Source organism: Rhinopithecus roxellana, chromosome 4, assembly GCF_007565055.1.
Source record: "Rhinopithecus roxellana isolate Shanxi Qingling chromosome 4, ASM756505v1, whole genome shotgun sequence".
Taxonomy (NCBI): domain Eukaryota; kingdom Metazoa; phylum Chordata; class Mammalia; order Primates; family Cercopithecidae; genus Rhinopithecus; species Rhinopithecus roxellana.
In genome coordinates, this window is record NC_044552.1 from 18,784,713 (window position 1) to 18,845,660 (window position 60,948).

General features: G+C 45.6%; 1 protein-coding gene across 2 annotated transcripts; it reads right to left on the minus strand.

The window, feature by feature from the left end:
- Window positions 1–39,488: 39,488 nt before the first annotated feature.
- On the minus strand, window positions 39,489–60,042 carry WRNIP1 (WRN helicase interacting protein 1). 2 transcript variants are annotated; one of them, XM_030928585.1, is made up of 7 exons: window positions 58,952–60,042; window positions 56,492–56,683; window positions 54,992–55,158; window positions 45,771–46,000; window positions 41,666–41,821; window positions 40,828–40,907; window positions 39,489–40,231 (listed from the first exon to the last, which is right to left on the minus strand). In XM_030928585.1, exons 1-7 carry the CDS (start codon window positions 59,765–59,767, stop codon window positions 39,956–39,958), a joined length of 1,917 nt encoding a protein of 638 aa, XP_030784445.1. In that variant the 5' UTR covers window positions 59,768–60,042; the 3' UTR covers window positions 39,489–39,955. The 2 variants fall into 2 exon arrangements, with proteins under 2 accessions (XP_030784445.1, XP_010360118.2); XM_010361816.2 differs by having other exon boundaries at window positions 54,992–55,233; window positions 58,952–60,041.
- Window positions 60,043–60,948: the final 906 nt, after the last annotated feature.

A 60,948-nucleotide genomic window follows, 5' to 3' on the forward strand; every position in this document is an offset into this window, starting at 1 on the left:
CCTTGTACAAAAAAAAAAAAAAAAAAAAATAGACAATTGATCTACAGAATCAATGCAATCCCCCCCAAAAAATGCAGTAGCTATTTTTGTTTGGTTTGGTCCTCTTTTCTGTGAAATACGGCAAGTGGTTTTTTTTTTTTTTTTTTTTTTTTTTTTTTTTTTTTAAGACAGAGTCTCACTCTGTCACCCAGGCTAGAGTGCAGTGGCATGATCTCTGCTCACTGCAACCTCTGCCTCCCGGGTTCAAGCGGTTCTCCTGCCTCAGCCTCCTGAGTAGCTGGGATTATAGGCAGGCACCACCACGCCTAACTAATTTTTGTACTTTTAGTAGAGATGTGGTTTCACCATGTTGGTTAGGCTGGTCCCGAACACCTGACCTCATGATCCGCCTGCCTCAGCCTCCCAAAGTGCTGGGATTACAGGTGTGAGCCACTGCACCCAGCCAAGTTGTTCTAATGGTTATATAAATATATAAAAGTCAAAAATACCCAAGACAATCTGGAAGAAGAATTAGTAAGAAGATGGACTTAACTGAATCAAGACTTATTCTAAAGCTGCAGAAAATAAGATAAAGCAGTTTTGATGCAAGGATGGCCAGAAACGGACTAGAACAGAGAGCCTAGAAATAGCCTCCCACAATGAACCCGGCTTCATGACGAGTAGGACCGTCATCCCAGTGTACCCCAAACAGCCTGTTTACACCTCTGGTCCTAATGTAATTAGTACTTTCGTATCTTTTTATCTTTTACTCTCAAAATTTAATCCACTTGGATAATAAATCCTATGGTCATTATACTTATGACAAATGCAGCATTTCAGGGTCAATAATTAATGGGGAAAAATTTCAGTAAATTGTCTGGGACATCTAGGAACCCATATAAAGAAAATTTAAAGTTGATTCCTGCCTTACAACCTACAGGAACATTGATACCAGATGGACTGTAGACTTAACTGAATGCAAAACAACGCTTTCAGGAGATAATAGAAGCGTCTATCTTCATGAACTTGTGTAGAGAGATTTCTTAAGAAGACACATACACATGTTTTGTTACATTTAGTCCGAGGCATATGGATGTTTTTGATGCTAAATTGGACCAAATGAAATTTAAGAACTTTAGTTCTGCAAAACATAGCACTGAGAGAGTGAAATGGTGAGCCTCAGGGGTAGTTTATGCAGGCCAATACCCCAAGAAGCTGTAACATCTAGATAGGCTCTGAGAGTTTCCATTGGCAGCATTCCAATTCTAGAGTTTTTCCCACTTCACTCGGTGATTTCCCAAGCTGCTGATTAAAAAAAATGTAGTGAAGGCAGCCAGAGAGAGCTCTATGTAGTCACAACTTTGGAGAACTGGCTTCCAAATATCTTCCCAGTTTTTAATATTTCAGAAACACTGCCTTAGGCGACACAAAGGAAGTGGGGGCCAATTCTGAGGTGAGAGAGCAGGGGTATCTGGTTGAGTGTTATAAAATCTGGGGTGCTTTTATTTATTTATTTTTCATTTATGAAATTATTTTATTTTATTTATTTACTTATTTGAGATGGAGTCTCACCCTGTCGCCCAGGCTGGAGTGCAGTGGTGCGATCTCGGCTCGCTGCAACCTCCATCTCCTGGGTTCAAGCAATTCTCCTGCCTCAGACTCCAGAGCAGCTGGGATTATAGGCACCTGCCACCACACCTGGCTAATTTTTGTATTTTCAGTAGAGACAGGGTTTCACCATAGTAGCCGGGTTGGTGTCGAACTCCTGACCTCGGTGATCCACCCTCAGTCTCCCAAAGTGCCCGGATTACAGGCTCTCCTGCCTGTAATTCCGTGTTGCCCAGGGCTGGTCTCGAACTCCTGGGTTCAAGTGATCCACGTACTTCAGCCTCACAAAGTGCTGGGATTACAGGTGTGAGCTACCGCACCTGGCCTATGTCCTTGTATTCTAAATTCTTCCTTACTTGAAAAATAATCACTATATTGTAACCTAGAATTCTCATCCCACCATAGCTCTTCTTCCAGCTTAGGGCAGGGAGAACTCGCTAATATTTAGTGAGGAATAAACACGGGGTCAGCCTGGCGCTTGGAATCTGATATTTGTATTTTCGTTAAGTATTATTAGCTCCAACCTCCCCAAATGGGTGCTATTATCCTTACTCTATAGATGATCTCAGAGCAGAATGAGGACTTGGTCTCACCACTCTGAAGGGCAGAAAATAACCTGATTCACCCTGAGCGGAAGTCCCTGAATTTCACCATAGGATTTTGTCAAAGGGTTGAATACGTTCTAAGCTCTCCTAAGAGATTTTGGTGCTTCAGTATTAACGTTATCCTTTCCCTTTTCGCTGTGAAACTCCGCCAGTGGAAGTGGAATCTTTGATAATTTTGGAAGCTTCTATAAACTTGTTTTTGACCAGATAGACCGGGAATTGCTTGGACATAGGTAAATGACATTTCAGTAGACCCTGCTGATTTATCATCTTTCCATGGCACAAATGCAGCAGCCTTGTCCCCCTCCATTGTCATTGCCAAGAGCCAAGATCATTACAAAAGCTTGTACATCTGGTTGGGGATAAGAAATAAACTAAAGGACACATTTGACTTAAAAAAAAATTCAGGACTAAGGGAGGATCTGTTTTATTTCAACCCTGGAAAAGGTGATGCTTCATAAACATCTACAGATTATAAAGTAAAAAAGCATTTCTTCAGCTGAACTTTCGGGCTTCTAATTACATATACTTAAAATGACAGAATTGCAATGCTGGGGAGACTTCTAATCTGAAAAACCAGCCAGCAGCTGCTGTGACCACAGCTGAATACGCAGGTTATGGAAGAGGGGTGTAGAGTGAACGAATTAACCCCAAATCACTCTGCCTAAGGATAACTTATAATGTGACATCTTACCTGTGTTGTGTAACAAAGCTGATTTTCTTTCTGAGATGGAGTCTCGCTCTGTTGCCCAGGTTGGAGTGCAATGTCACGATCTCAGCTCACTGCAACCTCCACCTCCCGAGTTCAAGCAGTTCTCCTGCCTCAGCTCCCAAGTAGCTGGGACTACAGGCATGTGCCACCACGCCCAGGTAATTTTTGTATTTTTTTTTATTAAAAAAAAATTTTTTTTTGAGATGGAGTCTCACTTTGTTGTCCAGGCTGCAGTGCAGTAGCCCAAACTCAGCTCACAGCAACCTCCACCTCCTGGGTTCAAGTGATTCTCCTCCCTCAGCCTCCTGAGTAGCTGGAATTACAGGCATGCACCATCACCACGCTCAGCTAATTTTTGTATTTTTAATAGAGACGGGATTTCACCACGTTGGTCAGGTTGGTCTCGAACTCCTGACCTCAAGTGATTCACCAGTCTATAATGTATACAATATATATATTAAGATACATATTTTTTAATGTCAAAAAGCCTCACAGCTGCTGAAGCATTTTGTGGCCAACAATGACATAAACAAATTCACATTAAAACACGAACTCTGCCTGCCACTTGAAGAATAATACCAACGTAGTCAGGAGTGGGAGCTGCGGGATCACTTAGGGGTCATGACAGTGGCTTCTACTATGAGCCAGAGGAGGCAGACATGAAGAGATGGATGTGAGACCTACCTGAAAGGAGCACTTTGCAGTCGATAAGTTGTGGAGGGTGAAAGAAAATGAATTTTCTATTGAAGTTTTCCTTCAGCTTTCCAGCAGTTGGGCAAATACACATGCTTCCCCTGAGATGAGAAGCCCAGAAGGCTGACAGTTCTGGTGAAAGGTGGGAGTGTAGTCGTGAACATGTGATGTGGGTCTTCCAGAAGGAGATGCCACTTTGGCGGCTGGGTATGTGGGTCTGCAGCTCAGAAGCGAGGTCTGGGAGGAGATGCGAACCTGGTTATCCACACCACAGAGCTGTAAGATTGCATGGATGAGGCTGTGCGTGGTGGCTCACACCTGTAATCCCAGCACTTTGGGAGGCCAAGGCGGGTGGATCACGAGGTCATGAGATTGAGACCATCCTGGCTAACATGGTGAAACCCTGTCTCTACCAAAAGTACAAAAACAAAATTAGCCGGGCGTGGTGGCGGGTGCCTGTAGTCCCAGCTACTCAGGAGGCTGAGGGGAGAGAATGGTGTGAACTTGGGAAGTGGAGCTTGCAGTGAGTTGAGATTGCACCACTGCACTCCAGCCTGGGTGACAGAGCAAGACTCTGTCTCAAAAAAAAAAAAAAAAAAGGATTGCATGAATGAGAATGTGAAGGATATGAAGGGTGCGGGGCCCTAAAGGAGAACCAGAGGTATCCACCATTCAGATCCATCATTCAGGGCCAGGAACAGAGTGAGGATGATCAAGGAGGCCAATGAGAAGTGACCCAGGAAGGAGATGGGAGAGCTCAGGGGATAAACTGTATCACATTCTACTGAGAGGTCAGGTGAGGTGAGTTAGAAACATGGAGGTCATTGGAGCCCTCAGCAAGGAAAATGTATTTGGAGTGGTGGGAATGAAAGCCAAGTTGAAGTGGCTTAAAGAGTAAATAGCCCAATTCTGGCTGCAAGATTGTGGCATTAGCATAGATTTTTTTTCTTATTAATCAGTCTTGAGTCATAGTTTACATATCATCACCCATTTTAAGCATAAAGCTCAATGAACTTTGATAAGTGTATATCCTTGTGAATCCAGCACCCGAGTCAACATATAGAACCCCCTGTCACTCCAGGAGTGCACTCATTTTTAAATGTCACTATGGATTTCTTTGTTCTGTAATTTTATAGAAATAGAACCGTATACTAGGCACTTTTTGTGCTTGACTTCTTTCACTTGGCATGCCGTTGAGATTCATCCATGTTGTTATATGTGTAGTTCATTCTTTTTCAATGCCAAATAGTATTTCATTGTGTCTTAGTCTGTTTGGGCAGCCATATCAAATCGCCATAGACCTGGTGGTTCATAAACAACAGGAATGTATTGCTTACAGTGCTGGAGGCCGCAAAGTCCAAGATCAAGGTACAGGAAGATTTGATGTCTAGCAAGGGCCTGCTTACTGGTTCCTAGATGGCCCTTTCTTGCGGTGTCCTCATGTGGAAGAAGTGGGGAGGCAGCTCTCTGGGGTCCCTTTTACAAGGGTGCAATTCCACTCCTAAGGGCTCCACCCTTATGACCTAATCACCTCCCGAAGGTTCCATCTTCTAATGTCATCAGCTTGGGGATTAGATTTCAGCACATGAATTTTAGGGGAACACAGACATTCAGATCACAGCATTTAGATATATACTGTAATTTAATTATCTGCATATTTTTAATGGACATAATTGAGTTGGCTCTATGCCATGAAAGCAAATACTACTCAGTATTAGACAATCTAGTATGAAGAAAAACAATATAATGAGAAAAAATTATAATCATTATGACAAATGGTGAAAAAGCATTTGAAAACACTGAACACCCTAACTTGATAAGGAACTTTTGCTAGAAATCCATAACAAGATGCTTAGTGGTAAAATTTTATAGGCATCTCCATTAATGTCAAGACCGGTTGTTAAGGATACCTGCTATCACCACCACCAGTAAATTTTTCTAAATGCTGCAGACAGTGAAATGGGTCAAGAAAGAGAACTGAAGTATGAATGTTAGAAAAAGATAAAGAAAATATCTAGAAAATTAGGGAATCAATTAATAAACTGCTATGACGAATAAAGGAGACCAATAGGATAGCAAGATTCAAGGTAGCTGTTTAAAAATTAGTAGCTTTGCTATATAACAGTAGTGGTAAAGTAGAAATTGGAAAAGAATCCCATTTACCATGTCAGAAAAAAATCTGGATATTAATAGAGGTGCAAGAGTAGGAAGAAAAGGACGAAACTTTAGTGAAAGATACAGAAGCCATTATTAGAAGACAGACTCAAAATGGCAAAGACACCAATCTCCCCAAGTTAATGCATAGTTCCGATGCAATTCCAATCCTAATTTGACTAACCAATTCTAAGGCTTTTCTGGAAGAGTAAATGAGAAAAATAGGAAAATTATTTTTGAAAGAGGGGGAAAGGAGAAAGAATTAGTCCTACAGTGAAACACTGTGGCTCTGGCTCAGAAATAGACAAACCAATAGAGTGAAAAACCATTAGGTAATAAAATCTGTGAGAATCTGTGAGAGTTCATTGTGTGATTAATGTGCCACCTCAAATTTGGGGAAAGGGTGGACTAAGTGGGTATTCAGGCTGTTCTTTGGGAAGAAGTAGTTCTCTACTTTGTACCCCGAACAAATTTCAGATAGATCAGAGTGATAAATTTAGAAGATAAAGCCACAAAAGTACTGGAACAAGATACTGGAGAACATACCTTAAATCCTTGAGTGGGGAAAGGACTTCTCAAAGAAGACAAAAGATCCAGAAAGTAAAAATTTAGCCATAAAGTAGAAATTTAAAGATTTGATTCCATAAATTTTTTCTACTACCCATATGAAATAATTGCACAATATATAACAAAGGTGTGGTACCCCTGAGACATGTGCCAGCAGAAGCGATCACTGTGTCCCACCATCGGGGACAGAGGTTGTGTGAACGACCCCTCAGATGCCTTTGTCCCTGTGGTCCTGTGATTCCAGGAAGCTGCCTCACCAGGACCAAGATGGTAAGTCCTCTGTCCACCTCTCATTGCCCTAGATGTTGAAGATTAACATTATGAGTAAGAAAAGGTGGTTCCTTTGGAAGGTGGTCATCTACCTGGGCAGATAAACACCACAAGCTGAAGGCAGGGACATCCACTGCATTTTGCAGCACCCAAGGGGGAAGTGACTCACTTTGCCCTGCGGAGGTCAGTTAAGCCTGGAACTGGGTTCTACACATTACTGTAATTCTCTTTGTTGCTTTTTTTTTTTTTTTTTTTTTTTTTTTTTTTTTGAGATAGAGTCTTGCCCTGTCACCAAGACGGGAGTGCAATGGCACGATCTCGGCTCACAGCAACCTCCTCCTCCCAGGTTCAAGCGATTCTCCTGCCTCAGCCTCTCGAGTAGCTGGGACTACAGGTACACGCCACCACGCCTGGCTAATTTTTTGTATTTTTAGTAGAGATGGGGTTATATCATGTTGGCCAGAATGGTCTCAATCTCCTGACCTCGTGATCTGCCCACCTCAGCCTCCCAAAGTGCTGGCATTACAGGCATGAGCCACTGCACCTGGCCCTCTTTGCTGTTTGATGATGTTGGTTTTATTTAATCATTGCAACCATCCATTTTTCTAGCAAGGGAATGCCTTTATTTGACTTCATGAAACTTAGAAAGCTCTTTACAAACAAATGAAAAAAAAATCAACACACCCATGCATTCAGCACCCAGATCAAGAAATCGAATTCTTCCAGCACTCCGGGGACCACAGACCCCTTCTAAAGAGCATAGAAGAATTTTATCTATATACTGTCTTAAATTTCTTACTGTTATATTTTGTGTATACATGTGTGTGGCGTCCATGATCAATCCATTTTGAATGACCAACCACCCTTGTAAAGAAAGTAAATCCTTTAGGACTGAAGTTCTGTATTTGGCTTTTAGGTGGATACAAGTTCGTAGCAAATTCTAGCCATCTTTGGTTTTTCTTTCCCTAGCCTGCTCTCTTCTCTTGGATGTTAACAAACCCTTCTAGATGTGAGCAATCCAGCACCAGTTAAGCAGGAAACCATTCTCTTCCTGAACAGTTCAACCACAATTTTGTCATGATGATCCATCAAACTCTCAGGAAGCCCTCTTTGCCTGTTACTTTTTAGAAAAAACAAAAGCTTACTTTTATTATATGTCAAAATCAGCACTGACACAGAAAACCACAGTGAAGAAAAGCCAAACAATTGCTTAATTTCTTTTGCTGAGAATCACCACGCCAGCAATCAAGTGGATCATGGGAGGAAAGTAAAAACCCTAAAGAAAAAGAAAGGTGCCTGTGTTCCCCCAACCCTACCCACTCCCTGTTTCCTTTGGCTTCAGTTTTGAGCACAGCCCTTCCAAATTCCAATCTGTCACCCTGAGGAGGCTTTGTGTTGACATGATCAACGATGACATTGACATAGATTGAACTCTAAAAGGAAGATAATATCTCACTCTACAAAGTGCTGAAGTGGCAGGAACTTTTCTAAGTTCTAGGAGCGTATTTAATCCTCTCAACAATCTGATGAGTTGGGTAGGATCTGCGTCCTCATTTGACGGATGGTGACACTGAGACACACGATGTTAGGTATGTTGCCAACAGTCACAAAGGGCCAGGGTTCAACCTAGACTGTCTGGCCCCAAAGCCTGTGCTCTTTTCTTGTTTTTAATCTGTATTTACTTATTTATTTTCATCCTTTAAAAAATAATTTTACAGCCGGGCCTGGTGGCTCACGCCTGTAATCTCAGCACTTTGGGAGGCCAAGGCGGGTGGATCACAGTGTTCATTGTTCCCATCTTTATGACCATGTGTACCCAATGTTTAGCTCCCACTTACAAGTGAGAACATGTGGTATTTGGTTTTCTATTCCTGTGTTAATTCGCTTAGGATAACTACCTCCAGCTGCAGTCATGTTGCTGCAACAGACATGACTTTATTTTTTCTGTTATGGCTGAGTAGTATTTCATGGTGTGTGTATACCACATTTTCATGATCTAATCCACTGTTGATGGGCACCTGGGTTGAATCCATATCGTTGCTATTATGAATAGTGCTGCAATGAACATCCGACTGCACGTGTCTTTCTTACAGATTGATTTGTTTTCCTTTGGGTATATACCCGCTCATGGGATTGCTGGGTCACTTGGTAGTTCTGTTTTAGGTTCTTTGAGAAGTGTCCAAGCTGCTTTCCACAGTGGCTGAACTAATCTACATTCCCACTAGCAGTGTGTAAGTTTCCCCTTTTCTCCTCAGCCTTACCAGCGTCCGTTGTTTTTTGCGAAGTCTGTGCTCTTACCCACTTTACTGCCCCCAGCATAACACAGGCTGGTGAGGGAGGAGTGACACTTCTTCACGTGCTCAAGGCAACCTGTGGCAGACCAAAATCTACTATGTATCTTGAAGATTGTTGCTCAGATCCACGTATTAATGTTTCTGAATCCTGGAAACTGTGCTAGTGGCTAGGGACCAGGAATAAGTATAGTGGAGTCCTTGCTGGCAAGGAGTCCTTTAACAGAGGAAAAAGACAGGGTAGGAGGAGCTTGACTGCACAAGACTCTGAACATAAGGACCAGATTCTATTTGGAGTTGTTGACTCAAAGAGCAAAAGGAAATGGTCGTTAGCGTATCAGACACAGAAGCCACATTCCCCATGGGCAAAAACGAAGAATGTTCTGTAAGGGTCCTTCAAGCTATACCACCCTGTGGTCCTCACTAGTGTTCATGATCCTGTTAAGGGATGGGACACACTGGCTAAATGCTGGTGATCAAACCAGCAAAGCTTCACCAGGCAGGCAAAACAAGGTATCTGGCATAATTTGCATACATCACATCACTGCAGTTCATTGTGCTGAGTAAAAATATTACACACAGCCCGGGTATGTAATAAAAACAAAATATAAAAAAACAAAAGCCACAAAATGTCCCAGCTAGCAAAGAGACTGCACTCCAAATGGGAGGGATCTTGGGCAGAAAGCACAGTTCATGTTTATGGAATAGAACGAGGCAGCTAGATGATTTGGTGTTTTGGGGGAAGTATTTGGCCTAACCCAATCACAACATATATGTTTTCTAACTCAGGGATTCATGAGTTATTATTATAGATTGCTCATGGTTATTACCGAAGGTTGCTGTGTCTCTTTGACAACCATGTTGCTGGGCAACAACTTCCTTGTTGATTTCATTTCTCCTCTTGTCATTGTCTCGGTAACTTCAGCAAATCTATCCATATTCTGTTCTCTCCCACGTAAGATAAAGTCCCTTTACATTCCTGAATTATGAGGCAGCAGAAGGAAAGGGTGATAGATTCACCAGGCTTAATTGTAAGATAAGATTCTGGATGTTTTACTGCTATTTCTGCAGTCTCAGCTTTGGCCTGAGTTTGAAGCATTATGGGTCAAAATTCCTAATGATTTTTGAAAATGCTACCTTTGAGGCCTGTGGCAGAGCAAACAGGTATACTGGGGGAAAGCAAAGATAAAATTTCAGAGTTCAGGTTCGTGTGCTGTCAGTGATTTGGTCACAACTGGATTTTCCTGGAGAGCAGGAAGGTTATGATAACCTTTGAATTTTCAACACAAATCAACAAGGCGTGTTTCCTTTATATAGCGGTAAAAATGCTGGAGGATTTGGGAACAGTGAGTGTTTATTGTACCTGAAACCAGGCTCATCTAAGCCAAGAAGAAATGTTGATAGTCTACAGCGATTCCCGGAGGAGTCCAGTTCCTTTGCTTCCGGAGATCTTGCTTATCCCCTGACTAATGCCTGAAATTCCGTGGCTAAGCTACACCTTGTTACCTTAGAATCTTGAGTCTTCTTTACTATAAAAATGCTTGCTACAGGAATGACGGCTTTTAGCCGCCTTTTACATCTTAGTAAAGATTAGTCGTTTCTATCTTTGTAGGAATGAAGAATCTGAGAGCGAGATATGAGTGGTGAGAAAGACAGAATGAAGTCCCTGCACTCTGGATACAATGACAAAACAACAGGCCTGAAGCACAGACTTTGGAGAAAGCACTGGCCCTAAGACTGTCCCTAATGTGAGCACCCTAGCTGTCTAGGGATTACAAGCATGAGCCACTGTGCCCAGCCTAAAATGCCTTCTTTTAAGACATGTTATAAAGATCCAGTAATCAAAGTAGTGTGATATTGAGATTAAGGATATATATATATATACACACATATATATATTCTATATTATATATACACATTGGACAGAATAGAATCCAAGAGTAGACCCACACATATACGGTCAACTGATTTTTACAAAGTGTGCCAAGGCAATTCTATGGGGAAAGTAAAATCTTGTCAACAAATGGTTCTGGGACAATTTGACAGTCATATGCAAAAATATGAATCTCAACACTATTCCTTGTGTATAATTTTAATATGCAAAAATGAACTACAGAATGAAGCATAGACCCAAATGCAAGAGCTTAAAAAAGCATAACTTCTAGAATAAAATATATAAGAAAATCTTAGTGACATTGGGTTTGTCAAGGAAATCTTCAGTATGATATAAAGCAATCAAACTATTTTTCAAAAAAACAGTATATCAGATTTTATCAGAACTAAAATCTCTTTTCTCCTCAGAAGCAAGCCATAAACTAGGAGATAATAGAGATAATATTTGCAAGACATATATTTGACAAAGGACTTGTATGTAGACTGTATAAAGAATACTACATAATAAGAAGACAAACAGCCCAATTTATTTATGTTTCTAATTTTTATTTTTATAGATGTATGGGGTACAAATGCAGTTGTGTGATACAGATTTATTGCATCGTGGTGAAGTGTGGGCTACTACTGTACCCATCACCTGAATAGTGTCCATTATGCCCAATACATGGTATTTCATTCCTCACCCCCTTCCTACTTCCCACCTTTCCGAGTCTCCAGTATTTATTACTCCACTCTGTATATCAATGCATATCCACTTTTTAAAAAATGAGCAAAAGATGTGAACAGACACTGCATCAAAGAAGATACATAGATGGTAAATAAGCACATGAAAATGTGCCCATACTTAATGGTTGACTACTTTCATCCCATGATAAAAAACAAGGCAAGGACCATCATTAGTCATGTAATGATCATCATTAGGGAATTGCAAATTATAACCCCCATGAGATGTATACCCACTAGAAGAGTTAGAATTAAAAAGACTGACCACACTAAATGTATATTCTGGGGGCAATGTGAACTGGTACACCACTTTGGAAAACAATTTCTTTTTTTTCTTTTAGAGATGGGGTCTTACTATAGTGCCTAGGCTGGTCTTGGACTTCCGGCCTCAAGTGTTCCTCCCACCTCAGCCTCCCAAAGTTCTGGGATTGTAGGCATGAGCCACTGTGCCTGGCTTGGAAAAAAATTTCCTAAAAAATTAAATATATGCCTGACATGTGACCCAGTCATTCCACTCCTATTAATAGATGTTTACCAGAAAAGAAAGCATAGACCCACACAAAGACTTGTATGCACAAATCAATAGTTTTATTTTCAATAGCCAAAAACTGAAAACAACCAAAATGTCAATTAATAGATGAATGAATAAATAACAACAAATTGTGATATAGTCACACAGTGGAATACTACTCAGCAAAAAAAGAAAAATTATTGATAAACTTTACAACATAGATGAATCTGAAAATAACTATGTTGAGTGAAAGAAGCAAGACGAGAAAAGAGTATATGTTATATAATTCTTGTAATTGCTAACTAATCTGCAGTGACAGAAAGCAGGTCAATGATTGCCTGGGCTGGGGAAGGGAGGGAGGGGTTATAAAAGGGAACAAAGAAATGTGGGGGGCTAATGGATACGTTTGCCATCTTGATTGTGATGATGATTTCACAAATGTATACATATGTCAAAACTCAGCAAACATAAACCTTAAATATGGGCAGTTTACGATATGTCAATATACCTCAATAAAGCTGTTAAAGAAATCTCTGTCTCCAATCCATTCCTTCTTTTCTTCATTTTTTCTTCTTCTTCTTCTTTTTGTTTTGTTTTGTTTTGTTTTTTGAGATAGAGTCTTGCTCTGTTGCCCAGGCTCGAGTGCAGTGGCGTGATCTCGGTCCATTGCAACCTCCGTCTTCCAGGTTCAAGTGATTCTCCTGCCTCAGCCTCCCGAGTAGCTGGGATTATAGGTCTGTGCCACTACACCTGGCTACTTTTTGTATTTTTAGTAGAGACAGGGTTTCCCCACGTTGGCCAGGCTGGTCTTGAACTCCTGACCTCAGGTGATCCACCCGCCTCAGCCTCCCAGAGTTCTGGGATTACAGGTGTGGGCCACCATGCCCAGCCCATTCCTTCTTTTCCATTCCCACTGACACCATCTATGTTCAGGCCCTAATTATACTCCATCTCTGCTAACACCTTCATTGTTGTTTACTGTTTAACACCCTCCAATCAACCATTCATCAATGCCACAAGATCCAGCTTCCTAAAATCCAGCCATACCAACACACCAACATACCAACGGTCTGCTCCAAAATCTTCAACAACTCCTATTATTCACCGATTTAAGGAATGATAATAGCTCTATGTGCCAGAAACTTTACATACATTATCTTATTCAATCTTTTCAGTAATCTTTCAATGTAAGTGTTATTACCCTCATCCCCGTTTTCAGGCAGGACTTGCCCAAGTTTGCACAGCAGCACCAGAAAAACTCTGTGTCTGTCTGACTGTATGACCCTTCATCACCTCTTTACGATCCATCCTAGTGTAGTCGAGTCTGCTTGGCTTTCACAGTGGCTCTGTGGTTCATCTTTCCAGGGTGTCTATCGCTACCTGTATCTTACAGGGTCTACACTGTTGAGCCATATAAAGTTGCCATTTTTGTAGGTCAAAAATGATGAAATACAGACAATTTCAACTGGTTCAACTATATACATGTATATATATTGGTGTACCTATACATTTATAAAGAAACGTACAGTTTTGCATATTACATATACATACATATATGTGCAGTAAGTCTTCACTTAACTTCACCAATAGGTTTTTGGAAACTGCAATTTTAAGTGAAACAATGTATAACAAAATCAAGTTTTTTTCTCTTTTATGTTATAACAACATGATGTGAATGAAATGATGTTATTGGAGGACCTGCTGCACATTGTCAGTTCTCTTGAAGTCAAAGTGCCTTGGACAGTTACTATATATATATAATCTATATATATATAATCTATATATAGTTTTTGCAGTTTCCAAAAACCTATTGGTGAAGTTAAGTGAAGACTTACTGCACATATATGTACATATATGTAATATGCAAAACTGTGCATGTTTCTTTATAAATGTATAGGTACACCAATATATATACACGTAGATAGTTGAACCACTCGAAATTGTCTGTATTTCATCATTTTTGACCTACAAAAATGGCAACTTTATATGGCTCAACAATGTAGACCCTATCAGATACAGGTAGCGATAGACAAGGTCCAAGTCAAAGTGCCTTGGACAGTTACCATATATATATCTCCTCATATATGTGTCTGCGTGCATGTATGTGTCTGTGTGCATGAATGTGTCTGCATGTGTCTGTCTGTGTGCATGTATGTGTCTGTGTGCGTGTGTGTCTGTGTGCGTGTATGTGTGTGCGTGTATGTGTCTGTGTGCATGTATGTGTCTGTGTGCATGTATGTGTCTGTGTGCATGTATATTCTGTATCAGTAGCTCTCATCCAAGGTGATGTTGTCCCCAACCCCAGGGTCAGTTGGCAATGTCTGGAGATATTCCTGGTTGTTGCCACTGGGGTCGGGGTGTCACTAGCATCCAGTGGGTTGACAGCGGGATGCCGCTAAATAGCCTACAGCTCACAGGACAGCCCCCGCAACAAAGAATTATCTGGCCAAAATGTCAGTCATGCTGCAGCTGAGAAACCATTTCTTCTACTGAAGCAGAGCTGTGGATGCCCTGTCTTCTTTCTGGAATGCTGATTTCTACCATCTCCACCTGTTGAAATGCTGCCTGCCCTCCAAGATGCCTTCAGTGCCCTCCGCGACTGGATCTCTTCCTGATGGAGAGGCATCCTTGCTCATGTCCTTGGCCCTCCACTGCTATTTAACATATGCCACATATTACTTTTTTGAGTTACCATTAGTGTTTCTGCCTTAAAGCTGAAAATCTAATAGACTTACCGTAAACTCCACAAGGCAAATACCCACTTCTTGCTTATCTTTGTACCTTCTTCAGATCCTAGTAATTTAACTAAAATACATAGCAGATCATGAAAAGCAATAGAATATTAAAGATACTGCACTAGCCTTATTGGACTGTACAAAAAAAATTAATTCTAGTCGGAAGACTTCTCCTAGGAGATGGCGTTGAACCTGCCCTGTTCCTAGCGAATTTTCTCTCTGACAAAATACCAACTCTTTTGCAATTATGTGTGAAAGTGTTTAAGCTTCCAGTCTGTGTGAGTGTTTAGGGATCCTTAAGACTGCTAGGTTAATTGGAGTAATGGCTTTTCTGAGATGCTAGAGTTTATCACATTCAGGACCACACCTGAATTACAGAGCACAGTGCAGTGTTCGAATGATGACCGAAGCCTGCCTCTGTGGGTGCTAAGGGATAGCATTGCCTAGCTGGGGGTCACTGAGGCCTGCGGTATTGACTGTGGTATGATGATTGTGAAACAGTCTCTACACATTTGAGAGACGCTCCCTTTCGTAGAGTAAGAAAAGCTAACCCGTAGGACAGTCAGCAACCTCCATTACGCAACTGTAACCTCAAGCATAAGTTGGTAGAGTTCCCAGAATGACCCTCAGCATACCTCTTGGGAGTCCCCCTCTTTCAAAAACCTCCGGATTCCTTTCTGTTTCAGCAGAAACTGAAGGGAGGCAGGGAGATGCCCATATCCTTAACCAGAAACTTCCTGACCACACCTGTGCCTTACCCTGTCATGAGTAGCACCTGTTCCCTGGGATAGATTCCCTGAGCCACCCTCTTAGCAATCCCCCTCTGGCCAACCCCCAGAATCTCTCAATCCCGCTCTGTCCTCACCCGCCTTCATCATGGGAGATTTCACCTTCTCTCGCCCAGCCCATGGGAACAGCCCATGATCCAACCCCACTGCAGCCGCAGTTCACAATACAGAATTCTAATCCAAGGAAGTCGCTCTTTTGACTGAAAATCTTCCGTGACTCTCCATTACCTACAAACCACTAGGGCACGATTATAACTCCAAGTACTAAACTGTTTTCCCCACGCCAGGTGTTTCTCTGTCTTCTCTCCCACCGCATCCAGGGACACCCCTGGTGTACAGAAAAACAAAGCTAAAGATGAAAAACTGCTGACTTTGATGCCATGGTTTCTAAGTGCAGCCTTGAAGTAGGAAGATTTGGAGGCATATTTGAGTCTTTCTGATTGCAAACCCTTGATAAGACTGGCCTGGACTGAAAGACGAGATGCTGTAAGTGGTTGGGGAGGAATTGGCACAACTGAGGAAGGTGAGAAGCGAGTGAGGTCCTCTGTGCAGTAAAAATGGGTGGAGGAACCAGAGAGCAGAGATAACTTGGGCCAAGTTGTTCTCAGAGTAGTCCATTGCCTTGGACAGCCTGTCCCCCAATAGTCCTGGGTACAGACAGCGCCCTGAATAGAGGGACTTACATGGGGAATCAGGCTTGAAGGGGAAGTTGTGCTCATCAATGGAAGCTGAACAGAACGACATTGGTAGAGAATTGATTTTCACTTAGGGTGGGTGAGGATTTAGCTCTCGGCTCCACTATTCCCTTTGCTTCCAATCACCATCTTCTTTGGTTATAATTTTGGATTAAATAACATTTGGTATTAACATTTTTATAATCACACAAGGGTTATTCACAACTGAACAGCAAGGTAAACTCTGATTGTTCCCTTCTTGCTTTGAAGGTTTTCCTGAGGTTAATAGTTGCCTTGGTTTTCATTGCTCAGTTTCTTTGTGCCTATAATGTTCCCCATGCTTTCCAATAGCCTCTCAGTGCTATTTTCAGCAAGGTCAGTAACATCAGTTAATCAGCTGGGTCCCCGTTGTTTGTGGAGATATCCCCCCTGCAAACCTCTTCGCTCATCTGTCTGGAATGGTTGCATAAGTCATATCCTGGGTCTTCCCTTTACATCCCCCCACCCCAGCTGTATTGAAGTATGATTGTCAAATGAAATAAAAAATGTATATATTTAAAGTAAACAATATGATTAGATATATGTATGCCTTGTATTCCTCAATCAGCTAATATATTGATCACTTCACATAGTTATGTGTGTGTGGAATTTCAAGTGTACAGGACATCATTAAGTGTAGTCACCATGCTGTACATCAGATTCCCGGAACATATTCATCATACTACTGCAAGTTTGCACCCCTTGACCAACGTCTCGCCATTCCTTTCCCTGCTTCCCAGCCCTTGTCCATCCTCATTCCACCTGCTGTTTCTAGGAGTTTGACTTTTTTAGGTTCCACATATAAATGAGATCATACAGTATTTGTCTTTCTGTGTCTGGTTTATTTCACTCAATATTATGTCCTCCAGGCTCATCCATGTTGTTGCAAATGCAGGATTTTCTTTTTTGTTAGCGATAAATCACATTTTATTGTATATGTACCACATTTTTAATCTATTCATCCATCACTGGATCCTTAGATTGTTTCATTATCTTGGCTATTGTGAGTAATGCAGCAAAAAACATGGGGGTTCAGAGATCTTTTACATCCTTTGCATATATACATAGAAGAAGGATTGCTGGATTATGTGGAATTTATTTTTTATTTTTTATTTTTTAAGAGACAACCTGTCACCCAGGTTGGCATGCAGTGGTACAATCATAGTTCACTGCAACCTCAACCTCTCAGGCTCAAGCAATCCTCTTGCCTCGGTATCCTGAGTAGCTGGGACTACAGGTATGTGCCACCACACCCAGCTAACATTTTTTACTTTTTGTAGAGCTAGGGTCTCACTATGTTGCCCAGGCTGGTCTTGAACTCCTGGTCTCAAGCAATCCCTTCTGCCTCAGCCTCCCAAAGTGCTGGGATTACAGGCATGGGCCACTGTGCCCGGCCCCTCATAAGGCAGTTTCATATTTAGTTTTATTTTTGCGGAGCCTCCATACTGTTTTCCATAGGGGCTGTGCCAGTTTACATTCCCATCAATAGTGGGAATGTTTCCTTTTCATCACATCTGGCCACTTGCTATCTTTTGATTTCCCTCCAGCTGTATTTAGACATGATTAACAAATCTTTTCACTTTAACTCATGGAATTCCTTCTGCCTTTTTTCTGCTTGAATTCTCTATTTCTTGCATCTCACATCTTCCTATTTTTTGACTTTATCTCCTTGGTTGGTGGAGCACATCTTCCCATTGTTTCATCCCAGGGAGGAGGTGGTGGCACAAGGCTGAGGGGGCAGTGACATTGAGAGAGGCGTGCCACCTCAGAGTCACACGGCCTGCTCTGGCTGGGGTGCCCGCTGTGCCCTGCACTGATGTGTCATTGCAGAATTTGTTTTGTTCAGCTGAAGATTTATATCATCCGAGATTTCCTTTTCCTTCTAGGTTGGACTTCTTAATAGTCTCTATTTCATGTTTTCCTTTATCTTGGCTCATTCTCTTCTTTGGGGGAAGCTACACTCTGGCTGCTTCCTGGAAAATGACACGGGCAATTATTTTTGTTGTTGTTGAGAACTTACATGTCTGTACCTGTTTTTTTTTTTTTTGAGACGGAGTCTCGCTCTGCCGCCCAGGCTGGAGTGCAGTGGCCAGATCTCAGCTCACTGCAAGCTCCGCCTCCCGGGTTCCCGCCATTCTCCTGCCTCAGCCTCCCGAGTAGCTGAGACTACAGGTGCCGCCACCTCGCCCGGCTAGTTTTTGGTACTTTTTAGTAGAGACGGGGTTTCACCGTGTTGGCCAGGATGGTCTCGATCTCCTGACCTCGTGATCCACCCGTGTCGGCCTCCCGAAGTGCGGGGATTACAGGCGTGAGCCACCGCGCCCGGCTGTCTGCACCTATTTTGTGCTACCATCAGATCTGATTGATAGTTGTGGTTTGGAATTCTACTTGGGCAATTGTTGTCCTGTTGAATTTTGAAGGCAATACTCCGTTGCCTTCTATTTTTGCAGTGTTGTCATTTGCAAGTCCCCGATCCTTTGTATGTGAGCTATCTTTTTCTTTGGAAATTTGAAACATATTCTCTTTACCCACGGTATTCTGAAATATCATTTTCTTGGGCTTCTGACAATTGGTTATCCTGTGACTAAGAGTGGGGGACTAGACAACTGTGGGTCTCTAGGTTTTTCCTCTTTCTCCGATTAGAATCCCAGGGGAGACTCCCCATTTCCTGCCTAGATATTAAAGATCTGGCTGCCAATTTTCTGGGAAGCAAGTGAGGAAGAAGGAAGCGAGTTTCTGCATCGGTGTTTGGTATGCACAGGTGCATTTTATCTCCACATAGGCCAAAGACCTTCTGTTTTACTCTTTCCAGACTTCTTCTCTGGGCAGCTTTCCTGAGCCTTGGAGTTTAAGTGCCCAGTGCATTCCTCTTGCCTGCTGTCCAGATAGAGGTGGTTTATCAAGGCAAGGAAGTTGAAATAGAGAAAGAGTTTTGCACACGTAGAACTGGCGGAATGGGAGGTCAAGGTTTTATTATTCCCCAAATCAACCTCCCTGAAAGTTGGGAGGCTAGGGTTTTTCAAAGAGAGTTTGGGGTAAGAGAGAAGTGGTGGCTAGGCTGGGTGTTTGCTGCTGATTGGTTCAGGCTGCAGTCACTGGGCGGTGGGAAATAGTTCTCCTGGCGCTGAGTCACTTCTGGTTGGGGCTACAGGAGTGGTTCGTGGGTCCAGGTGGGGCCAACAATGCCAGACACGCAAAAAACCTGAAAAGACATCTTAAAAAGGCCGATCTTAGGTTCTACAATAGTGACATAGTAACCGGGGAAGTTGCACACCTTGTGAACTCCGCAATAATGTCTGGTGATAATTTATGTCCACGCCTTAGCAGAATTTGGGCTCCTCTCATCCTCCCAGCTTGGTGGCCTTTCATTAGTTTTACAAAAGCAATTTTGTTTGGAAAAGGACTATTATCATTTAAACTATAAGCTAAATATCTCCGAAATTTAGCTTGGCCCAAGCCCAGGAATAGTTAAGGGCAGTTTGAAGGCTAAAGGTAAGAAAGGAGTTGGCTAAATCAGATCTCTTTCACTGCCGATTTTCTCACTGTTACAATTGTGGGACAGGCTCTCTCTGGGCTCTGGGCTTCTGTGTTTTCTTGCCACCTATCTACAAGCAAGAATCCCACTTCATGTAACTAGCTTTGGGGTGGGGTGGGGGTGGCGAGTTCTGTCTCGCCAGACTCAGACAAGTTGTTAACCAGTTCCCTGTGAACTTACTTCAGAAAACTGGCCCAGTGAGCAGGGTCTGCTCTGACAGGACCATGGCTTCTTGGCAAAGTGGGAGGGTGGTAACCCTCGGTACCCAGCCCAGGCAGAGACATCAGCCTGGGGGTGTGGGGGTCTGGACATGAAGCTGGAAGTTTTATAGAGAAGGAAGGGTGATAAGTGGAACAGAGTCACCTTCCCTAAACACACACACACACACACACACACACACACACACAGATGAGAGTGAGCTGGCTGCAAGGACTGAGGTGGGGAAGAAAAGAATGCGGAAATGAGGGCATGGCACACAACCCCCTGGTTGCTGGGTGCTTACATGATCACTCATTCCCAGGGCTGGAGAGTTCAGGAGTGGGTACTAAGGGGGACCCCGGGGTACCCAAGAGGGAACCCACATGCACAATGTGGGTCTTCACAGAAAAGGAGAATTTAGATCTAAGGGATAGATGTGGGCAAAATGCAGGAGAGGCCATGTTGTGGCTCTCTGGGGTAGCTGATGAGAGAGGACAGAACGTTTTGCTGTCCCAAAAGAAATGGTGCAATTAAGGGTAGGGACAAGGTTTCCAGGCCCCCACCATGCTCCTGTCAAAGAAGAGAAAAGTGAAACTGATGCTATTGGCAGGTTTGAGGACAGACATGGCGACTGGCAGTGCCTATCTGCTGTGGGTGGGGCCCTTGGGGCCATTTTGGGCGCAGTGACCATGGTCCCTACCTCTGAGTACACTGTAACAGGGTCCCAACCCCCGGGCCACAGACTGCTACTGATCCGTGGCCTGTTAGGAACCAGTTCACACAGAAGGAGGTGAGCGTGGACAAGGGAGCATTACCACCTGAGCTCCGCCTCCTGTCAGAAGAGCGGAGGCAGTGGGTTCTCATAGGAGCGTGAGCCCCATTGTGGACTGTGCATGTGAGGGATCTAGGTTGTGTGCACTGTATGAGAATGTTATGATTAATATAATGGGCTTGAATCGTCTTGAAACCATCCACTCCCCTGTCTTGGAAAAACTGTCTTCCACAAAACCAGTCACTGGTGCCAAAATGGTTGAGGACTTCTGCATGATAGGCATTGACACTTGGGCTGCTGTGGCACAGAATGTCACACCACCTAGATGGCACTCCCTCACAGCAGCAGTGCCTACCACCTAAGCTCCCCAAGCCCCAGTGGGTTGTTCAACAAATCAGTACTGAATGCAAAGTGGAGAACAGGACTTTGCATTAACTCTGATAAGAATGTTACAAATCATTCTGTCACAATGTGACAGTTGACTTTGGCTGATCAAAAAGACCTTCAGGGGATGGAGACCAACAATGGACTGTTGCAGGCTGAACGCCAAGGCCACTTGGGCAGGAAGCCAAAGAAATATCCCAGATGCCATCAAACAAAAATTGTTGGCCTAGTGGCATCCACCAATAAAGAGGAGGTCCCATAGCAGGTAGGTCTCTTTGGGTGCTAGAGATAGCATATACTCACCTTGTGTTATTTTGCCCCCCTTAGTCAAGGTGATGGGCACAGCTGCCAGCTTTGAACAGGGCCCTTTGCAATAGCAGGCCTTGGAAGTCACTTAACAACTTGTGTCCCAGGCACTGACTTTAAAACTTTTAGAGCCTGCTAGCCCAGTGGAATTACAGGTGTCTGCTGTCTGCACATGTGCCGATTGGAGCCTCTTGCAACAGGAAACTGCCACTGGGGTGCACTGGCCTCAGGTTTTGGACACATAATTCCTAAAGCAGCCCCCAGATATACATCTATTGAATGGCAACTCCTTGCTTGCTACTGGGCACTGGAGGAGACGGGAGAGCCACATGTGATGCTGTAACCTGAACTGCCCAACTTGCATACTTACAAATCCCACCAATAAAGTCAGATAGGCTCACCAGAGCTCAACAGTTAAATGAAAATAGTACGTTTAAGAATGGATCCAGCCAGGACCTGAGGGGAGGGTGGGCTTCATGAATAATGGCTAGCTTGACAGAAAGTACCATGTGAGCTGACGGGGGTGCTTCCGCTCCTCCTGGGGCTACCTGGAACCCAAGATTCAGATTCAGAGACTGGACTGCCTATGATACGGCATGGTTTACTGACAGCTCTGCAGAGCAACGAGCAGACAGGGTCCACTGGGCTGTGGCCACTGTCTGGCCAGAGAATGGTTGTCTTTTGATTGAGACTGCACAAGGATATTCTGTCCAGTGGGCTGGACCACAGATAGTGGTGATGGTCACGCAGGCCACCACCATATCTTGTTAGATATTCACTGATTCATGGACTGTGGCTAACAGCCTAGATGACTGTTCAGGAGAATGGCTACTGAGTGACTGGACTATTGGGTTTCCTATTAAAGGACTATGATAATAGCTTGCTGCCTGGAAGGGACACAGAGATGTCACTCATGTGGATGTTGAGACTACCATGGCCACTCCTTGAGAAGAGCTTCTGTCATGTTTTTGGATATCCCTGAACCTCACTCTGCCCAAGGAACATCCTTCACTGCCTTAGCAGTACAACAGTGGGTGCATACTCATGAAATAGGATAGACTTTCCATGCATGCTGTCACCTGCAGGCCAGTGGGGCTACTGAATGACGGAACCATCGCCCACAAAGAAACCAAAGATAGGACATCAAGATAGCCTGCTAGCGGGGCGACACCATCTGACTAGGGCATTATGGGCCCTAAACTCTGTACTCCCGCACAAGGGAAGCATGACGCTGCATGAGAGACACTGGGCTTGTAAGGGTGACGGCAATGGGGGGCGGCAGGCAGCCACCTGATTAGGCTACACCTATGAAACCTGTGCAATCCCAATCTCAGCATTCCCAACCATTCTTTTTCCCTTCTCCCTTTAGTGTGCAGGTCCTGAAGGTGGTTTGTGGTTCAGGCTGCCATAGTACCCCAGACAGGGCCCCCAACTTGAACCTGGACTCAATACTTCTCCTGGGGGTCTCCCCTCTACAGGGTCCCACAGGAGTGGGGATGGGGCCACGGAATATCAAGGTGCTAGGGTCTTTCTAGTGGCAGGGAGAACATCTGATCTTCTGCTACAGTGGGCAACATTATCAGACACATTGTTTGGACAGGACGTGACACCCTTTCCTGGACTAGATGACTGAGGCCAGAAGGTCTGAGTCATGCAACAGGGGCCATGGGTGCCACAGAGGTAGTGGCCTGGGCTGGGGTAGACAGGCTTGGTCACTGCAGCAACTCAGCCCAGCTTTGTCCACGGGGGGAAACACCTGGAACCCCGGATAGGGGAGGGGCACTAATGTGTCTCTGCTTTTCCGCAAGGATGTGGCAGCAGAGGCCCGGGAGCGCAATGCCTTTGTCAGGCTCTCTGAGCTGTAGCCCTGCCAGACAACCTGGCAAAGTGCTAGATCTGCTCTTCTAGACCTCATTCTGTCCCTGACCAGAGCAACCCTCTCATCGCAGCAGTGGTGAATGACATCTGTGTGCCTGACACCACCACGCATCCAACAGAGCCCAAGCCCTGGTTGACCAAGGGAGGCTCTGGCACCCAGGCGTGGGAGGGAGCTGGAGGTGCCATGTTTTAACTTAACCGATTCTGCAGCAAAATGGCATGAACACAACTAATAAACCTCTCCATGGGCTGGTCCTTTGACACACCACACTCCTTTGTTTCCATGGACAAGAGGTGTCCCCGTGCAATAAAGAAAATAATAATTGGATTAGTACCAGCCCTCTGTGCAGGGGAGACTGAGCTCAACAACTCTGCATCCACGAGGCTTGGCTGGTGAATGCCAGTGCCTCCACACCTCCGAGTAGGCACTGAGCAGTAACGTGGGGGAAGGGCTACACCTTTCTCTGTGGGCAGCCCTGGGATGGGCAATGTCATGCCAGCAAAGCTGGCGGATGGTGGGATCCTGCACACTGGGTGTGCTGGGAGCAACCTGGCTGTCACCCCTGGGAATGGGTCATACCATTGGGCCAACAATCTGGGGCTTTACGCCAGACTCGCTAGGGACCTGCCAGGAGGAGTAACAGACCGGGTTTATGTCCCCTAAGGGATCTCTGGTACCATCGTAGGAGTCAGTGCTCATGAAAACGTAAGAAACCTGTCCCCGAGTGTGGCAGGTATCACTGCCTCCACCACCTCTGTCTGGGCAGCCAGCAGCCAGCCCTTGGCTCCTTCTGGAAGGCTGCTTCAGATGACAGGATTGCTCAAGACTGTCTTTCCTGACCAAGAAGAGTGTGTGTGTCAGGGATTGCAGAGACACAAGGAGAGGAGATCTGGAGGCAGACCCACTGGGCCACAGTGGGGCCACCCAAGCACCCTTCTCCAACCTTGTTACCTGGATTGCTGGGATCCTGGGCCAGACTGCTGCTCCTGGCAGGCCTGGCCATCCTGCTGTGGTTGTGGTTCCCCGGGCCTGGTGAAGTGTAACTTGCCTATGGCTCAATGACATTGCACTGAGCCTGTGTCCGTCAAGGTGTTACATTGACCTGACAAGACATGCCTCTGCCTTCAGATCTGGAGAGGTCGGAGGGCAGAGGCAATGGACTGGCTTTGTGGAAGGGGATACCTGGGTTGGGAGGTGGACTGCAGGCAGCTCTCCAGGTAACCCTGGACTAACCCAGTTCTGCCCCATTTCTCACTCATAGCTGTCAAGAATAACCAGAGAATATGCTGGAATGCCGCATCCTGAGATAGGGAGGGACTGACCGGGCCTGCCTGGGCTCTGTTCCAGTCTCCCCTAGAAACAGGACGTCCTTCAACATTGCAGCCCAATGTGTCCTGTGACTCCAGGTATAAAACCCAGGGCAGGCTGCTTTCTGGGGATCCCTCAGCTGTGGTGCAAGTGGGGTACACACAGATGAGACTCCACCTGCTCCGGGCAGCTTTCCTGAGACTTGGGGACTGGCTTGCAATGGAGACACAGCTTCTGCAGTCCCTTGCTGTCCATCTGTGAGTAAGAAATCCACTTCATGGTACTTGTTGAATTTGACTGTGTTCTGTCTCACCAGGCTCAGACACATTCATAAACAGTGCCCAGTGACGCTGCTTCACAAACCCCTTCTCAACCTTTCTCCAGTGAGCCTGGACCATCCACAGAAACTCCGAGGGAACTAAATGGAATATCACGGGAGGGCATAGGGTCAGTGGAGGAGTTACCTCGGTCTGTTACTCACATACTTAGTGAAGGCAGTCAGGTTTCCAGCTAAATTCTCCATATCTGTAACCTATAGTCACTGTGCTAAAAATAATGTGCCATTTTTTATTTGCAGGCAGCAGTATTATCGAGTTGATTAGATTAGGGGTTGGTGTTTACCAGCAGGCAGAAGTATTATCGAGTTGATCAGATTAGGGGTTGGTGTTTACCAGCAGACAGAAGTATTATCGAGTTGATCAGATTAGGGGTTGGTGTTTACTGGCTATATTAATGGAAACAGTTACGATCAGACACATCATCTACCAAACTATCTTGATTTTGATCTTTCCTGTCCCCACCATGGTGTTTCTGTCACATTGTCAGTGGATGACACGTGCTTACTGTGGAAATTGGATTAAGTGACTCAGAAGTTCCTTTCCAGTCCTGTGATGCTATGTGACATGGTGCTGGTTATCTGTAAGTGGTCTAATCTTAGGGCTCGAATGCAGACCGTCACCTAGCTCCATTTACTTATGTATGTTGTAACAACACAGGAAAAAGGCCCCCCAGAAGCAAATGCCCCAGAACGAGTGTTTGACACTCCTGACTTTGCAGGTGGACAGAAAAGCACATCTGTCTGGGTCCCAGCACAGGAGTATGATGCTGGCCACTTCTGAAAATGCTCAGGATCAGAGAGAAAAATCTTTACTTTGACTGGAAAGGGTTATTCTATAGGAGACGTTCAAGATCTGCAGCAAGACGCCTTCTCCGTGCCATGCGTTTTGTATTCATTTTTGAACTCCTCTTCCGTCTTATATGTAGGTGTCATTTGCTCAGTTTTATGAATGAAGGATGGAGGTTCAGGGTGTGGCTGCAATGAGCCAGGACTGGAAACCAGGCTTCAGTGCAAAGCCCATGCTCTCTCCACAGCCTCTGCCTCTTGGTGAGGGATGTGGTATCAGGGGATGGGGCCTGATGGAGAGGCACAGAGATAAGGGAGGAGCAGCTTCCAAGCCTGGCTGCTTCTGATTGAAGTTCAAACAAACAAACAAACAAATAAAAACTAGAGTAGAAGGACATTCCCACCAGACTTTCACAGTTCTTGAAGACAAAGACACTCTGCTTACCTCCATTTCAAAATACATTTTGAGTTTTCCTTTTTCAATAGAAAATCCAGGCTGGCCATGGTGGCTCACGCCTGTAATCACATGATTTTGGGAGGCCGAGGCAGGCAGATCACCTGAGGTCAGGAGTTCTAGACCAGCCTGGCCAACATGGTGAAACCCCCTCTCTACTAAAAATGCAAGAATTAGCTGGCCACGGTGGTGCATGCCTGTAATCCCAGCTACTTGGGAGGCTGAGGCAGCAGAATTGCTTAAACCCAGGAGGCAGAGGTTGCAGTGAGCTGAGATCATGCTACTGCACTCCAGCCTGGGCAACAGAGTGAGACTCTATCTCAGAAAAAAGAAAAAAAAAAAATCCAAATTCCCAAGTTCCCAATAAACCAAGGTACCCCAATGGGTATGAGGTTTCTGGGGCTGCGCTCCGTCCTCCCTGATGGCTACCGCGCCTGTGGCCTCACAGGCCTCTGCATGGCTGGAACGCACCTGTCCCGGCTCCGCCCCCACACGAGCCCTGCTGTTCATTGGTCACAACGCCTCTTGGTTGCCAGTTATTGAAACCCAATTTAAACTGGATTAAGAGGAAGCAAAGGAAGGGATTTTTGGAAGCTTCAAGCTACCACAGAAATGGCGGGGGGGGGGTGGCGGGTGTCAGAAACACCTGTCACTCGGCCTGGCATCGCCCCGGCTGCCTCCTCTCGGCTGGGTTCTTCCCAGCCTTTTTCCTCACGCTGGCTTCTTCACATAGCGGGAAACACGTTCACATCTCCGAGCGTCATGACCAAAGGATCAGGGCTTGCTCCTGTGCTCCTCGGGAAGCACTTAGGCCAAGAGCCCGTCCTTGGGCAGAGTGATTGGGGCCTGAGGAGGGGGCACCAGAGGAGGCCGCCCGGAGGGAGTGTTCCTCCCTGTGCTGGGGGGGGCAGCCTGGGTCTTGAGGAGTCCACAGCTCCCCTCACATCACATGCTTAGAGTAGAGGAAGAGTAAACGTCCCTGGAGAAAGGGGTTGCTGTCACGTGTATGCAGAATCCTCCATGCCCATGGGAGCTAAGCAAGCAGATCACTGCAAGTGTGTCTCCATCCACCGCCCAGTAGAGGGGTCACATCACTGGGTATGCAGCAGGAGCTATCTATTTAATATATTGCAACTCACTGCAGGCAATGATTCCAATCAATAGGAGGCTTTCTGTGAATTTTATGTTTAAAATATTATTCATTTCAAAGTTATCACTACCTCACAAGTATTTTAGCAACGATGTATTTAAAAGTATCTTCTTGATGCAAAAAAAAAAAAAAAAGAAAGAAAGAAACTGTGAGCTTAAACATATTTGAATGGAGAGGAGGAATTCATTTGAAGTTAGTTTGATGTATTAGCTTGAAGTCGCAGCAGAGGCTGATTTTTTTTTTTTTTTTTTAGACGGAGTCTCGCTCTGTCACCCAGCTGGAGTGCAGTGGTGCGATCTCAGCTCACTGCAAGCTCCGTCTCCTGGGTGCACTCCATTCTCCTGCCTCAGCCTCCCGAATAGCTGGGACTACAGGTGCATGCCAACATGCCAGGCTAATTTTTTTGTATTTTTAGGAGAGACGGGGTTTCACCATGTTAGCCAGGATGGTCTTGATCTCCTGACCTCGTGATCCACCCGCCTCAGCCTCCCAAAGTGCTGGGATTACAGGCGTGAGCTACCAAGCCCGGCCAATATTGTTTCTTAAAATGAAGGAGGCACAAAAAAATCTCTTGAGCTTTTGTTCACACAGATTCCTTAGCAATTCGGGCTGAGTTGGCCAAGCCTGGGCGTTGCATTCTGCATTTCTCACGGGCTCAGGCACTGCTGGCTGCTGGTCCGGGCACCACACCCTGGGCAGCATTGGCTGAAAGCATGGGGCTGGCAGTCCTGTGGGGTCATAGATGTGCCACTCACCTGGAGGGCAGCTCGTACTCCTAGTTCAAGCCTGACTTGCAGAAACTTTTGCAATGATTTCATAAGCCTCGCTGTTGTGACACCCCATCTGTTCTCTTTCCAGTTCTGTGTCACAGTCACAACCCACAGGCCAGAGGAAACTAGAAAAGAGGTTTCTGGTATGAACTGTCCTGAGGGCTCCTCTCCTCTGCTATTTCACGATTTCCGCACCATCACCGGGCTCAGCAGTATTCTTTGATGATCCTAAATTCTCTAAATTTAGCTTCTCAATCAAGCCTGCTTTCAGTTACAGGAATGGGCAGATGGAGTGGGCAGACAGGCAGTAACAGATCCTTCTAAATCTACCAAAGAGGCCAAGACAACTCCTGCTTACAAAAAGCAGCAAGCACGCCCATCAAAATCTGTGGCCATCCAGGTCTGTTCTCTCCCAAGGAGGAAGGAGCCAAGGATTCTCCAAGGAGGGAGAAAAGGAGACAAGGAGAGAGGAAAGCACAAGGCACACTGATCATTTTCCCATTGGAGTTCATTCCATTCCTATTTGAATATCATGCGAGCTAATGAAACAATTCTGACTTCCATAGCATCTGGCTTCTGAAAACTGCTAATATTTATTAATGCTTCCCCATGTAAACAGTCAAAATAATCGTGCCTTAATTTTATATAGCACTTGACAGTTGATAGAATATTTTTATCTGCATATCTTACTTGATTTTCATAAGAAACTTCCAAGGTAAAAGTGGCCCTGCCAAAAAATAAAAGTGAGCCTAGAAGTCCTTGTTATACCCACTTCCAAGCTGAGCAAATCGAGGCCTGAATGAGTGAAGTGACTTACCAGAGACTGAACAATGGCCTTGTCTCAACAGCCAGTTTTCTCAACATGGAAGCTTGTTGGAAGGATATAAAATACGTATTTCATGACCCCTTAGCAAAATGGAGAGTTTCCTTTAAGTGGTTCTGATGATACAGATAACAGCCATGTTTTGCTGTTGGTGGTTTGTTTGTTTATTTATTTATTTATTTATTTACTTTTTTGAGACGGAGTCTCACTCTGTTGCCCAGGCTGGAGTGCAGTGGCACGATCTCGGCTCACTGCAAGCTTCACCTCCCAGGTTCAAGCAATTCTCCTGCCTCAGCCTCCTGAGTAGCTGGGATTACAGGTGCATGCCACCACGCCCAGCTAATTTTTGTATTTTTAGTAGAGATGGGGTTTCACCACGTTGGTCAGGCTGGTCTCGAACTCCTGACCTCACAATCCACCCGCCTCATCAATAACAATGTATTTTTAAACTGCATGAGTTTTTAGAGATTAATGTATCCTCCTTTAAGAGATAAGGAAAGTGAGGCTTAGAGAGGCTGACATATTATGATCCAGAAGTTGTCCAAATCTGTTTTATGATTTATGACCTTAAGCATGTTATTTATATTTTAAAATTCTACTTCATTAAAACATCATGGGAAGGTACAGCAACACAACATTTGTAATGAGGTTATTGCATAAACAATCATAAGGCACTAGGGATGTGAATCCTGTTTTTAGCACACCAGTAAGAAATTCATACCACATCCTAAGCTACACCAGTCATTCCACCCTGCAAATCAGAGCATGAAAAATGATCTCAGCTCATGACTAATCCACTGCCCTGAGCTAGGGGACGTTCATACCGACACTATCTGCAACATGGACTTGTCTATTCTTGACAAGCATCATCTTCTGTAGCAAGGAAAGTCAGTTAAGCAATTACTTGCTGAAAAGCTCCTAGGAGCCAAACATTGTGGAGTGAACATGACTGTGACTCTGCTTGCTCTCAGAAGGCTTAGAACCCATAGCCAAAAAGACAGAACCTATGCAGTGTGATGTGAGCAGAGGAAGGACAGACTTAATGAAGTGGATGGTTAGATGAAGACTTCACATTTTTTTTCATACATCATGGGGGTAGGATTTCAAAAAAATTAGAGAATGGAAGAAATATGGAATTCTAATTCAAATACTTTCTGCTTCAAACAAAGTTGGCTGGTCATAGAGATGGCAGTTGAGTAACTTTCATGCAGAGTAAAGAAATACCACACCCAGGACTTTGTAGGTTGCTCAAGCAGATGGCCACATGGACCCTGGCTTCCTCACAGCCTGCTGTGACTACAGCACAACTAGTACAAGTGACAAGAGACCCGCCCCATGTGTGCACTTGCTACTCAAGCTTCTGACATTCACCATTCCCCACACTTGGGGGATGTCGTACCAGAAAGTCTATTCTTGGCCCAATAGACTTTCTGTTCCACTGTGCTCGTCTCAACGACCTGCAACAGTGAGGTGGTGATGAGGCAGGTAGATAATGTGCAGGCTACGGAGTGGAATTCATATATTTTATTCCTCAGTAAGGAGCCAAATGAGTAAGAAGGTGTGTTTTCACTGGAAGCCACAAGCTAAAGCAAAATAGGCAAGAAGCATAAACGGACTTGCTCAAAAGCCTCTCTCTTCCCTCAGAGCCCAGCGAGCCACTGTGTGCTTTTGTGAGACTCAGAAGAAGGCGTCCTCTCCTCTGGATTTCCGCCTGCTCACCACTGACCCTCAGCCAGGCCCCCGGGCCTTGCCCTCCCCACACAGCCACACAGCTGCCTGCTCACCACTGACCCTCAGCCAGGCCCCCGGGCCTTGCCCTCCCCACACAGCCACACAGCTGCCTGCTCACCACTGACCCTCAGCCAGGCCCCCGGGCCTTGCCCTCCCCACACAGCCACACAGCTGCCTGCTCACCACTGACCCTCAGCCAGGCCCCCGGGCCTTGCCCTCCCCACACAGCCACACAGCAGCCAGTTCCCCACCCATGCAGCAATTTCAAGTGTGGATGAAAAACACCTGGAAAGAAGCAGCAGCTGGTGTTAGAAGGGATGACGGGAAGGGGAAGAAGAAGGCAAGCCCAGGTGGCATAGGACTTGAGGACTCAGGGCCTCCTTAAGGCCTCATAAGTCACTGAATGTGTTTAGAGCAAGGAAGAAAAGATAAATGACAGTTACAGGTAGGGAGGCAGGAGGTGGGTCTGAAAAGAGCCTGTTTGCCACCAAAAACTTATTTCTAGGCTATTGACGGCAGATCACATAGCACAGTGAAGTGGTTCTCAAAGTGTGGTCCGTGTGGACCAGTCCCATTAGCACCACCTGAGAACTTATTGTTAGAAACACAAATTCTTAGGCCCCATTGAAGATGGACTGAATTAGAAATTCTGGGATTTTTAATGAGCCCTCCAGGTGATTCCGATGCATGTAAGAGCCTGGAGCCACTGGCAAGGTGGCCGGGCAGGTCAGGCTCTGGGGGTTTCCATCCTAGCTGACTCTCAGGAAGCCACTTTGCCATCTTAAGTTGTGTGCGCCTTTTCTCCATATAACATAGACATACTAACAGCATCGCTTATATAGTCTTTTTGGAAATGGAGATTACATATGGAAAACATTTTGCATGGTGCCCCGCATATGGCAGGCAGGGAATACATGTTTGCAATTGCTGCTGCCAGCCAAAATGAAGCAGCAAGTGTGTTTGGAAGACTGCAGGCCTCCGCAGTCCCCACGTTCAGCCTGTCCCCTGAGCGGAGACAATGAAAGAGGATGCAGGCTGGCATCCAGGGAGAGCCCAGAGGGAGAGAGCAGTGCCCAGTCCATAACCACCCAAGGCCCTGGAACACCACAATGGCTCAGAGCCCAGGTGAGCAAGAGCGCCTAGGGCTGCACAGAGCTGGGCTGGGAAACCGACCCAGCCTGAGGGCTCAGCGCAGGCTTTGAGAGGAAAGCGATGCTTGAACTGAGATGGGGAGAATGCGTCACTGCAATACCCAACATTTATGGACTGTGCCAGACATGACTTGAAGCAATGCCAGATTTGAATCACGTAAGCTCCATTGTGATTAGGTAATATTTTGATACCCTTTTTATTATTTTATGTGTGTGTGTGTGTGTGTGTATATATATATATATATTTTTTTTTTTTTGAGACGGAGTCTCGCTCTGTCACTTAGGCTGGAGTGCAGTGGCGCGATCTCCATTCACTGCAAGCTCCGCCTCCTGGGTTCCCGCCATTCTCCTGCCTCAGCCTCCCGAGTAGATGGGACTATAGATGCCCGCTACCATGCCTGGCTAATTTTTTTTTTGCATTTTTAGTAGAGACGGGGTTTCACCATGTTAGCCAGGATGGTCTCGATCTCCTGACATTGTGATCCGCCCGTCTCAGCCTCCCAAAGTGCTGGGATTACAGGTGTGAGCCACTGCACCTGGCCGATGCCCTTTTTAAAGATGAGGGAAAAGAAAGAAAATAACCTTGACCAAGGTCACGGAGTGAAGTGGCTCAGATAGGATTTGAACCCAAGCAGACAGACTCCTGGGCCCACACGCCTCACCAAGTGTGGCTGGCTGGAGAGCTGAAAGAACCCTGGGGGCAGGGTGCTGAACGAGGGGAGACTGGTGTGAGGTTCTCTGTTTCTCTTATTAAATCCAGTTCTTGGCCAGGCGTGGTAGCTCACACCTGTAATCCCAGCACTTTGGGAGGCTGAGGCGGGTGGATCACCTGAGGTCAGGAGTTCGAGACCAGCCTGACCAACACGGTGAAACCCTGTCTCTACTAAAAATACCAAAATCAGCTGGGCATGGTGGCGGGCGCCTGTAATTCCAGCTACTCAGGAGCCTGAGGCAGGAGAACTGCTTGAATCCGGGAGGCAGAGGTTGCAGTGAGCTGAGATTGTACCACTGCACTCTAGCCTGGGTGATACTAGCCTGGGTGATACTAGCCTGGGTGATAGAGTGAGACTCCATCTCAAAAATAAAATAAAATATAATAAATAAATCCAGCTACTAGGTGTCTGGTGTGTCCTAACCCCTGTGGATGGCACGGCCAGTGGGGTGCAGCACAAGAGGGGGTGCACCTCCCTGGTGGTGGCTCCAACTCAGTCATGAAAAGTTACACGCCAAGAGACTAATTCTGCATGTAAGAAATCATGTGAGGGGGTGAGAAACAGCAAGCTATAAACAGATGGTATAGTCACACACACACACACACACACACACTCATTGGAAAAAATTCCCAAAGGACATACACTAAAATGTTTATACTGGTTATCACTTAGAAAAAATATTAAATATTAAAATTGATTTTTATTATCTTTTATCTTTTTTTTTTGCATCTGCTCCTGTGCCTACGTGCAATGATCATGTATTACTTTTTCTATCAGACAAATACATAAGCTCTACTTTAAAACTGTTTATTAATCTACCCGGTTAACGACAAATACTGAAACTCAGTCTTGGCCTGAACCTGGTGACCTGGACCTGGTGGAAGCCTGGTGAGACACTGGCTCCCTCTCTCCTGGCTGAAGCCTGACTCCTGGTGGACAGAAACATCAACGACAGACTTCATTTTCAAACGCCTGCACACACATCTTAGGCAAAGTTTATTCACCCCCTCATTTTGTCATTCAACAAATATGTACTGATCACATTCTACTTGCCAAGAATGCCGGGAACGTAACAATAAATTTGAGATGAAGCCTTTGAGGAAAGCGGCTTCTCTCCACTTTCGTTCGCATTTTGTTTTGTTTCAATAGTCGGGAATAGTTGGCAGTTTTCTTCATGTCAGTCCTGCTGCTCAGTTACAATTCAGGTTCTTCCCAGGCTGCTACTAAGAATGGACTATTCTTCTTGGTGTCTTTTCTGATGACAGTAGTGGCCCGGAAGCTATGGATTTTCACTTGTTGCTTCCACGTGGCCCCTTCACTGGACGATAAGCTGTTCGGACCATTCTGGGTTCTCAAGGTATACAATCACACAGAAAGAATTTTGTTTCTCCTGAAGCACAGCAGTCGTAGTTCTCATTTCAGAGATCTGTGCACACTGGTTGTTCTCCACCCTTCTCGCCTGGCTTTTTAACCAGGGAAACTTCTGGTTGGTCCTGCTAGTGGGAGGGACTGGCAGGAGATGAGAGGGCAAGAGAGAGAGGAGTCAGACCATGCATTTCCTCCGCCTAACTCCAGGTTCCCTACTCAAGAGGTGTCTCCACTAAGCGCCGCAGTTCCTGTCTGAAGGCTGCTGGCCGACTCTTGCTCTCCCAAGGCTCCCTGTGTGCTCCCACCCCTTGCCTCTTCAGGCCTTGCCAGGGAATTGCTCCTCACCTTGTGCTGGTCGTCCGAACCTTCCCCATACCTTTCTAATACTTGTGATCCCTGATTAAAAGTTTCTCAGTGGCCTGAGAGGACCATCTGCGTCTTCCCTGGAGCCTGACTGGCTTAAGAGTTTCAAAACATTTAGTTTTAGATGATTGCTTTTTATGAAGATTTGTTAACTCTATTAAAAATATTTCCTTCTGCTTGGTTTCTGCTTAACTTATAAATGCCTCCGTGGGCTCAAACTGCCTGGAATCGCATCTATGAATGTGTAGTGGTGCTTTCAAACTGTAGTCGCTACACAAAGGTGAATTCATAAAAAAGTGAGATATCCATGGCATTTACATGAAAGTATAGGAAATTCATCCTTTCTCATATAACATCAGTATGAAAAGGCGGGTTCTGTCATTTGGAATTAATTGATAACATTGTCCAGGTTTGAAGACTTGTATCTGGAAAAGATGAGTTAACAACCATTCTTGTAACAGTTGGAACAAATCTCTGCAAGTCACTATTCTTACTGTTATTAAATTCAGGTTTGGCTGTATGAGGGTGAACAAAACTACAAAATACACTGGGAGCAAAAGGAATAAATTGTGTTTGGTGGTTATATCGCTTTTTCAGAATCAGAACATAATTTGTGATATTTATTTACTTATTATTATTTTTTAAGATGGAGTGTCTCACTCTGTCGCCTAGCCTGGAGTGCAGTGGCACAATCTTGGCTCACTGCAACCTCCACCACCCAGGTTCAAGCGATTCTCCTGCCTCAGGCTCCTGAGTAGCTGAGATTACAGGTGTGCGCCACCACGCCTAGCCAATTTTTATACAGAGATGGGGTTTCACCATGTCGCCCAGGCTGGTCTCAAACTCCTGACCTTAAGTGACCTGCCCACCTCAGCCTCCCAAAGTGTTGGGATTACACGTGTGTGACACCGCACCTGGCCCATAACTTGTGATATTTAAATGGCATCATATGGAAGGGCTGCCCCCAATTGTTGAATTCTACCGTAAACAGGCAAGAGATATGCCTCCCTCACCGGAAACTCTGGCTCACTGCCTGAAGTTTTTTCCAGGGTTCAGCTATGGTGTACTTTCACAATCATGCTCACCGTGGTATGTGCTAGGTATACAGGCAGGGAATATCTGCTTTACAAAACGTTAAAAATCTGCTTTCACATAATAAGATTCCTTGAAACCAAAAGACAAGCATTTCCAAACTTTCAAGCTTGATTTTACAATTACAGAAAGTTGGCTGCTCAGCACCCCGCTGCTGCATACAGCAAGAAGTGTGCTGCAGGCTCTCCCCAGCACCACACGCTCCAGAACAGGCCCCGTGTCCGTGTTACATACTGTGTGTTCAGGGCCACATGTCTAATAGGATGATGGATCTCAAAGAGCTCTCATCATTTATTTGTTGGCTTGAGTTATGATGCTCATATATTTTCCTGGCATACATTCACACCTGTGCCTTGACCACCACTGGGATCCGTCCCTCAGGAAACTGGCAGGAGCGAGTCATGATTGAAAAGCTTGTTTAGGAGTTAATGTCACCTCTGGTTACATCACAAGCACACTTCTTATCTGGAAGTAACTCCATCCCCCAACAAAAATGTGTTTTTTTTTGTTTTTTTTTGAGCCAGAGTCTCGCTCTGTCGCCCAGGCTGGAGTGCAGTGGCGCAATCTCGGCTCACTGCAAGTTCCGCCTCCCGGGTTCACATCATTCTCCTGCCTCAGCCTCCTGAGTAGCTGGGACTACAGGTGCCCGCCACCACACCTCGCTAATTTTTTGTATTTTTAGTGGAGATGGGGTTTCACCATGTTAGCCAGGATGGTCTTGATCTCCTGACCTCCTGATCCACCCGCCTTGACCTCCCAAAGTGCTGGGATTACAGGCGTGAGCCACCACGATTGGCCTATAAAAATGTTATTTTTTTAAATTTATTTATTTTTTTTGAGACAGAGTCTCGCTCTGTCTCCCGGGCTGGAGTGCAGTGGCCGGATCTCAGCTCACTGCAAGCTCCGCCTCCCGGGTTTACGCCATTCTCCTGCCTCAGCCTCCCGAGTATTTTTAAAGAATCAAAATTGGCCAGGCATGGCGGCTCGCGCCTATAATCCTAGCACTTTGGGAGGCCGAGGCAGGCAGAATGCCTGAGGTTAGGAGTTTGAGACCAGCCTGGGCAAGACGGTAAAACCTTGTCTTTACTAAAATACAAAAAAATCAGCCAGGCATGGTGGTGTGTGCCTGTAGTCCCAGCTACTCAGGAGCCTGAGGCAGGAGAATGGCGTGCATCCGGGAGGCAGTGGTTGCAGTGAGCCGAGATCACGCCATTGCACTCCAGCCTGGAAAAAAGAGCACAAGACTCCATCTCCAAAAAAAAATCAAAATGAAGAAAAAACTGGGCTATAAATTCCTTAATGAAATACTAGTAAAGATAACGGATTGGACCCGTGTGTAATTTCATTTCCTCCTAAGCCTCCACCAAAAATACAATAAAGGAATCCTTAAAAGCCATCAATCCTTAAAAGTGAAGAGAACAAGGGAAATAATGGCAACATGATGCTGGAGGTGGAAACGTGACGGGCAAATGACAACTGACCTGGCAAGTCGAGTGGGGAATGCCAAGGCATCAACGTGGCAAACGTCTCAGAGGCTTGGAAGGTGGCAGCAGGTAGGGAGGAGGAAGATGGGTCCCCAGACACCCTCTCCTACTCCAGGCCATGGGAAGATCTCTGAAGCAGAGGGCCCCAGATAGAGACAGGGGCTTGGGTACCATTTCAGTCAGAAGATCCAAGTGATAGGCACATACTGATTGATGTATGACGACTTTCCTCTTTCCCTACCTGGCACTCAGAACGCAGGGAGCCATGCCTTGACCTACCTGACCGAAAAGATGAGCCGGACCCTGCCTACCGTCTAGTCTCAACACTGTGGCGAGGGATCCCTACAACATCAAAGTCTCATCATGACACTCCTTTGGGGGAAACCCTGCGTAAAAGCCAAAGCCCTTACCATGACCTAAAAGGTCCCACCTTATCTGAAGCTCCATGATCCTCGGCCTCGGCTTCTACCACTGTTTCCTCCCTGCCAGCTAGACTGGGCTCCTTACTGGACACTGAACCCACCAGCCGTGCTCCCTCCCCTGGGGCCTTTGCACTTGCTTTTCTCTCTGCCTGGAATGATCTTTTCCTGGGTGTCTGAAAGTCACATTCACTTCCTTGAAGTCTTGACTCAAACACTTTCTTTGGTGAGATCCACCTTGGCCACTCTACTAAAACTGCACCCATACCTCCCTACCCTTTCCATATCCAATTTTTCATTCATTTTCTCCTTAGCCTAGCACTTACCACTACTTGGCATATTAACACAATATTTTTCATACCATAGGCTTCAAGAACACAGAATTTTTGGTCTCTTCTAATCACTGATGTGTTTCCAACATCAACAAGAATGCTTAGCATAAAACAGGCACTCAATATTTATTGAGGCCAGGCGCAGTGGCTCACGCCTGTAATTCCAGCACTTTGGGAGGCTGAGGTGGGTGGATCACCTGAGGTCAGGAGTTTGAGACCAGCCTGACCAATATGGAGAAACCCCGTCTCTACTAAAAATACAAAAATTAGCCTTGTGTGGTGTTAGGCGCCTGTAATCCCAACTACCTGGGAGGCTGAGGCAGGAGAATCGCTTGAACCTGGGAGGTGGAGGTTGCAGTGAGCCGAGATCACGTTACTGTACTCCAGCCTGGGCAAAAGAGCAAGAGTTGGTCTTTCATAAACAAATAAATTTATTGAATAAAAAAAGAAACTGGCCGGGCGCGGTGGCTCAAGCCTGTAATTCCAGCACTTTGGGAGGCCAAGATGGGCGGATCACGAGGTCAGGAGATCGAGACCATCCTGGCTAACATGGTGAAACCCCGTCTCTACTAAAAAATACAGAAAACTAGCCGGGTGAGGTGGCGGGCGCCTGTAGTCCCAGCTACTCGGGAGGCTGAGGCAGGAGAATGGCGTAAACCCGGGAGGTGGAGCTTGCAGTGAGCTGAGATCCGGCCACTGCACTCCAGCCTGGGCGACAGAGCGAAACTCCGTTTCAAAAAAAAAAAAAAAAAAAAGAAAGAAACTTCCCGAGAACAGAAAGACAGGAATTTCCAGGTTGAAAGGCCCACCAACTGCCCAGTGCAGACTTTTAAAACACAGGAAGCAAAGACAGAAGAGTCTACAAGTTGACAGAGGTTACAAACAAAAGACCACACACATCAGGATGCCTTCAAACTTGACAGCAATGTGGGTAAGTGTAAAACAATGGTAATTTCTTACCTACAATGTATTCCTAGCCAAACTCTCAGATATGTCTGAAGGTAGAATAAATGCATTTTGAGTCTCTCGAAGTCTAAAAATGTTTTTCCTCCACACATCCCTGCTCCATAAAGCTACTAGAGGGTACAGGCCACCTGTGCCAGAAAGCGCAGTCAGTCCTGTCATCAGATGGGGTGCAGGGAGAAGGAAAGCTCCAGGGTGATGACGAAGGGAGATTCTGGGGTTGGCAACTGCACACTACGGTGCAACCACTCCAGACAGAAAGAGGGAAGCCAGTGGGGACCAAGCCTCTGCCACGTAGTCCCTCCAGCCTGATAAAACTACTAGAGGATGGGCGGCACTGAAAGAGTGGAATAAACCAAGAAGGCAGGACGGAGCATCCAGAAAATGGGAATCTCACTCAGAATAAAGGCAGAGGATGTCCCAGGCCAACAGCCGGCAGCCTTCCGGACAAGGCAGGAGGACCCCAGGAGGGACCGCACAACGGTGGGAGGAGAACCGACTACCTGAAGGGGCCACCCTTGTGGGAATATGCACGACATGCAACTAAGGAGAGGGAGAGGAAGTAGCAGTAGGGGCAAGTAACGCTCAGCTGAGCGGGGAGTGGCGTATTTTGTGTTCAGGACACACAAGAAGTAAAAGAAAAATGACTGTTTAGAAATACGGAGCTGCAAGAAGAAACCAGGGCAAGTGGGGAGGAACGGGCATGGGACTACTGGAGTCTTCTACAGGCCATTTAAAGAATTCTTTTATGTATTCCATTAAAGAAATCAGAGTTAACTTTCAACAAGATAACGCTGACTTCTCAACTAAGCTCCCCGCTCTTCCCACCTAGGGTGACTTGTCCTTCCCAGTGTCCACCCACCAAGTGCAATGGTGACAGTGCCGGTACCCAGCGTCCAGGCAGGAAAACCAGGACAGAATCCAAGAGTACTTTGAAATAGTTTTATTGGCTCATAAGACCTTTGCATATAAAAAAAATACCCAAAACACTATGCAGTATTAAATCACAATTACATTTTTTTTTTACCAATTAAAACTACCCAGAATATACATTTTTTAAAGAAAAAAAAATCCTACAGAACTGAATTCTGAAATGACATTATGACTTAAATACTATGACAAAATAGATAATTCCTTATAACATTAATTCATTGCACAAAGCTGCCAGATATTTTCATAAGCATAACCGCTGCACCAAGTGCAAACGAACACAATTTCAAAGTTACACATTTAGTTGAAATAACTGCGCCTCCACCTATGAGACTCTTAAATTTCTGGCACGAAAGGTTGGTCTGTTCTAACTTCCACCAGGCAACCAACTTTGCAATCCAGTTTCTTTCTTTCTGGCCCTCTCTTAAAAAAAGCAACATCCTTCTGCTGTCATGGCCTGAGGAGTCAGCACCTCCTCTGCTTGAAGAAATCGACTCCCCTCAACTCTTCAGGCAGGTACTCCTGATCCACAGGCTCGCTGTACATGGGGTTGTACTTGTAGCCTTTGCCATAGCCCAAATCCTTCATCAGCCTCGTGGGCGCGTTCCTCAGGTGCAGGGGCACGGGGGGCAGGGGCCCCTGGTGGTTCCGCAGGCAGGCCTTGACGTTGCTGTAGGCGCTGTACACCTCAATGGACTTTGGAGCTCTGGCAAAGTAGACCACACACTGGGCCAGAAGCACCTACCAATGACACAGAGGACACAGTTTACTAGCAAGATGCCGAGCTTCCGTTCTGCAGAGCCCCTCCTGACACAGCCCCAGGTAGTTCTGAGAAGATCCCCACATGCCTTCATTAGCCCCTTTTGTGCCTACGGTCTGGACAACCACCCATCACAGAGAGAAGAAATTCCCATGAGGTGAGAGGCAAACCAGGTGAGTGGTTTTCATTTCTTCTTTTGTAACCGAAGGACTTTTTACTAAATTAAACTTTTCTTAAGCCCCCAATGTATAAAAGAGATGACTATGAAGCTGCTCTGGGGACGAACTTGCAGAGGCTTCCCGTTCAGCTCCTTTAACATCTCCGCTCCCTGGAAAATATGGAGCGTGTGCTCTGAACCCCGGAATCCTGAGGACAGTCTGAAACATGACCTCACTGACACAGAAGGCTTCCCTCTCTAGGAGTCTAAGAGTCTACCACTGGAATTCAAAAGCCAAGCAGCATATTCAGTGGGCCCAATACATCAATGGTGAAGGAGGGACATTTATTCAAATCTACAAAGGCACAGAGCACAAGAGAGAAAAGAAGTGATTTGCAAGAACTGAGCTGATTACTTTACCTCACATTCGGGCATGCCTATGAAGTGGCAGCCTTGGTAGGCAGCAACTGCTTGTGTCAGTGCAGACGGGTCTGCCAGACCTGCCACACACGGAGACAAAGGAGAGCTTCAGTCATGACACACAGTCCTCCTGGCCTATGTGCAGGCGACCACAGACCACCACTGCTTGTAGACTCGGTGACCGAAACAATCCCATGTAGCAAACCGGACGGACTTACCTCTAGTCTCTGATCACATGAACTTATGCAAGGAATGTTTAGTGAGTGGTTACCGTGCGGTGTTAAGAACTGTTTCCGTGTGGATAAAAACTCTACATCTAGAAACACATGAGTCTCTGTACAACACACACAAGAAGCGAAGGCTATGGAGACATTCGCCAGGATGGAAACACGAAAAACAAAACATCCCCTAAGACCAAAGAAGAGGAGACTTTCCTGATCTTCTTCACATAGTGTCTAGAGTCTTCCATGTCTGTCTCGGGAGCTGCCCAAAGAAAACCTTGAACACCTGACTTCAGAGCAAATTTAAAAGCAGCTCATCTTATTGCAATACTCTGAATAGCCACTCATGTTAGGAAAAACATTCCCGAACGGGAAACAGAAAATGGTGACTTTATGAACACAAACATTCAAAAGCACATACACCAAGAAATAAACGACTGAGCTCAGGCATAAAGTCTTATCTCTGCCAGACTTCTCCCGCCAGTCTCACATAGCCCTGAGACATTCTTCCCGCCCCCTACCCACCCCGTCCAGCCAAAAAAACGCCACGATGTAACTGTTAGCCATTTCCCCACCCTCACGGACACAGGGCTCTGGGACCCTCTCATCACACTCACCTATGTCCTCGCTGGCAAACCTGACAAGCCTCCGTGCCACGTAGAGCGGGTCCTCTCCTCCCTCAAGCATGCGAGCCAGCCAGTAGAGGGAAGCGTTCTGGTCTGAGCCCCGCATGGACTTGTGCAGGGCGGAGATGCAGTTGTAATGCTCCTCACCTGACATCATAAAAAGCACCACTCACACAGAGCTCACAGGAGGAGCGCCCAAGCCATCTTCACCCCCGCTGGCTGACTTCCAGGAAGCTGAGCTAATAAAGGCCCTGAGAAAGCCGAGGAGAGGTTTGGGCAGCGCCTTAACTGTGCTGAGTGGGGTGGATGGCTGCTCCGGCTTAATCCCAGGACATGCCCCAGCGCTGTTCTCTGTGGCGCCGGGGAGCCTGTTCAGTAACCCGGGCCTATTCAGGGCAAGAGGCTGCTGCAGCGGAAACCTGTGGCTGTCCACATGGAGTGCACACACAGGCACAGAGGCGGGGGGAGGGGAGGTTCACTTGGAAAGGTGGTCCTCCCAGCCAGTGGCTTTGCCATTGACAAGAGTGGAGGGAGGGCAAGTCTCATGTTCTGGCTCCATCCTGTGGCCTACCATGTACCGGAGGAAAATCAACAGTGGGCCTGGTCGGAGCCAGGAGGATGTAGAGCCAAGTGGCAAGGGCAGCTGTTATAGCCCATCTGTTCCTCAGTGTCATTTCCAGCTGCCTTTCTGATATCCAAAGCCTGTGGTCATTTAAACCTCCTTCTGCCAGCCTTGCTGTGGGGACACCTGTGTGGCAGGGTCCCAGAGGGATCGACACATGGACTGCCAGCTCCCGCCCTGAAAGTATGGAAGCCTACTCTCTCACCGCCTGGTCTTATCCCATTTTTACCCTAGATTCACACGAAATCAGTGAAATGTGCTTTAGAAAAAGGCATATTTAAGGGCAAAAAATGACAGCTAAACAGTTCTCAGGAACTAAGCAGTGGCACCTGCACACATTTCACTATTCTCTGGCCATCGTCCCTTAGGTAAGTTCAAGGAGGGGGCACCCTCCTCAGGAGAAAGCACAGGATGGTGTTCCTGTGAGTCTCACTCCTCCCAGAGGAGCACCTGGTCTGTGCTCAGCATAAGCCCATGTCCACAACACGACTGGCGCCAGTCACAAATCCTGGCAGCTGAGCTCGCTGGTAAGATGACAGCTGGTCTTCAGGTGGAGGAGAGAGCAAGCAGAAGATGCTGGCCTCCCACAGGGGAAAGACCTGCGGGACCTACGGTTCAGCCTGAGTGATTCTGGTTTCTGAGAACCAGGGCAGATGGACGGGTCAGTCCAGCTACTGGATTTCTGAGGACGAACTGAGTCTCCTGTGCAGGGCTCCTGGTGCAGTCCGAGTGCTAGGGACACTGGCAGAGAGGGTGTCCTGGATGAAATCTGCATGGTTCTGGCCCACTCCCTCATCCTGCTGGCCCAAGCACTCTGGCTATGCTGTGCTCCTTTGCAGGGTGGAGGAAGGCAGGGAAGAGGGTAGCAGATAACAGGCCTGGCTAAACTCACGGGCACGGGGGCCGGAAGAAACGACCCAGGCCACTTTATGTCAAATTTAAACTCCCCCTACATAGGTGAGTCATCTTTTCCCGCTCTGTCAATGTCAGGGGCAGCACCACCAATAGAGCGGGCAAGAGCACAGCCTCCGGGACCAGGCAGCCTGGGTTGGACCCCCAAGCTCATGGGCCATGGGCAAGTTCCTGATCCTCACTGTGCCTCAGGTTTCTCATCTGTAAAATGGGAACAACAAGACCACTTACCTCATAGGGCTGTATTAAATAACACACGCCTGGCACAGAGCAGGCACTGTAGAAAGATTCTTTTGCAACAGTGATAGATACTAGTATTATTCTATGCTACCTTCCATGTTTGCTTCTATTATATACTGCTTTATAACCTGAAATGTACCGATTTATATAGAGCCCTGATGTCAATGCATGGCAAAGAGTTTGCTCTCATGTAGAAATGCCTTCACTCTGATGCAGAAACATCACTGGATCCTACGAGTGGGTAACTATGTACTAGGTGACATATAAAAAAATAATAACAATTCTGGGGGTGGGTCTTTGTCTCACTCAAGGTATAAAAAGGCCCAAGAGTATAAGCTAACAGGTTTCCAGGGCAATGCTTCCACCATCCCTATTTATAGAGCAAAGCCTGTAAAAACAGCTTTCTCCAGGATCCGAATGATATTTCCACGTCTGCAGATCCACTGTGGGGCAGACATGTTGCACTGGGGTGGGGTGTGTGAGCACGCTCATACTAGGAAGATGTGTAGGATGTGGGGTTCTTGAAGGCTGTGGCACTAGGCAGCCTCCACTGCCCCCCAGCTCCAAGCTACAGACAAGGTGATCCCCACTGTGCAGAGCTCTGCAATGTGGGGCTCAAGAAGTGGAATTCCCAGGACTGAACCCCTCCAAGATCCGCCCTGTGTGTACGTGCGTGGAGGGGTGACCCCTCTCAGGAGCATGAGGTAATGGCTGAGATCAGTAACAGCACAGCAAGGCTGGAGTGGAGGCAAACGCGGATGGGGGAAAGGACAGTCTTGGGAACCAGTCAGACCTGGATTTAAGGGTCAGTTTCACTGCTTGCTTTGTGAACGCAGGCAAGTTTTGTTATCTTAAAATTGGGGGTAATATTAACAGCTATCTCCATAAAGTTATTTTGAGAATTTCAAAAATGAATACACCTATAAAATATTCAATGGCTGAGTGTTAGTGAATGCCATGTTATACAGACCTCAACTGACAGTCTGATAAAATGTCAAAGAACAGTCCTAGTCGTTCCAATCAAAACAAGGCAAATCCTTTGGGACACCTACAACAAGGGAGAGAGACGGCTGCTGCTGCACCTGAGAAACCATGGAGATCCTGGCATGGTGAGATTTTTTAATGTCTTAAAATCTTTTTTCTGGTTCATATCTACAATTTTTCTATTTGGCCAAAAGTTAAGCAGGGCTCTACACCTAGAACGTGTTGCTTTTCAGACTTTGCAAGCATTCACATCATGCTCCAGAGTACAAGGGAGAGCCAGCCATCTGAGAAGGCCCCGCTGCGGGCACATTCACGTCACAATGTAGACAGGATTGCTTGTTCAACTTGCCAGTGTGTCTTTAGCACTAATGAACACGCCCGAGCTGCCATCAGCTGAGGCACGCTAAAGCCAAAGAGCTTTGGTCAGCCCCTCAAGGTCATGCAGTGGGTGTGCTCACCCACAAAGAGGCAGTGCCTGGAACCAAATTCATTCTTAAGCCCCTCCACCCCTTCTCTTAACCAGTAAGGACTCTCCATTGTCACGTGGCACAGCCTACGTGAGATCTGGAACATTCAATTATCAGCTTCCTTTTCTGGCAGAGCTTTTAAAAATGTGGAAATTATATTCCACAGTTACTGCAATATGACTCCATCCAAAGTCCCACAAATGCTCAAGCAGCAGAAGTTTGCTCATCTACAGCATGTTATCTTCACCTTCCACTTCTTTTATAAAAAGACGCAAACGTGCTGTGCTAATGACATTTAATCTTGGCAGGTCACAGATTTAATAAGAGCTGGTATCAAATCTGCTATCCGTAAATGCAGTTCTACACAAACAGATTAAGTGCACACAGCAAAATTAAATTTTGAAAAAGCTACTACATAAAATAAAAACTTCAAGATCCATGACAATTTATTTTTTAGTATAGACTCCAGCAATAAAGCATTTTAATTCTCAGTTCAAACTAGTAAGTCATTATGGCAAAAGCCCTCTTTTTATTTACTGCCATTGTAAATGATCACAAAACATATTCACTGTCAAGTGAAGACACAGGCTTTCAAAGGTGATTGTATTCTGCACGGTGGGGAAGAGCCAACGACCTTCTAAGGTGAATGTGCAGCCTGCCATTTCCAACCCCAAAACTCCTCTAGATTCTCAACAGGGCAGCCTCTGCTTCATGCCTCTCTTTGGAAAAGGGCTTAATACCAACATAGAGATCCACCTGAGAATCACTGGAATGCTTTGGACCCAGCTGAAAGTCAGGCTTCCGGAAATGAGAATGTGTGTACACCCTTCTTTCCATACAGTTTCACTCTGTCCACAGGTCAATTACTTACCTGCCCGGTCGTATAAAATGTGGGATCGCTGTAGGCCCTCCTTCACGTCATTCTCTGTGATCAGAACTCTACTGGGAGAATAGGATTGCCCACTCTTCTTACAGAACATCTTCCTGGAGCTTAACCTAGCCAGCACCGCCAGCTGCAGTCCGTTCAACCCAGCTCGGGCGTCACCGTCACTGAGGTAAGCCAGGGTGTCTACTGCTTTATCCTCTATGAACATGGCCGGCCTGAAACACAACCAGGGTTAGTTACTGTCCCACTCAGGCTGCGTACTTCTTATTCTGCACGTCTTAGAAACTCATACTTCTCGGCAAGGACACTGCAGAGTTCAAGGCATTTGCCTCTTATTCTCACCTTTGTCAACGTGCTTAAGCATCACCAAGACTACGAACTGGCCGGGTCTCCTAAGTCACCAGGTTATCGCCCTGTTATCTTATGAGTGTCGAGGGTATCTCACTGCATAGGTTCACACATCTACGTTTGTGTGAAACAGACACTGACTGGCCTGGAAAGTCACTGTTGACAGGTGGTCTCTCTGGTTCTACCCTACAGAACAGTGAAAACTTTATTAGAAATGCTAGCACCTCATTACCATGTATGGAAAACATGTTCCAAATGCGGCCTACATCCCGATGAGACAGGCGTGCTTAGACCACTTTCTGCAAAGCGGAGAGACCGCATTACATCTGAATGCTAGCTCTGAAGGGCTCCAGATCACGCAGTTCAATTCCTTCATTTTAAAAACAACAAATTGGGTCCCTAGTTACTGTGAGCACAGCAGGTCCTGGAAGCAGGTCTCAGGAATCTTGGCCTGGGGCATTATGGAGGCTGCAGTGGGTCATCTCATAGTGGGCACTAATCATGCAAAATCCGCACAGGGTAGCAGAGAGGTCATTAGCCTGGGAAGCGACGAGAAGACTGCTGGTACATAGCCATGAGACCCTGGGTAAGCCACCTCACCTCTCTCCGAACATCAGGACTAAAACTAACAGTCACATTTCTAAATTTGGACCCTCAAAAACAAGATCTAACTATGATCAGAAGGCGGATTCAGTAAAATTTTCTATTCCTAGTCGAGTTAAATAAGATATCTAGCACATTTCATGACTTAGTGGGGTCTTATATTATTCCTGGCTGAGCTGCTAGCTGCACATTTGTGAAGCAACAAAATAATTTTTCAGTTACAGTTCACCATGTCATTATCAACATTCAGCTGAGAACATCTACAGTAAATAAGTCCATTAGGACTGTCCGAATCAGCCACCTGGAAAACAATGTACAGGCACCAATGGGGGCTGGAGTGGGGAGGGGGTGGCGGTTTCCAAAGGGGACCCAGCTTGTCTGCTGGATCAATGCAGAACCCCTCACCATACACCCACTCACTGACACTACTCTGCTCACTGAGTAACCCAAATAACACCAATCTGCATTTCATTCATGGAAGGATTTGTTCCTAAGGTCTTAAAGATGCCTCGTCTCACCCCCACATGTACCAAAGTTGATTTCCAGTTATTCCTTGTGGGTCTCTCACCACACCTAAGACACCTGGCCAGCACCAGCTTTACAACAAAGGACTCTCTCCTTACTCATGCCAATTGCCTGGGCCCCACCCACCGGTGCAGCCCGGAGACCCATCTTCCTCTCTCCTGATGGTAGCATTCTCTCAGCAGACCTTACCAGAACACCAAAAAACCAAACACCAAGGTCATGTCACTGGCACTCAATAAAGCCTGTGGATCACTTCTCAACCAGAAATTAGTTAGCAAGTCTTCTGGAAGATGATTTAGAAGATAATGACAGACAGAACATATACTAAAGAAAATGTATGGGGAAGGACCAGTATCAGAGGGGTGTGGCAGTACGTGACATGTGACATGCCTGAGAGGGAAGGGTGTAATCTCGGCCCCTTACGGCACTCAACCTGTGTGGGAAGACAGGTAGGGAGAACAGAAACTGCTTGGGCATCTCATTTCTGCCTCAGAACTAGTAAAACCAATGGATTCTCTCTCCTTGGAAAGCTGCCTAGCAACAAAAAGCCTTTAGGACAATTGAGGGAAGAAAAAGGAGTCAAAGCAGGAGCCCCAGTAGATCCTAACAGACTGAACCAGCCTATATCCTGCACCATGGTTGGGTTGTGTGTTGATTACATTACATTCATCATCTCTCCATCCCTACTACATGCTGAGCACCTCAAGGACAGGAATATTTTATTCTTCCTTTGTACTCCCAGACCTGATAGATGATAGGCATCCGATATTTGCACAATAAACAGACTAACTTCAGTTTCATCATAATCTCAGAGTGAAACCTTTACTTCTTATAAATTATATGGAAAGTATAGAGAAAACAAAAAGAATCCATATTTCCAGCACCGAGAGATAAAAACGTACCTGTTATTTCACGGGAGAACGAAAGCTACTGTGTCAGTTGTTGAATTTATGACCCACTCACCCATGCAGCCATCAACCTTACAGCTAACTTTTAAAACAAAAATTGGGACCATATTTTGTATAGTTTGACATCCTTAACCATTAAATAATTGTTTGAAAAGCAAGCTGATCAGACCTGTCAATATTTACTTTTTAAAAATTTACATTACATTTTAAAAATAGACAAAGGGAGAAAATTCACCTTCCCCTAGACCTACCTTGACGTTAGTATTTGGTATGTGTCTCTTCTCCATCAATTTGTCTTCTGTATGCATTTAGGGGCATGGTGTGCTCTTGGGACAATGACAAGATGGGCAGCCTTATATACCACGGTATTTACTGGTAGAAATGACCTCATTTCCATTAGTCCTCATACACAGACGGGGAGGCAGGCCGTATTAATGAAGAGAGAAGCCGACTAGCAGTCTGCTCCACAGATTTACGAACAGTATGCTGTGAATAGGTCTTTAGCAATGATTATGGATTTTATGTGGTTGGAAAATAAGGTCTTCCTTTGGCTTTCAAACTCCTGACCAAAGCACAAGTGGTTCCACTCTTCTGGTTTGGAGTCACGGGGAAGGGAGGTGCTGCCACCACGAAAGCTACCTGAGCTCCCGCCACTCCCTTCTTCTTCCTCCCTTTGGGCATAATCCACATTTTAAATTTCACCCCGTCCAAAAAAAGTAAGTATTTCGAGGCCCAGATCAATCTGTCGGCAACTCTGTCCAAGTAATACAGGAGCTGCTGACAGCACTCACAAGGATCACACAAGAAAATTACAAAATGGAGACTCTCTGTGAAGAAGGCTGAGCAGGGAAAGGTTCCACTTAAACACCAACTAGATCTTGAACTCCCATTTACTAAGTTCTGAAGAACAAGGTAAGATATACTAAAATACCTTGAGATCTTAGAATGCGGAGCCCATGAAAGAACTCACGCCAAGAATGATGAAGGGATAGTTGTACTGATATTGGCAAAATCCCTCAGCAAACAGTAACTGCTGCACAAACTATTTTGAAAGAGTGTTCCCAGTCTAGAGAATTTACAATTATTTCTAAATTTAAGCATATATTTATAAAATATTCTGCATTTCAAAATAACCTTCCAAAGGTAGAATACAATAAAAAGGGGTGAAACCTATTCTGGGGATAGACTCCCCAAAATGTCGTAACATCCTACATGGAAATAAGCAATAGGAAGTCAATTATGTTATAATAAAACACTATTCATAATAAAATTGGTTAAAATAAATGCACTACAAAGATTCTATTTCTAGTTAACAAAACCTAGAGATAAAAGCAGACTCAGAGAGCTTAGCTTCTCCAACCGACCAGAAGGGCTTTAATCTTAAAGAACACAGGAAGCTCTCTTCTTTCTTCTTCCAGGTGCCTAAATCCTGAAGTTTTCCACACATTGGGTAATACTGGGATTTGGAGGATACTGCTTAGATAGCTTGATGTATAAGGTGGAGAAGGAGTGTAGTAAGTAAAAATGTACCTGTTATTTCATGGTAGAACGAAAGAATATGCATGGCTTGGTTAAACTCTCCCTCTCTAAATTACAAACCAAACCCCACAGATCTCTTTCACTAAGGAAAAGGAACATTTCATGGTCAGGGTGATAATTGCTGTGTAGAGGTTCTCAACTAGGGATATGCATCAAGTTAGACACAAATGCAGCCACATGTACCTTACCTAGCACAGACTGAGCTCCAATCTCCAGGGACAGACGCTGGGCAAGGTATGTTTCTAAAATGTATCCCAGGGAAACGAGATGTGCAGATTTGGTTAAAAGGCCCTCCTGCTGCTTTACAGATGGAACGAGTTTGCTCCTAATCCATTACAAATGGATACAGAGTTGCTCTTACGCAAACAAGTGCCAAGAGAGAAAAGTCAAAATGGAAAAGCCGAGCAGTGGGTCCATCCTCTGTAAACCTGGCACCCCCACCCACTGCAGCACTTGAAGTCAGTGAGCAGAAAGACGTGCCTTAAACACTGGTTCCATCACATTGAAGCTGGTGGGTCTTGGGCATTACTTAACCTTTTTGTGCCTCAGTTTCCTCATCTAGTAAATGGGAGGTAATGAGACCTACTTTGCAGAGCTGTATTGAGGACTGAATGAGATTAAGACATGTGGAATGCGTAGAGCAGTGCCTGCCATGTCATGAGACTGGACAAACACTGCTATTGGTATCAACAGTGAGGAGAATCACCCTCATCAGACTGTGCAACAGCATACTCTCCAGAACTGCACATGTTCAAGGGAGAATCCCAGATGCTGCCGCTTCCATAACACCAGGGTGAAAGCAAAGCAAAACAAAACTGACTTTCTCCACAAAGAGAGAAGGTACATTTCAGACGATGGCATCTGTTTAATCCCATGGAGGTACATGCCTTTCCAAATTACATTACTTGATAGGGGTCTGTAGTGGGTTGAATAGTGACCCTAGAAGATGTAAGTCCTAATCCCTGGAACCTGTCAATGTGACTTCATTTAGAAATAGGGTCTTTGCAGATGTAACTAAGGGTCTCAAGATGAAATCATCCTGGATTTAGAGTGTACCTTAAATCCAATGACAAACGTCCTTATAAAACACAGAAAAAGAGAAGACGTAAGGACACAGAGAAGAAGGCCACCACGTGAAGATGGATGTAGAGACTGGAGTGACACGGTCACAAGCCAAGGAATGCCAAGAGCTATCAGATGCTGGATGAGAGCATGGCCTTGCTGATACCTTGATTCTGGTCTTCTGGCTTCCGGAACTGTGAGGATAAAGCTCTGGGTTCTGAGCCACCCAGTTTGTGGCAAGTGTTACAGCAGCCACAGGAAATGCACCCAAGGACCATGAGATCCATGGTTCCGGCTGCCGGTGCTTTTATGGCATTATTTTAACGCACCCTCACATTAAAACAGCTGTGTTAATGTACTAGATTAATTGTACTTAAAACACATTTTTAAATAAAAATATTGAAATCTACTCTATACCAACCATTTATTCTGACCAGGACCTTGTATTCTGGAGTTCTACTACCTTTCTTTCTATTCAATGGCAGAAAAGATTATTTAAAACAATTTAAACTTTTATAAAAAGAAAAAAGAATCCATAGCCACCTCGTGTGGGGGCCAGTTTGTCAGGGGTTCTCCTCTCCAAATGGTTAGAGAAAAGCCCCAGAGCCAGTTACGCCACAGCCCTTACCCAGGGACAGACGCCACTTTCAGTCTTCCAACCACCTCTTGGAACACAGCCTAGCTAGGCAGAGGGCAGTTATGGCTTCTCATTTCACTGTCTTGATCTCCAAAGACTTGTATCCTCTATCTGGTTCACAGAGAATTGATTCTTTAGAAGTGTTTTTGAATATGTATATATTCTATGACCTAGGAATCTACACTCCTTCAAAGCAGCAAGTAGTGCAGGATGATGAAATGCTAGTTTACTTTTTCATTTTCAGCAGCACAAGCTCATTCATCGTATCACGAATCATGGACATTTTTTTCCTGGCTTCCAAAATTAACCCAGAGCAGATAGCATGCTTCACTGTTTGTATCATGTGACCCAAATATTTTTTGGAGAGCAAAATACCTGAACATTGTTGCTTAGCCATACGAACCAAAGCAACTATGGCACAGACAATGAGCTTTCTCTTTCACTAGTTAAATTCTGCTTATCCTTCAAAACTCAACTCCGCATCCCCTCAGCTAGGAGGTGAAATACGGGATTTCACATATTCTGAATGCTTCTTCTCTATGCCCACCGTACTTGGCGTATAAGCATGGCACTGGAAGTCGACCTGCTTCCCTAGCCTTCATCATACTGTGCTCCCTCTAAAGGCACAGGAACAAGCTTTTCAACCCTCAGCCAATGCCTAGCATATGCAGGAGCTCAATTTTGACTGAATAATAACTATAGGAGGGACTATTTTTTTAAAAAAAGGAACACTTATTTCACTTTAATGGGAATTTATCACTTACATGAGTATACTGTGTGACAACTCACAATTCCTCAAGTGCAATCAAGAACGGCTAAGCGGCAGCTTGATTAGTTTTCAAATCCAGTGCCCTGCTCACCTCCTCTCACGTGCAGTTCAACAGCCTGGAACTTCTCTGCAAATGTTCTAGTTGCTATCTAGGGCACCAAAACATGACACAAGAGTACAAATGCACACCAATAGCTTCCCGGAGAGAGAAAGTCAGTATTTGGGGTTAAAAATCTTATCTTTCAACTAGATTAGTGTCACCAAATCTGATTTATATGCACAAGGATGTATATATAGCTATCAACAGGGATTGGAAAGCAAAATTTTACCTAAAACAACTAAAAGATATCATAAACCACTCTTCATTATCCATGACAGTTGGGGTGGCAGGTACTTGTATGTGGAAATCACTTGTAAGAGTTCTTTCTGTGGCCTATGATACCTCCTAACTTAACTTCTTGCTAGAATTGCTAACAAGTAGGCCAATTAATGGATTTAAGCTTAATATTCTTTCATTTTACTCTGCTTGCTGCTGATGAAAAGGGCAACAGTATTAAAGAAAAAGGCTCCTGATACCTGGGTAATTATCCCTCATGCTGGATGATACAAAAAATATTAAACTACTTTTCTCATATTGAAAGCTAGGATTTATTCATTTCCAAACCATTCATCAAGCACATAATGTGCGCCAGGCACTGTGCTGGTGATGTGAACAAGGTCAAGCTCCTGTCCTCACAGTCTTCCCAGGAAAGCAGGGGACATAAGACAGCAAATATAACTGGGATCAAGTCTAAGCAAGTGGTAGTAGAAATAGTAAATCATTTACTGGATATGGGCGGTTTTCTCTGAAAAGCAATTTTAGCAGATTAAGAATCTCTAGCTCATTTTTATATCAGTTTCAATAACTAAATCTTAATTATTTCACTTGATCTTCTCAAACTTTAATGTGCCTGCAAATCACCTGAGGATTTTTAATAATAAAACGCAGCAATTCTCACAAGGATGAGCTCCTTGGCCGCCGCCTTTCTCATTTCATTCAAATGCCTGCATGGCAGTGACCAGGGAGAGGCGAAAAAACCTGAGGGCATCTGAGTAACAACTGATTATTATTAACTTCACGTCATCAATATTAATTATTGATTTCATGTTCTAGTTCATGAACTGATGACAAGAAATCAATAAAAATCACCCTAGACATGTACCTCCATGCAGAATATTAAGTTGCAGACACATTACAATAACCAGTACACAGAACAAAGAACACACACAAACATGAAACAAGTTAGGATTTCCCCCTCTTCTTTCAGTTTGTCTTTACCATGTGGTTCTATGAGTCTGTAATGAGATTTCTGTTATAGGAAAGTTACACAGGTTGAGTATCCCACATCTGAAGTGCCTGGGACCAAAAGTGGTCTGAATTTCCTATTTTTTTGATTTTACAATATTTGTGTTATACACTTACCAAATGAGCAACCCAAAATCCAGAAATCTGAAGTGTTCCAATAAGCATTTCCTTTGAGTATCATGAAGGTGTGCTCAAAAAGCATTAGATTTGGCAGCATTTTGGATTTCAGATTTGGGATACTAAACCTGTGCTAGATATGAGGAGCTGGCAGCCCCCTTAGGCTCTGAGAAATGCCCACCACATAAAGGGCTTCTCAGTATGAGTCCATGTGGCTGGTAACAGCAGGTTCCGCACACTGCTTGTGGCCACACATCTCATGGCTATCCCCATCACAACGGGATTCCAAAACGAGGCCACTCCGTCCTACCCAGTGGTCCACGGGCCAAATGTTGCAAGGCTTTCATGAGACACGGCGGAATTCTTCCTCCATCTCAGACAGGAGCAAATGGGGCCAGACACATAGGGAGAGCCTGTTGAAACCTAAACCCTGAGCCTAAAACTATGCTTTGTACTTTAATCCTCACAGAAAAGTGGCTCCAGAACTTGGCCTCAGGGCAGGCGGGAGCGGCTGCAGAGTCCACAGCAGGAGGAGGTGGGCAATAGCCCCTCATCAGACCAGATTATGTCCCCCAGCAGCACTTTAGCCAGCACATGAACAAATACCATCTGAAGAACATGCTCTCATACGAAAAAAGGAAAACCTCTGACCCAAGAAATCAGACTGATTACCTATGATACATACTCGGGGCATTAATGAGCTCATGTGGTACTCATCATGCAGAAATAGGTCACCAAAAGGCTAGGGGCAGCCTCTAATGTCATTTTCAGTTACCATTCCTTTACTTTCATGAAGTTGAGTTTCAAGCATGTAAAAAGGATTACATAATTTTAAGGTTACAAGTTACATTAATTTTTACTTGATTTTTTTTTTTAACAAAATGCTAAACTGCAGGTTAAAAAGAAACTGAAACAAGTTTACAATGCTCAAAAGAGTTGTGTGGTAAGTCTGGGGAATATCTATCTATTTATTTGTTCTATTCAGTGAGGGACATAAACCCTTTCAAATCATCAATGAGGGACATAAAGCCTTTCAAGTAATCAATAAGGCTTCCCAAAGAACCCTAAGCACAAAAGCAAACACCCAAGAACTAAAACAACAAAGCAAAGTTAAAGCTTGAAAAATTATAGAAACACACATCAGAGGCTAGAAAATGCATCTTCAAGTTTGCAGGGATACCTTTGTTAGGTATAATCGAACATTTCCCTCCTCTTTTATTTTCATTACAGGCAGATCAACATTTCTTCTCTGTCCCCACCCTCTCCTCACTGATGCCCGGCCCTTTCTGGCCCCCTGCCAGAGGACTCTCTGGGAGGTGTGTGCCCCCAGGATGCTGCACACTGTCAACTTACTCTGAGCTGCTGTTGCTGCTGTGGCTCAGAGGGTCAGTGGGACGGCTAGAGTCTAGGACGTGGATTCCCAGGGAGTTGATCGCTCGCATTAAAATAGTCACCATTGCCTCTACTGGAAGCTTCTCAAGAACAATCACTCGACAGCGGCTCAGAAGAGCAGCGTTGACCTGGAAGGAAGGGTTTTCAGTGGTTGCCCCAATCAGAGTGATCGTCCCACATTCCACGTGAGGAAGGAAAGTGTCCTAATCATGGGAGGAAAACAGAAAAAGTGATTCCAGTCAACAGCCACCTGCAGAATCCTATGTAAGTTGGCTATCCATTCCTTTCTTTTCCTCATTTTTCTCTCTGGAGTTCAGGAATAGCAGCAGCCTTATATTCATTGAATATGGATGCAATATTTGGGGGAGTACGACTCTTGCTTTTAAGTCTAAAACACATCTTCTGGAATGACTGTCTAAGCCTGATCTCTTGCTGCTACGCAGACTAATAGCTTTAAGTAGAATTCTAACTTAGTTTCAACGTAAATCATTTCTTTACTCAGAAAAGCATCTTCTACCCAAGCCTGAACTGGCACATAGCTTATATGTAACAGCTATTTATTTACAGACGAGAAAGAACACACAGAAACATTAACACTTCCAGAATCTTATTCCACTGCAAGTACTCAATCATAGTATTACTCCTGACAAAGTTGGTCATTATGCTGTTTTATGGGAAAAAAATACTAAGATGAGTCAATGGTCTAATATGACACCTAGAATGCTAACATTCCATCAGAACTTTAAAAGGGTCTGTTTATTAAAAAAGGTTCAAAAAAGGCTTAGTAGAGTTTTGTGAAACATTCTATGTATGATTAAAAAGTTGCAACAAAATACACTAAAAAGTTATGTCTAAACTTTATTTTAATTTGTTTTTATTTAGAGTATAGCTCCCAGATCTTAGCCTGGTAAAATTTTAATGTCATTTTTTTAAATCCCAAAGCGGCTTTGTTTATAAAAACAGCTTGTGTCCTTTTATTTCAGAAAGCCATTTAAATAAACAGTAATCATTAGCTCTTCCAACACTCACCTTGAAGAGAGCTTAGAGTTACAGAAAATACAGCTTAATTTTGAAAATAAAAATACCGTTAAAGAAATTTTTAAAAACCCGTTACAATAATGATCTTAAAATCATTATTTTACTGTTCACAATGACTCCTAGTATTTAGATTAAAAATTTCAAAAACTGGAAAATCTGATTCAAAGCTGCTTTTCTGATATGTATCGCTCAGGTATATACCAAACATTTCATTTATCAGATAGAGAAAGCATTTTCTTATGACCAAAAAACACTAAGTAATGTGTGGGGAAACAGGCTTGAAGGAGATGGGTTGACAAGCCTATGCTTCTTTGTAAACAAAGCTCACAATAATAAGTCTCTAGCATTTGTATAGTGATCTCACATACTTTATATTCTGTTTGATGTTCACAACGACCAAAAGGTAGAAGGAAGTTAATATACCTGCTGCGATTTATTGAACCGATGAATCTCATCAATAAAAAGGACGGTTTTCCTTTTGAAAAAGCTCTTTTCATTTTGAGCTTGTTTTATGACATCTCGCACATCATTTGTCTTGGCATTTGTTGCAGATAATGTCACAAACCTTATGCTATGCTTCTTGCTGTTGTTGGCTATGATGTGAGCCAGAGTGGTCTAGAAAAGATGACATAGATAGAGTTTGAAAAGCTGATAAGACACAGAGAGACCAGCACCCGTGGGAACTACTACAAGCAGCATCACTATTTGCCAAACAACTTGAACTCTGAAGAATGCTTAGCAGCACAGATACAAGCAAAAATACCACAGTACATTTACAAACAAAAACACAAAAACCAACATTATAAATAAAACAGGAAAGTAGCTAAACCTTAGGCTAATCCTGACCTTTTCTCCTCTGTCCCTAACTACCTTTGATTCCTTTTTGGGGGACTCTAAGATGTTTGGAATTCCAGTAAAGAGCAGCTGTCTTGATTTAGCAGAGTGACAGCTGTGACCTCTCACCAAAGAGAAAATTCTCCCTCCTCCAGCCAAGACAGCACTGCTGCTGAAGGACCTAGGTGCAGAACTCATCACAAAACCACAACTGGAAGCTCAGCACAGCTGAGAAAAGGAGAGCGAGGGAGCATCTGCCTTGAGACCAATGACGTCGACCCAGCATTAGAGATGACTGCAGGCCACTTCTGCATGTTCACTCTGGTAGGAGATCAAGGGCAGCACTGGGGTCATATTAGCACTTACTAGAAAACCAAGGGGACCCAAGTAAGGCACTTCTTGGGTGCTCCACAAATATGTATATGCTGTTGTTAATATGAATGTTGTTATTGTTATTAGTACTAAAGGATGAGAATAAAGAAAAACTGAAGACTGTTTAATGAGTGGGACAAATCTGCACCTGAATGGAAAGGTGGCACTTTGTTTTCTAAAAGTTGTAGAGCACCCATTCTGTGGCTGCTTCTTTACCAAATCTCCGCCAGCCTGCCTTTTGGAATCAGGCTAGGATGTCACAGATGCCTAGGCTTGCAAATGACCAACGCCCACCTCACTGAGCAGCTTGAACCACCCAAACCTCTTGCCTGGTATCTGGTAGGTGGGAGGAGCTCACCCAATCCTCTCCCCAAAGACCTTCTTGCTGTCTGGGGCCACCAACAGCTGATTATCCATTCTCATGATCGTATGTAAAGACTTCACAATTACTAAGAATGATACTGCTCAATCCCTTAAATGGGGTTAACAACTAAATCCATGGGGACAGACGTCAACAATTTGACCACCATCATCATAAAATCTTATTTGGGATAGATGTGGTTTATTCCTGGCCCAAGGGAAGGCATGAGTGCAAACAAGAAGGCAGAAAAAGGGCAATTCATTCCAGGAACTGGAGTTTAAGGGGGTGTGGTTAAGTCGTGGGAGATAAAGCTGGAAAGAAAAATAGGAGAAAAATCATAAAAGCCTTGTGTGCAAAGGAGTCTGAATCTCAAAGCTACAAGAACTCTCTACAGTTTGACCCTGAATCCTCCCTTTCCCTCCCTGATGCTGGTTCTCCCCTATTCTGGATAAAAGAGCATCCTGCAGTTAAGCACTTCTTAGCTTTCTCTGTTTTCTGGCTCACCTCCTCCATTTTTTCTCAAGTGTTTTTCCAATGACATGCTTTCTAGACTCACAATATCCTAACTGCCCTCGCTTGGACTTGTGCTAACCCCTCACGAAGGGACACAGAACTGGACACCAAAATGCACGGATGTTTCTTCTCTAGAGTACAAGGCATTATGAGAAAAGTTACGGAAATACCGGATGAAAATGACTTGCAGATGAAAAAGTTTTTATGTTAGTTTTGTAAATATATGTGAGTATATTTAGTAAAATAAATATATCCTCAAGAATATAAGAATGTTAAATAAATATATTCTCAAGAATAAATAAATACCAGTCTGTTAAACCAACAACTAGTGGAAAGGGAAGGAAGCACAACAGAATCCGATTTCTTTTTTTCAAAGCTGAAACCGTATTACGTACAAACGGAATATACAAACGTTTCTTTACAATTTAAACACGCTGATGCCTTGCGAATTCGGTTACTAAATCAAAGTCTGGGGAGAGGGCGGGGAGACCGATGGAAGATAAAGGCAGATCAAATCTAAAAGTCCACATCTTGTAAAACTATGGATTCACAGACATCGTCCTTTTGAAAACCCGGGAAGCCTGCCTTCCGAATCTGGGGGTGTGTACCCTTTTCACACCCATCACAGACTCCACCTGTGGGCCAGGCACTGCCCCAGCCCAGCCTGCGTCTGCACCCCTGGGCCCTCTTATCCAGGAGAGTCAGGCGGCTTCTTTGGGGGGCAGCACACCCTGCTCTCAGACCGTCAGCTGCATCCACCGCCGAGTGAACTACGGCAGCCCTGCGGCCAAGGCTGCACTCACCTTGCCGCAGCCCGGCGGCCCCCACAGGATGAGCGAGGGGATTTCGTTGGTCTCCAGGAGCGAGCGCAGCAGGGTATCCTGGCCCACGGCCCTGCTCTGCCCGAAGTAGTCCTGCAGCGTGTCGGGACGCATCGTGTCGGCCAGCGGCTTGCCCTGTAGCATCTGTCGGATCTCCTCGGCCGCCAGCGCCCGGGGGTGCGGGCGGCCCCCGCCACTGGCCCCAAACGCGGTGGCGGCTTCGGCAGCGTCCGCGTCCCAGTGCCCCGGGTCGTCCTCGCCGTCCGCGTCCGCGTCCCCGTCGCCATCGCCCACCGCCTCCTCCTCCTCCTGCGCCTCCGCCTCGTCCCAGCTGCGCGGAGACGCGCTCCCCGCCGCGGCGGCGGCCGCCGGCCTCTTCCCCGACCCCTTCCTCCCGGGGCTGCTGGAGCGGGCCACGGGGAAGTCCGGGATGAGGCGGGCGCCGCTGGGCGTGGGCGGCGCGTCGTAGCTCTCGCGGCTCTCAGTCTCGCCGCCGTCGTCGCCCTCCTCGCCTTCGCCCTCGCTGCTCTCGGCTGCCGTCGGGGTGGCAGGCTGCTTCAGCGCCGAGCTCTCTGACAGCCGCCGCCTCTTGGCGCCGGGCGGCGAGGGCCCCTTGGCCCGCTCCCCGGCGCGGTGCGACCCGGCCGCGGGTTCCGCGTGCCCCGCGGGGTGGAGCAGCAGACAGCGGTCCAGGTGCGAGTTGATATGTGCGGCGGGCATCATCTGCTGGCACACGGGACACTGCACCTGGTGCAGCTGCGAGAGGAAGGGGTCGTCTTCCGGCCCGCTCACCTCCATGGCGGCCGCCGCCCTCCCCGGCGCCAGGCGCTGCCGCAGCAGCCCGTGCACACGCCGAGGCCTCCGATGGCCTCCGCTAGGCCCAGCGCCGCACGACCCTCGCTCGGGGAGCCAGCAGGACGCTCGCGGGCCGGGGGAGGGCGCCGCTCATGCCTCACGTCCGCAGCTCCCGCGTCCGCCAGCCCTCGACCGGCCGCTGGCAGCGCCTCGCGCGGCGTGTCGGGAAGTGTAGTCAGTCGCCGTTTGCCCCGAAGGCGGCAGCGCCACGCGCGGCATGTAGGGAAGTGTAGTCCGTGGCCGTTTGTCCCAATCCCCGCCGATAATACCTCGCGTGGCACTTCGGGAAGTGTAGTCCGCGGGCATTCGCCCCAGCCGCCGTGCGTCCGTTTCCGACTCAGAACAGCCTTTGTGAGGGGGTCGCGGGCGAGCGTGGTGCGCCTGCGCGAGGTTGCGCGGGGGAGGACGCAGCCGTCAGGCCGGGCCTGCGAGGCGCGCGAGGGCGGGGAGGAGCCGCAGACTGCGCGCGGTAGTTGGAGCGGCGAGTGCCGCTTTCCTGGCCTTCCGCGCCCAGCTGTTGAATGGGCTTGTGGGGACAAGCAGGAGGCCGCGGCGGGTCGTTTGTAACGAAAGGGAAATGGGGGGAAAAACCCGAAAGCCTCCAATAGAAAACCACTTTTCTATTGGACCTGGACAGCAGAAGAAATACAAACAACTACGCGGGTGAAAGAAATGCTCACCTCAGTAGTGGTCAGAGAAAAGTAAATAAAGGGTCTCTCGCCCCCTTTTAGATTTGTTGGCATTTTAGTCAAGGGCGGTTCACCTACAGCGCGCTTCGAGGCAAGAGATGCTTCTCGCGGGCCCCTGCGTAATGGTGGCAAATCGGAAACACCAGCCTCTGTCTCCTTAGCAACCAAACGATGGGCGGCACCCGTGTGCAATTACGTCGTAGACAGGGAGAGAAATGGAAAGAATTTCAGATTAAAACAAGTGTGGTATTCTGCATCTTTGAATGAATTATCATGTTCTGTGATTTTATTTTCTGCTTTTCTGTAAGTCTCCTGTTTTAAAACATGTATCTTAAACATGGATTTTTGGTAACTAGAGGAGGTAAATGAGGGGGAATGAAGACTTCTGAAATTTGGCAAAAGTGGAATTTTTATTTAACCTGGGCAAAGGCAGAT

Bases quoted from the DNA above. Each gene is read 5' to 3' on its own strand.
- WRNIP1 (XM_010361816.2), bottom strand. From the start codon at position 59,767: ATGGAGGTGAGCGGGCCGGAAGACGACCCCTTCCTCTCGCAGCTGCAC. The intron at 56,684-58,951 runs GTGAGTGCAGCC...CATCTTTTCTAG, and splicing joins GGCCGCCGGGCTGCGGCAAG to ACCACTCTGGCTCACATCAT. The intron at 55,234-56,491 runs GTATATTAACTT...TCCCATGATTAG, and splicing joins GGTTCAATAAATCGCAGCAG to GACACTTTCCTTCCTCACGT.